Genomic DNA, 72,089 nt, shown 5'->3' with positions numbered 1-72,089 from the left:
AGGAATGAAATCTAGTGTACAAACAAACATCACAGACAGATAAAACCTGCATTGGTTATTGTTAAGCATTTGTGTTTTCAAATCGGGTCATTCTATATATTTTCGCTACTGGGCTTTCGCAATAGCATTGTCATGACCATGATTCATATTTAGTTGTCAGTTGTGTCCTTGTTGTTTCCTTTGGATTATTGAAGGTGTTTGTCAACACAAATCATATCCTGCACTATATAATAGGAATCTTACGTCTAATGTTAATAAAAGTATTGGTGGTATTATTATGACTTTGTTACGGTGCCAGATAATCAATCTTTCTTGTTAGACATTATAACTTTGTTACGGTGAATGATATTCCATCTTTTTTGTTTGTTTATCGTTACTTTGTTACAGTGTCAGACACTCAATGTTTCTTGTTAGCTCATTTTGACTTTGAGACGGTGCAAGACACTCAATCTTTCTTGTGAGGTAACCATGACTTTGTTACAGTGAACGACGCTTGATCATTCTTGCTTTTTAATCAGAACTTTGTTACGGTGAATGACCATCGATTTTTCTTGTTAGGTAATGATGACATTGTTACGGTTACTGACATTCCATCTTTCTTGTAAAGCACTCATTAATTTGTTACGGTGCAAGACATTCGATTGTTCTTATCGGTTTAATTTTAAATTTCTTACGGCGCAACACATTCGATCGCCTTTGTCATTGAATCAGGACTTGGTTACGGTAAAACACACTCGAGCTTTCTTGATAGTTTATCATGACTATTTTACGGTGCAGTACACACGATCATTCTTGTTATTTAGTCATGACCTAGTTATGGTGCAAGACATTTGATCATTATTATTGAATATATACGCGAACTTTTTTGTCTGTGAATCATGACCTTCTTAAATAATCATGACCTAGTTAGAGTGCAAGGTGCATGATCTTGTTATTTAAGTTCGACTTTAATAACGGTACAGGACACTTGATTTTGAATACTGTTTAATCCAGACTTATTATCGGTTCAAGAGACTCGATCTTCTTGTTATTGAATTATTGCATATTTAACAGTGCCATTTAATGAAAGTTTTAAGACTCTTTCAATTTTGATACTAAAATTAAAATTTTAAATGTAATGATATATAATAAAGAAATTACAAAACGACCGTTGTATACATCGCCAGTTTAAGATTTTGATTTTCATCGTTAACACTTCTCAAATATATAAGGGAAACTGGTACTTGCAAAAGTTATCTATACAGGCGCAAAACTCCACTTCGTTGACAAATGTATATAGATTCTGTATTTATATAAACGTGTTTTTCAAAAACTCACAAAAGATCGCATTTGTCATATTCACAGTGTAACGCATAATTGATGAAGTCCTATTATTCTACGTTGTTCCCCGTTAAGAGCAGACAAAATCGAATCGAATAATAATCATACCGGATATTGCTTAACTGATTTCAATATCGCATTCCTTAGCACTCCAGTGGGGTGGGTATTATAGTCAAGCATTTGTTAACATTATGCAACAGCAATGTAATGAAGTGAATATATAAACGCACCTGAACAAACGGAAAAAGACTAAACTCTTATGAACTCGCCTCTCGGTGTATGCATGCCCGTTTTAGTATTCACAATATATATTTTCACTTCGATATCAGGTTTTAATTTACGGAAATATCTTTTTCATTCGAATGCAACAAAAGAATGAAACTTTAAATTGATCGTTTAGAATTCGAATCTCATCGAATACATATGATAGGATTTTACATAATATATAAATTTATTATATGCCTATTAAATTCCATTTTCATATCCAACAGTGAAAATACAGCACGCCGTATTGAAAAATCCGTATCATGATACTGTCGTTTTCTGATTCCGTATTATGCGAGTACCGTGAGTAATCTTGGAACTGCTTTCGCGTTTGCTAAAAATAACGTGACAAAAAAACTGGTAAAACCTGTCAACCTTTAAATATAAGAAATTATCTAACTTTACTCACGCTCCTGAAGCATGTAAATATTCAGGAACATGGTTCTCATGTTCTTCAAAGAACCATGAGGATAAGCACGAAGCAGAGAACCCTTCTATCTAGACAGCTACTTTAGTGAACTAGTGCAATTTCGAAGGTCATAAATTGTTGCATTATCCATGTTTATTAGCATAAATATGGGCAGCTCGCCGATACAAAAAAGAAGGCAAACTCGCATCATCGATAGAAATAGCGTTTGGCTCACGAACTTCCCTCAGTTCTGCATATTACGATCGCCAAAAAATCCCACAAGTATGTACTTTGATAATAATGGCCGCTTAACGTCTACAGGAAATGACGATTAGTGTATACTTGAAAAATGGTACCGTTTATTTTTTTTTTTTTTTGTGCTGTGACATTTAATAATTGTTTTCGTATAAGGAATTTATTAATTAAGCTAGAACTAAAAATATTTTGATCAAATTTTGCTCTAAAAAGTGAATTCTGTAACTTCTGACTTCGTTTCGCTGAAGAAGCCTCCCTTGACTTCATTACACAAAACTACGTAACGCATTCAAATTCTTCCGCGATGACAGATGGTAAAATTAAATCAAATTGAAACTGAAAAATAAAAAAAAGAATAATTAAATAGGCAGGTATATAATAAATGGAATATTATGATAAAACGCTTTCCTGGTGACCTGCATCACGTCTCGTTCGGTGTGTAATCATGTATCCGTCTCGACCTGCGGGCACGCTGGATACGTATTTACACACTGAACTCGACGTGATACAGGTCACTAGAAAAGCGTCCTATCATAATATCCCCTATATAATGCTGAAGAGTTCTGGCTTTTTTAGACGGACATGAATACTTTTCTCTCAGCATTATTTCCCAAATATGAACAATGCTACACTATCAAGCAACGCAGATGACCGAAAAGCCCTATTAAGATATATCCAGTAGCTCAAACGAGGAGAGTCGGATAAGCTTATGTTTTGACATTTGTTCCATACTTGTAACAACTTAAACATTTTAGTACGTATCAAACATCTATGCAACACCTACCATTACTTTTGTCTCATTGCACAGCTTCTGAGCTACAACAAATAGTTTTTACTGTAGGTAGTGATATTTTTACAATTTTGATATGGCAATTAAGTGCCTGCAAATTTCAACGTTGTCCACAAATCGATATTAATTATGGATTTTGGCAAGGGTTTATACCACAATAACTAACAAAACGTGTGCATCTTTCATCGTCACGGTGCAACACATGATTGATGTCGTCATATTATTTTACGTTGTTCCCGTAATAGAGCAGACGAAATCAAATAGAATAATAATCATACAGGGTATTGCTTATCTGTTTCCAATATCGCCATCTTTAGAATTCCTGAGGGTAGTAGAGCCAAGCATTTGTAAACATTATGCAACAGCAATGTAATGAAGTGAATATATCATCGAACTTGAACCAACAGATAAAGACTAAACTCTTCTAAACTCGTCACTCGTTGTATGCATGCCCGTTTCAGTATTCACAATACCTATGTTCACATCGATTACAGCTTTACAATAACGGAAATAACTTTTTTTATTTAAATGCAACAAAAGAAAGAAACTTTAAATTGATCGATAAGATTTCAAAGAATTGTAAAATGATACGAAGCTCATCGTGTACATATCATAGGATTTTACATAATATATAAATATAATGCTGATGAGTTTTCTTGTTTAGACGGAAATGAATGCTATTCTCTCTGCATAATTTCCCAAATATGAACAATACTACACTACCAAACAGCGCAGAATATCCGTAAAGCCCTATTAGGATATATCAAGTAGCTCAAACGAGCGTTGGATAAGCTTATGTTCTGAAATTTGTTCTATACTTGTAGCAATTTATACATTTTAGCACGGAGGGTCCCATGTATAGCAAATACCATAATTTTTGTCGCATTGCAGAGATTCTGAGCTACAACGAAAAGTTTTTTATTGTAGCTAGTAAGAAGTTTACAATTTTATTATGGTAATAGAAGTTTTATGTTGTATTCCTATGTTAAGATCGACATTTTAAGTGACTTCGGCGTTTTGTTGTAAGCATTTCTCTTCTTTATTAGATGGTTATTGGTGAGATGGAAACTGTCGCAATTAAGTGCCTGACAATTTCCACGTTGTCCACAAATCCATATAAATTATGGATCTTAACATGGTTGTATATCACTATAACTAACAAAACGCGTGCTTCTCTCATAGTCACAATGCAACACATGATTGATGTCGTCATATTATTTTACGTTGTTCCCCTAATATAGCAGACGAAATTAAATAGAATCATAATAATACAGGATATTACTTTACGGATTTCAATATCGCCTTCCATAGACCTCCAGAGGGCATAATAGCCAAGCATTTGTAAACGTTATGCAACTGCAATCTTAATAAGTAAATATATAAACAATTTTGGATCAACAAAGGGAGACTAAAATCTCTTCTGAACTCGCTTCAAGGGGAAAGCCCTCGGTGTATCATGCGCGTTGAAATGTTTACAATATATATTTTCACATCAATATCAGTTTTTCAACTCCTGCTATATCCTTAACATTTGAAGGCAAAATATAGGAAAAACCTTGCTATTAATGGTTAAAATTTCAAAGAATTAAAAAATACAAAGACAATCATACAGTTTCTACAGAATTTCTTCCAGGAAACTCTCATGCTGAACATGCAATGCACAGCTTTTTTGGAAAAGGAAGTTGGTGAAAAACAATCTTTTTAGGATGAAAATTGCTCAAAACATGCATTAAACTTCAGTCTGCTTATATCCTAATGTGTTAACAAAGCGGTATGTTCGTCGCGGGAGTGTTAACATGTTCAGTCATTACTTTAACCTCGATAAGAAAAGAGCATCCTCAGAGCTTGCGTCTCATGATGTTTAAAGTAAGCTTTTAAGTACAACTTATAAATAAGAACACAAATGTATTTTAGAGATTGAATCTAGGCCGAACTCGTTTGTATTAATCTCTTTATTGGAAAAAGGAAATAAATGAATAAATACTAAAGATATGTAGTTATTATTAGGGAATACATTTGAATTTAAGCAATACTTTGTTCGAATCATAAGTGGCATTTGCTGACTACATTATCGTTTATTTGAATGCTTGAGGTTACGTCGGGTGAAACAAGCTCTGTCTCTGATACCATTTCTAGTGATGTTTTAAGACCCCTTGATTGACATGTGTTATCTTACTTAAACCGCATGGTAACAAATATTAATTAGTTTTCGATTAACCCTGTTCTCTATATTGAATATCCGTCTTCATTGAGAAGTTTCTGATTATATAACAAAAAAACAGACAACTCTCTTATGTCATGCAAAATGCCTTTATTAGATAATAAAAATACCAGACAACTCTCTTATAACATACAAAATGCCCTTATTACATAATAAAAATACCAGACAACTCTCTTATGACATACGAAATGCCTTACATCTATTCCCTCGTACAAGGACGTTCTGTCATTGATAATGAATTTCTCTATATTCAAGCAGAGATAAACACTATATTAGAAAACGTCACATAGGTTTTCTTTTAGGAGTAGCAATTTGTTATAAAACTCAGCGGACGTAAATATGTTCTCGAAGAATTAATTGTCCATGATTGTCTCTGAACTGTGACAAAAACACGAAGTACTTTTACAGCTCGTTATTTTTGTGAAACATTCACAAACAAGTTCTGTATAGAGAGTAAAATTCCAAATGGGCATTGATTCAAAGGTCTCTGATATTTTTTGCGTTTTGAGTCGCTTTTATTTTCCCGTACATGTACATATGTTACCGTGGGTCGGGGATATGGTTTGTCTGACATTCGGACATAAAGTTAACACAAGGAAAACAAGTTCATACATATAACTATTATATTCCATTTTAATAATACTTTTTGTTCCATTAAATTGAAGCGATAACAAATATTGATTTGAATATTTGTGATTAGTATGATTATCTTGCTAACGAGGGTATAGTGTTTCAGTCCGAAATAGTAAGTGCGATTAACAACAAAAGAGAATGCAAATTGAATGAATGGGACATTTGCCTCTTTGCAAACTTAATTCTAACCCTCGATATAACTGTTTGTCCAGATATCACGAATACTTCACATCTAGATTTTCAGAATTGATGTTCCTTTCAATACGACAGTTGTTGCTATAATTATATCGAATAAAAAAAATAATATGTATATTCACAGTTTAAACAAAGCAAAATCAATAAAAGAATTAAAGTTTTAAAGTCGATGCCCCGTTCGGAATTGGAATCCATGGCAAGGCAATAACAATAAGAACAAATGCACCTCATCCAAAAAGAAAGCACAGAGATACAGAAAAATATTAAGTGGAGACAAATGCAAAACATGTATCTTACCGATTCATGCCATTAGTCTCTGTATTTATCCTATTTTATTTATACATCAGCTATACTTTAAAAAGACACATACGTACACATGTATACCAAACATAAATTTTGAGCGATAAACCATTAGCTATTTATTAAGTTATGCATTTATGGAAAATATTAATGACTGATAAAAAGATTGAAACCATGTATTTAATAGCTGAAAACGCAAAAATATTAAATTATTGGTGAGTGCTATACCATTTACCTTGATCTATTATCGTTTTATAAGGGAGAAATACCGTGTTTTCTGCACCTTTCTTTCAAATTAAACACGATACCCTTCATGAGAACCATTGTTTTATACATTTATTTATTCGTATTGATATATATTGATTGTATTTATTGTAGTAAATCTGATAAGGGAGTAAGAGTGCATCTTTTATGGTTTCCTTTATAGTATGTTAATGTTTACACTATGTTTTCTCATTGGACGAACTGTTTTAGTCTCATTAACAATGATGCTACTTTTCAATGAAACTTAAAGGAGCAGGCTACACGATTTGGTTTCTTCAAAACAGCTTTCATAGTGTTTTTAATAACTGTATTTGACTTGAACATCAAGACTAGTAAATAAGTCTGGGAAATAAAAACACACTTTATTGACGTTTTGTGTTAGTTCGAGTTATTCTAAATGAAATTTCAGACGGTAATTGAAAGACAACTATCTGACGTAATTCAAAATGAGTTTCATCATCACCTTGTACAAAGATTTCCAGTCAATGATGATGGATGCCTCAATTTCTAAAACACTATCTTGGTGACATAACCCTAACGCTATTTGTGATAAAGGACACCGACGTAAATATGTCCTTAAAGAGATAAAAAGTTGATTGTCCCTGAACTTCGAAATTAAATACGGAACTATTTAACATCACTTCAACGGCTCGTTATTTCTTGAAGTGTGATTACATTCTTTAACACATCATGAAGGTTATATGATTCCAAAAGGCCATTGATACAAAGGCCTTTTATTTTCTAGTTCATGTACATATGTAACCGGGTCGGGGGCATGTTTTGCCACACAGTCGGACAACAAGTCATCGCAAAGAAAACTAGCACATACACAAAACTACTACACTTTCTAAAACCAACGGAATAAAAAAGTTAATGACTATATGGAACTTCTTCTTTTATTTGGATGAGTTCAAAATACACAAAATACAAAGACATGCAAGTAAACACTTAATTGTCATTTTTTATAATGCATTGCATATTATATTTTATGTGAACGGATAGCTGACACCGGAAGTAAATTTAACAGAGAAGCTTAAATTGCACCAAATACGCACACCACTAATCGACAAAAAGTAAAACAAGTTAATGATAAAATAAATACATTTTATTGCAATTTGCAGAGAATAAATCATATTGGATTTCTAAGACAGCTGGTATTAAAGCAATTTCCTAGTTTAATGGATCTGTCAGTAATTTTAAACAGACCTGACAACACAGTACCACATTTAAAGAATAACGAAAACAGTTTTAACAAGAATTTTAAATTGTACACAGTAGGTACATAACGTTATTTTAACGTTCACTCTAAGTCTCAGTGTTGTTCAAGCTGTTCTCAAATAAGAGCTCGAACTGTTTAATGTAAATCATGCTGGTATCACGTGATTTTAGACGAATTTAAAACTGAATTATTTGCTGTATTTATATTATCATCCATGAGATGACTTTTTACATGTGGTTGCATTTATTTCATTCTACTTCGCATCGATTAAAACAGGTGACAAAATAGCTGTTGTTTTGGACATTTTTTCTACTTTCGTCTGTTTGCCATTATGTTCATTAGATGTGAGGAAAAATCATACCCAAATTCTCCAGAATATTGTTTCTAGAACAATAAAAAAAGGCATGGACTTTGTTTCACCTACCGTAAATCTACACCTTAGCGAGTACATTATTTTGGATAACTTATGCTTACCAATCAGTGAGGATACCGCACTTGTTCCCGGGTTTGAAACTGACCTGGCACGTATATGTTGCATTTTCACGTAAGTTAATCTTAATGCATTTTCTTATTTAATTATAAAGTCTGAACTGCAAAAGTATTGCATTCAAATACCATGTGTAATGGATTCATTTTTGAAGTATTAGTTTAAACGAGGTCAAACTCAAGCATATTGATCGGGGTACCTCCGTACTCATTCTCAAATACGGGCATGTCTTACCTACCGCTGTAATACGAGCAATTCTAATAAAATGGTTTGGTACACGAACCCGTTGAACAGTTCTGGTAATTCTGATAAAGCTATATTTTGTCAAATAAGGGAAGGGATTTATAAAAATGAGCAAACGGTAACGCTATGATGAACATTGATTATTCACCTTCGGTAAAACCGGTGGATCATCTGCATTTAGTACTCAACAATGGTGCATTTTAAAGTAAACATTTTATTGTGTTTTTTTAATTGACACGGTAAAGTTCATCTCGAATCTTTGCATCTTAAGTTCACTTACATCATTTTAGATTTTAAAAAGTATTTTGCCATTAAACAGCTTATAAAGTGAACTTTACTAAGACCTTTATTCGGACTGTGTATTTACGCTACTTGTAAAAGACAAGACGAAAATGTCAATGCTGCCTGCAGAAAAAAGCAGTCATATTTTATACGGATCGTGATATCCGGCGTCTTCGTATTCCGAGACAACGGCAACTGGAGCATTTCCGTTCCAATATTTACAAAACATGACCAAACAGTTTATAAGTGTATTGTTTCGAATGAATTTAATCAACAGTCAGATTTTGTTTTTTTCTCTGAAGTTAATATGTTTACCTTCTAACTTGAGTATTTCGTATCCAATCTTTAACAAACATGGCTATAACTTTTATTGGCATAATGTCTCAAGTAAATTGTATCGATGGCTAGTTAGTTACATAATGCTGCCCTTTGAATAATAAAAATGACCAAATTGACTTTTACCGCTGTCTGTCTAGAGCATTTGTTCGCCAACTTGTAGTTCTATTAGTTAAAATAGTATCAGTCATAACTTAAACAGATTTGATCGACAGCTATGACGCACTTATCATTTTGGACTTATGGCCCAAAAATTGCAACAATAAGACTAAATTCACAGACAAAACAACTCTATTTCATATGTTTTACCTTTCAATAATTCAGGCTTTTCTTGTCATGATATCACTGACTTCAAGAGATATTTAACTTTTTAGCCATTGTTATAACAAGTTATCAAACTTATTTGAAAACAACTGCAATCAATATGACGCGTACAAGATAACTACAACACATATGTTTGTATATGAATGCGGTTGTCATATGTTCAAATCAAACACGCAAATGTTGAAAGTTGCACTGGTACACCTAAAATATTCGGCACATTCGTAATATGACAAAAGTATAACCAATATTATATAGTTGAGGAGTCATTACATTAATATAATTGACTGTTTTATTCACTCAATTATGATAAAAAAAGATCGTTTGATCTTCTCCAATTGATTATTTAAATCAATAGTCTAAAACATAGTATGTTTTGTCCGTAAAAACCGTTGCATGAGAACTGCACTATCATTGTTTGTACATGTATGTAGGGGATCAATAAGACGTATCAAATAACTGAATTTTGATTTTTTTTTATAATTGTTCGGTATGATATATCAGAATCTTAAACGCGTTAAGAGTTATTATCCCGAGTATTAATCTAAAACGAGCTTCAGTTGAATAACATGCAATTTTACCAAATTGAAAAAAAATGATTGTCTTTAAACGCGGAGATTATTTCAGATATGTGCTGAAGTTATCAGAGAAAGAATATGTTTGACGACTTCCTCGAATGTTTCACAGCATTCATTTAGAGCGTGAAAACTAAGGTTCAAACAAACATCACAGACAGATCAAACCTGATTTGGTCATTGTAAAACATTAGCATTGCGTTTTTCAAACTGGGTCATTCTATATTTTGCTTCTAGGCTTTCGCAGTAATTTCGTCAAGATCATAACTAATATTTCCCTATAGTTGCCATTTGATTAGTGTAGGTGTTTTCTCAGCACTAATCATTCACGCACCATATAATAGGAAACCGTACGTCTAATTTTATTATGTCTTTATTCAATATGCCACTGAAGTCAATTTTTATGGTCAAACATTATTGATTCCCTTCACTATAAAGGTCGGTTATACACATAGACCAATCAGATAAGCTACATTGTTTCGTGATCCAGTTAAGACCAGTACTGATTACCAGCACATTTTCAGATTCCTTTTCAACCATTTTTGTCTATTTTTATTCAAAGATGTATTGTTTGGTAACCAAATTTGTTTAGGTTAGAGTAAATCTTCGCCAATAATAGTAATTTCATTACAAACAGTGATATCACGAACAGAAATTTCGAAATTCAGCAACACTTTAAATATTAATTGGTATGAGATAAATTTCAACTCTTTCTGCTATATTTCGATTCACTAGTGCTGTTTTGGGGCTCAGTTCTTAATGTACACGATTTCATTTCTTTAACACTTCTAGGTTCTTCGAGTTGGTGATTCTTGTTCAAGACAAATGAAAAGGGTTTTTTGTTGTTTGGTTTCAATTCTGTCGAAATAATTTAGCATTATCAACCTATTTATTTTTATTCTTACAGGAACACTAAAGGGTTGCTATGCAGTCCATGTAAGTTTGCGTACTCTTTGTGATTACCCTTAATCATGAATCGGAATGCATTCATCATGTCACCTTTTCTGAGCGGTTTGTATAGGCATACCCAAACACATTGTCAGATTATAACATCCTTAAAAAGGACGTTTGGTTCTATCCGCATGTTTTCTTTGAAATCAAAGTCACTTCGGAAAGTCACTTAAGCAAAAAAAATGTATATTTTCAACAACATGATACGAAAATAATAAGATATATACAACAGAGATAACATATAAACACATGTATAATAGTCAGTAGGACTTCTGGACCTTAAATCCATGTTATCCAGTCAAACGATTGGTAGTCCAAATATATGCAAGTGGATTTTTTTTTTCAACATATCAACAATTTGGTTTGTACCTAATGTTCACAATTTATAATATGAAATTTATTTTAAAATTTGAAATCAAGAGGGTCGGGTGGGGAAAACCATTATGTCTCTCATGTTTGTTTGGTAATTGACGTGTTGTCCGACAAAAGATCTAGGACGCAGACTACCGGACCCCACGAACCTGGGGGTTGGGGCATGGTTACAATAGACTGGTGCGTAATGAAGGTTTATGAAAATACATATTTGGAGGAGCGTCAATGCTTGCACCATGTGAAAAGTCTATCAGGCTCCAAGAATTCGCCTCCGTTCTTTTATGATGTTTCCATAATGTTTATAAGTTCATGTATATATGTGTATTACTGTAAGTACTTTTTGTCTTGTTGTTTTTTCTAATGTTTTATTGAGAGGTGACCTACATTGATTACAGGAAACTATGGTTGTCCCTATGATATTTTCAGCATGTTTAAAATGTTTTAGAATGAACAAGATTTTAAATGAAACTGAGAGAAGGCTCTTGACGATTATTGTAGTATTTTATAAAACATTCGTTTATGTTTTTTTTGCTCATCATCGGTGAAGGTAAGATTTCAACCTTTTGTAAGAATTATTCCGAAAGTGTTGTCGGATATAAAAAGTGCTCATATTGTGTGCTCAATATTTTATGTAGGTTTAATAATTTAAACATTAAAAATAACAAAATCAGTGAAGATATTTTATGAACTGTTGGTCTTTGAACATTTTTCTTCCTTTAAGGAATTCAAATTTAAGCATCACATGTTTGAAATTAATTTTATAGCACTTATTGTAAACGCAATTTCTTGTTGTTTTTTTAAAATTTTGGTGGAAATTTGTCTCTCTGTAATGTGCTTTTCGGTCGCAACATAATATATGCGTCATAAAAGCACGAAAATGATTTGAACTAATAAATTCATACTTCACATATTTAAAATAAGGATAAATATTTGAACCCTAAAAATAACAAAACAATGTTTGTAAAAAGCCGCACAGCCGATATGTATTTAGATTGTTTGAAGAAGTATTTATGTTCCTTTTTTTAGACTGCTTTGTTGCCTTGTCAGACTATGTGTTTATATTTATGAAACCGATTGGTAGAGAACTACATCGACAATCAAGCTACTAACAATACCCGTGAGTCGATATTGGTATTATCATGATCATGAACATCCAGTTTTCAAATCTTACCAACTTTCAACGGGTAAGGTACCTGATGCACACTAACATGAAATTATGATCCCTCATGTTGATATCAGTTAGAAGGTGTAATTATTAATATGAAGAATATGGAAATATAATACAGTAAAGAAAATGCATACACGCTGTTTGATGGTCATACAAACTGCCTAATCCTTTTGTCTAATTTATCCTCCATCTTTATTTGATATAATAGTAGTATCCAGTAAGAAACACCCTTTCAAATGATGTCAAAATCACTTTGGATAATTTTAATATTATTACCAAAGCAATTCAAAGCTTATTTGTAAATAAGATACGGTAACCTTTAATGGCATAAGACTGAATTTGATACAGTTAATGATTATTTGTGTTTGCATTATCTTTGTTGTTGGTTGTTTTGTTGTGATTTGTTTCCTGGGAACTGTTTACCCAGTTGTGTTATAAATATAAATTTATGTTACCACTTTTTATACTGTGTGAAAATGACATTATACTTGATGTAACGTGTCGTTTCCATTTCATTTCTCGAAATATTTAAGTATCAGTCTTATGATGTACAAAACTGTACACATGGGCTTAGTATTTACGGGCTTGGTTGTTGACCCTATAAAGTAAAGTAAAATAAAGTGTTTGTTTATTATAGCGTCGCCCCTCTTAATTAAGGGCCAGCTAGTTTAACTTATGAGACACCTACATTCGTGAACATCTATACCCCATATGTTATTGGTACCATTTGCAATGGTTAAAACCAGTATCAAGTTTGTTCGTAGCCCCAACGTAAACATTAGCTGGCTTACTAAATAGCAGACGATTTAAGTTAATTGGTGGCCATTCAAAACAGACACGTCAGGCCATATCTTGATTTCCATAATATTACTTACCAAAGCAAACACTTAAACTGATTGATCTGGCATGCATACGGTTATTATTTGATTGCTTCGTCTATATAATTTGGGCTTTGCTGAATAAATTAACTGCATTCAAATCTTTTAGGATTATAAATCAATCATTGTTTTAGAAATGAATACCTTTTGGAACGCCAACCACGTGTTTCCGCGAACAATTCCAGTTAATGCAGTTTCATATAGTTTAACTTAAGTGTTCATTAATTCCCTTGGAACGGTGGGCCTCATATGTTATTGAGGTTGCTTGGTCGAGGTCATATACTTTGCGCTTGCTTTATTTGATACATAGTCTACGACTGTATTGGTTTGTGTCAGGTTGCATAAGGTTCTCAAAGATTTATAATTTGTGGTTCAAAATAATACTTAATTACAGAACGAAACTCACCATGATGTACACACAATTAGACCTTTAAAAGTGACTGCATTAGTAGTGTTACATGAATTAAAACGGTTCCACAGTATCATGCATTAAACGAACTTACGCATACTTGTGATAAATTGCCAAAGGTAAATTGCAAAACAATCTTTTATCAATGTGGCTTGCTGTACGTTTCAGGGGCAAACTCAAACTGTTTTGATAAAGACAAATACATTGACGTAAAACCTGAATGGTCTATTCAAGTAGAGGATTTTGTTTCTATTATTCATGTTAACAGTTGTCCTCCACCAACCTTTTCTACTTAATTGAGCGTTGGTGTCCACCTTACTTCATAATGTGAATGCCGTTATCCTTAAAACCGAAATATTTAAAAGTTTGTAAGCGTTTGTACTCAGTTATTTAAACCTTATCATGAACAGCTCGTAATTTAGTAACTAAGTGTTATCTCATTATTTTTCCTAGGTATTTGTTCAATGATATAGACACGTTTTGACTATATAAATGCATAGTCGTTTTAATTTCTTAATTATTATTTTATCTTAAGCGAGCACTGTTTACCCGGCCCGGTTCATTTATATACAGAAACATGTCTACATCAAGATGTTGGAGACTAAGTAGTTAACTAACACATGTTATTTGTGATGAGGCTGTACCTGATAATGTTTCTTTAGTTTATTTTTGTTAGAATTGATACCCGAAGTGAACTCATGTTGCTTTTTTACTGGAACGAACAAGTGTTGAGACCTCAGCGAAAGACTAGCTGTTAAGGAGATCATAATAATCAATTATGTTGTTTAGTTAAAACTAAATTATGGCATACATCTGATTTTGTTCAGACAAACACACTATAGATTTTACTAGACTTATCTTATATGATACCGTTCAAATTAAAGTTAAAGTTTAACTCTCTGAAACTGACTAGTATATTCGGCTAAGGCATAATCCTGTTGAACATATTATACTCATAAAGTAATAAAACACGACGATATTAGCACTCGTAGAGGTGCCAATTACACCCATACCCATACTGGATTCTGGAATTGTTATGTGTTTTGGAATAAACAACATGAGCATGTGCATTATGATACTTTTTAGGCTGTTCAAGGGCAATGACTCATGTGAAACTAAGTGTTATGTCACTTAAACTGCATGTACATTTCCAATGCTGTCAATATTCATATGAAGTTAAATGTGTGTAGGTGCATAATAATTGTTAGACGAAGTAAAAAGGAAAAAAAAATCCAGGTGCACAATTTACCATTCTGGCCATCATTCATGTCAAGGTTCATTTGTGTAGGTGCAATGCTTTTGGATATACACAAATAAATTCAGACCATTAACTAACAAACAGGGCCATACATCTTAAAAGACAATGTCAAATATCAAAGAATCGCAGATTTACCTTTGCCCATGATGACCATGAAGAACAATAGTTTGTGACGGACGGGACATAAGCAACTCCAATTAGCTATATGACATATATATCTTGGAATATGATAAATCAACCCTGTCTTTGATATTCGAATCTGCAGTTTTGAAACGTACAAAATAATCGGTAACCATGGTTAATTCTAGTGTGTTTAGGTCTGCGTTATCACAGCAAACAAACGGTACTAATCACTCGACCATCCTATCGAGTTATTGAGAGATAACATGTTGAGAGAAATCTCATTTCAAAGACACCATTTTGTAATGGACATACATTGTTTCATGACTGTTGTCGTCTTTTGTAAGATCATTTGTATTCATGGAAACCATGTAGCGATAAATCGTAGATGCCTGATTAATCATGTTCTATCAGTGCAGTCGCCTTTGACAGCCGCTGTTTTTGAGAATGTTGTGTAACTTGTTAGATTTACTGGGAAAGTAATTTTCTTCCCAATCAATTAATAACTTATGGTGGTTGGATTATCATAATGTTGTTTAATCTGCATGTGATTTGTACGTTAACCTTTGTTATGGAGAAAGTAATTTTACCCTCTTGGTGCAATATGCATTGCGTTTCATATCATGAATATTAATAGTCTGATATATTTTGCTTTTTTCTACCAAAGTTTCCAATGGTGTCAAACATGACTTACCACATCATTTTCATCGTACCTCATCCTTTTCAAGACATATTCCTTTATGCGTTCGTTAAATATACTTAAATGCGATCAAACACTTTATCTAACTGGAATTATTCCCAGACCTTAAGGGCCGTAGTCACATTTGTATCATTAATGTTCTTTCGCAATATATACAAAAATCATTTTATCATCATTTTAACAATACATGTTTATTTAAAAGGCACACTTGTATCATACAGCTTCTTATAAGAAAATCATATATTTGGGAGGTTTGAGGAGTATTATGAACAAAACAATTTTATAACGGTCTGAACGGTTTGCGAAGACGTACATATATATATAAACGGCTATACTGCGCTTCACTTTGAAAAAGGCACAGGGCGTTCTTTTCTCAGTTTTTAACAAAAACAATGTTAAAGCATGAAACAAACAACGTAGTAAAATATTTATTTGACAAACAATAATATCGTGATTGATTCTTAAAGCAAAACTAATGACAGGGTTTGTCTGGAAATGCTCAGATTCTCAACACCTGTACAACCTCAGCCAAATACTTCAAGACGATGTTTTTTATCAATAATGAAGATTTATGAAAATAAATATGCTTGAGAAACAACGATTAGAGTATGCGATATATATCTGGTGCTTAGATTCTTGCTGGCATTGTTTCCCGTTTGTACGTGTTTACACTTTACAATATAAAAACATGCATGAATATGTTGATATTGCTTTTTCCTTTGTCTAATATTATAGTCCCATTATGTTTTAGAAATGAAAACTTATTTATTTTTATGCATATCCAAATCACTTCTCTTTACCTTATTACCTCTTTAACCCCTAGAATGATTAAAAAAATCATTTATCGCAATAGTACAGTATTATCTAAATTTAGCGAGCACAACGTCATTAAGAAGTTTGCATATCACGTGACTTCCTTTATATCCAAATGCTACGTTTTTTATATACTTATGATTTGCATTTTCTAATTAAGAAGCTTTCGGTTTAAATATATTTCCCCAAATGCATCTGAAAAAAAGAAACAGGAGCTTAATTTTCTTTATGTGGATTTCTTTTGGAAATGTTCAGTATTTCTAGTTATTTCCCCATACTAATCCGGCAACTGCTAAGGTATTTTTCCCAAAGCGCTATGTTCCGCCCATTTATCTGCCTCATCAGCATATAGTGCGTCAGTGATCCAGTTCGTGAATTCGTTGGTATTTCCAATTCATTTCTTAATAAAGCATTGTATGGACCTCGGGATTTTATTAGACATCGTATGATACTCGATCATTGATATATACTCACTTTAATTTTTTTTTTTGAATTTTATTATTTAATTTTAAGCGGGACTGAGGCTTTTAACGAATTGCCGAGGGACAAATGACTTCTTTTGTAAAAAATCCAAAAAATCTTATAATTCTAAACTAAAAATTATAATACCGAAAATGTGAAAAAATATTGATTTTTTTTTAATTTTAATAAATATGCATTTTGTACTGTATATTATACTACATGGTATTAAACGTTTCGCTACCCGGGTCACGTAATCATCTTTTTACTCCATTCAAATGAACTTCTGCAGATTGACAGCCATCGCAATTTAAGGACATGATATCCGTCTTCCAAACACTCCACCTAACCCGCGAAGAAATTCGCCGGTCATACGATTGTTTTGATTTTATTCTCATTTTACGGTTTTCCTGGTTTTCTACCACCCTTGAATTCCGGTTTGTTTTTGTTTTTCGCTCAGTTTGTTACATTTGATCTGATTAGTCAGTGAAAAAAGTACTCTGTGGCGGCGTATTTAAAATCGCAAATCGTAAACAAATAGAAATTGTAACATTTTGTGCATTCTACTCCGTTTACAAGCAAAATATGAATGAAAGTCAACCTGAAATATCAGGTTGCAATGAGGCAATGCAATGGTAATACTGATCAAGGCGTTTTTTAAACAGACAATAACGCTCATTACCTCAGTTTTATGCATTCAATCTAAACGTTCATTTCTGATATACAAATACAATCTTAATAATCTGAACTAAGTGAAATTGATCAACATAGTGAAGAAATGATATTTCCTTAGTATTTGATTTTAACAAATATATAGAGGAGCCCGCCCCCACCCCCACCCCCCTCCCCGCAGAAAAAAAGTTTGTTTTGTTTTGCCAAAAAGGTTGAAACTGGTTTGGTGTCTTCCTCTAACTCAAATTATTATTGGTACATTCTCATGTCCTCTTAAACGTACATGATACTGGTTCCTACCCAGGAAACCAGCTCATTGTTATGTTATGGATGTATGTTATTCATGTCAGAAATTGCATGTACATGTAGCTCACTGGTGTAATGATTCTTGCTTTCACATGTACATAACTTTAAATAAAGATTGTATACATGCTATCCAAGAAAAGTTGTTAGCTCAGCTATTGTGTGGCATTTTATTTCAAAGCTTAACAAATTAAGTTTTATACCTTTTTCTACATCCTTCTTCTCATTTTTCTTTTTTATTGTTGTTGATTTTTGAAACATGAAAAGTTATACTTAGATATCAACCAATAGCTGAATCATGTGCGATTGTTTAGGTTTTAATAGCATTTGAATATTATACAATTTGATTGAACTCTTGCTGATATCTGTATCCAGGGAAAAGTGCGACTCTCATTCCTGAACATGTGTAGTTGTTTGTTTGTGGTAGTCAGCTTGTGCATGCTTTCCAACACATATTTGTTTTTCATTTTAGTATTGTTTAAATTTTATGATTAATACTTTTTCTAGCTAACATTTCATTCATTTTTAATGCGCCTTTTCCTTCTTTTGCAATTTATTAGGCGTCTTTTTATTTTCTGTAATGAAGATACTTCTAATTTAACAAGATAATATGTTCAAGTAAATTTCCTTCCAATCACTTGATAATTATTAAACGATCGTTTTCCTTATGTTAATTTTATCAAAGTAAAAATTATTTAATACCAGTCCAAACTGTGTAATAACACTATGCTTACATTATGTTTTGTCTTTGCAATTTCTGTTTTAGAGGGTGAATTAATTATCATTTTCAACCTACCTTATGGATAGAACCATCTGCTCGTTGAATGTTCGTGGTTTGTCAAACAAAATCAAACGAAATCAAATATTTTATTTATTGAAAGATAACAATATTTCTATTTGTCTATTGCAAGAAACACATGTTTCAAAAAAGAATTTTGGGCAATGTAAAGATGATTGGGGTGGAGATTTTTACTTCAGCGGCAATTTTACAAACAGAGAAGGTGTTGCAATATAGATTAATCCTAACTGTCTTGTAGAAATAAAAAAATGTTCATGAAATTAAAATAGGTAGAATATTAGGTTTGGAATTAACCATATAAAACAAAGAGTTACTTATTATAAACCTATACGGACCAAACCAAGACGAACCGCTTTTTTTTGAAACATTAGAAAATTTCATAAATGAATACAGCGATCGAAACATAATCATTGGAGGAGATTTTAACACCTTTTTAGATAGTAATTTAGATAAGAAAAATGGTAATGTTGAACTACATAAACGAGCGAGACAAACTCTATTAAGCATGATCACTTCCTGTAACTTTTTGGATGTTTGGCGTGAACAACACCAACATAAAAAGCAATATACTTGGCATTCAAATACTAAACCCATCACCCATAGCCGATTGGATTATTTTTTAGTTTCAAATTACTTGCAAAACATATGTATAAGTAGCAAAATTATCCACGGATTTAAAACTGATCATTGCTTAGTATATATAAAACTAAATTTTTTAGAAAACAAAAGGGGTCCAGGATATTTTAAAATAAATAATAGTATACTATTAATTAGCGAATACCAACAGCTTATAAAAGACACAATTACAAACACTGCTGAGGTCAATAAGGAAACAAACCCCATAACAGTTTGGGAGATATTAAAAGTAAACATAAGAAACTCAACAATAAATTTTTCATCAAATTTAAAGCCAAAAACAAACGAGAAAGTGAAATACATAATAAACGATATATCTAATTTAGAACAAAAACTAAACAATACAAAGAGTGAAAGTAACCAAATAATAGAAGCGATTTCAAAACTTAAAGGTGAACTGGACGAGATACTCACTAAAAGAATAAATGGAATTATTTTGAGAGCAAAAGCTCGACATGTGGAAAATAATAAGAAAAACTCTAAATACTTTGCAAACCTTGAAAAAAGGCATGCAGAAATGAAAACAATACACACTTTAAAAATTGACAATAAAATTATTAGTAAACCTTCAGAAATATTGAATGCTCAACGGACATTCAACAAGAAATTATACACAAAAGATGATATTGATTTAAATAACAATAGTGAGTTTTTCTCAACACCAATTGCCAAACTAAATGATGAAGATAAAGCTAGTTGCGAAGGTTTTTTAACAGAATACGAATGCAGAGAAGCGTTAAAAGAGATGAAAAACCAAAAAAGCCCAGGGTCTGATGGTTTCACTGCCGAGTTTTATAAGATATTTTGGAACGATATAAAAATATTCTTTGTCAATGCTATTAATCAATGTTTTACAGAAGGTAATTTATCTTCTCTTATGAAACAAGGTCTAATTTCTTTAATTCCAAAACAAGGCAGAGATTTAGAAGTGATCTCAAACTGGAGACCAATAAGTTTACTTAATGTAGACTATAAAATAGCAACAAAATCCATTTCAAATAGAATGAAAAGAATTTTAAATAAAATTGTTAGCCCTTTTCAAACAGGTTTTGTTCATGGAAGATACATTGGCGAAAACATACAACTTATCGATGAAAGTATGAACTATTTTAATACTACAAATAAGCCTGGGTTGATATTTTTGCCGATTTTGAAAAAGCTTATGATACTTTAAGCCACGAATTTATACTAAAATGTCTAGAACATTTAAATTTTGGTGAAAGCTTAATAAACTGGGTCAAACTCTTCTATAATAATAGTGTTATAATAAATAATTGTTTTCTCTCTGAAGAATTTCAAATTGGGCGAGGCGTCAGACAAGGCTGCCCCCTATCATCTTCTATATTTATCATTTGTATTGAACTGCTATCTAATACAATACAGAAAAATAAACTAATTAAAGGGATACAACTTTATAACAATGAAATAAAACAATCTCTTTTTGCTGACGATGCTACATATATTAATGATGGATCCAAAACATCTTTCGAAACTTTGATAAAAACAATAGATAACTTTGGAAAAATATCTGGCTTAAAATTAAATTCATCAAAATCTACAATCTTAAGAGTAGGGAGTTTAAAATCATCATATATTGCATACTTAGATGGTTATAAGTTTCAAAACGACAGTCATGAAGCCAAAACACTTGGAATCGTTTTTATCAAGAGCAATAGCAATATGATTCAAAATAATCTTGTTCCAAAGCTACAAAGTTTCAAGAATTGTCTCAAAAGTTGGCAACACAGAAAACTGACACTTTTGGGAAAAGTTACAGTAGTTAAAACATTAGCGCTTCCAAAACTTATATATCCCATGACAGTTCTACCTTCACCACCTAAACACATCCTTGATGACATTAACACGTCAATTTTTAAGTTCATTTGGAATAATAAACCCGACAAGATAAAAAGGAAAGTACTAATGAACGATTTTAAAGATGGTGGCCTTAGAGTTCCAAATATTTATATGTTAAAAAAATCGATCAAAGCGTCATGGGTGAAGAGACTACTGGATGAAACAAATAAGCATCAATACAAAACTTTTTATAATGACGCTTTACATAAATTTGGAGGCAGGTTAGTTTTCGAAAGTAATCTCGACGAAAAAACAATAAACATCATTGCACATAAAAATAAATTTTTAGCTGAAGTACTCTTATCATGGTCTGAAATAAGCAAATATATTGGAAATAATAGTTCAAGTAAAACGATATTATGGAATAACTCCGACATAAAGGTAAATGAACAAAGTTTATACTATAATAAATGGTATGAAAATGGTATTAAATTTGTCGAACATATCTTTGATTACAGATCAAAAGAATTCTATACATTTGACGAGATAAAACATCTTTATACTATAGGCAATTCTGATTTCCTCAAGTATTACCAGCTAACGGCTAGTATACCGAGTAAGATAAAACATAAATTGAAAGAGGAATCAGTTGTAAATCATAACATAGTCTCACTTGTTCAAAAGGTTGAAAATACTAAGCAAATTCTGTATACTATACAAATAAAATTCCTTAAAGCAAACCATGGTAAAGAAGATAAATGGAGTCAAATTCTAGGAGCAAATCTCGAGACAAATATGTGGAATAAAATATTTACTTTGCCATTAATATGCACCATTAATACAACAATACGAACCTTCCAATACAAATACATTTATAGACTTAAACCAACAAACAGATACCTATATCAATGCAAGCTCACAAACTCCAGCTTATGCCAATTCTGTTCAGAATATATAGAGACAATGGAACATCTTTTTTTGGGAATGTAGACTGGTACAAAATTTGTGAAACAATCTTAATAACCTATTATTGTCAATAAATATCCAAATTTGTCTAAATATTAAAATAATAAGTTTTGGATTTTTTCAAAAATCGAATTTTAGTCGTCTCATTAATTTCTTGATTGTGTTGTTGAAATATTTTATATACTTTATGAAGCTTAGAGATATTACTCCAACTTTTACAGCTTTCAAAAACTACATAGGTTTACCATACAAAATCGAACATGAAATTACATTCATGAATGACAAATTAACAGTCCACGAGCAAAAATGGCATGTATTAAAAGAAAAATTACATTTAAGCAACACCCTCTAGTACAGTCTTTATTTCTTCTTCTACATTTTCGTAGTTTATAAATGCTTTATTTACTTAATTTTTTTTTTTAGTTAAAAATTGATTCGCATTTTTGTTTTGTCCTTTCCTTTCTGTTTTGTCAGGTTGTTTCCGAATATAAAAATGTCTACTATTTTCTGTATGGGCACCACTCTTACGTCTTAAATAAGTATTACATGATAAACACCATATGTTTTACATTACGTGTGTATGTGATTAATTGTGTTGTGTAATATGGACTATTTAATAATAAAAAAACAACTTTAAATAAAGATTCTTGTATCTTTTTAATCTTATCTTGACACAATCAAGCAAACATGGAATTGTATTAATAATATAATAATATGCATTTAAGGCAGGTTGTATAGTTGCAACATCTTTGTTGCTGTTGATGGATTCAATAAGCTCATTTTCATTAAAGCTGCCCTCTTACAGATTGAACTTTATTTTTTATGTCTTGGAACGAGCAAATTTTTGCGAAAATGCGTGTAAATCAGTTATATAAGACTGCTTACCGGATATTTTTATATTTAAGTTCAAAAATTGATGTTTTATGCATTTTTTTTAAACTGTTAGTAACGGTTTAAGCCATAAAACATTAATTTTAGAACGGAAATATGAAAATCCACGATCTGATCTTTTGTCAGCAATCTTTTATCATTGGTTTGCAGATATTTATGCAGAAAATAGTTCTTTCCAAGACAAAATATAAAACAAGTTGTAAACACGGTATTTATGTGAGAGTGCAGCTTTAAAGCATTAAACTGGTGTACCTATCCAATCAATAACTAAGGATTTTGAAAAGCTGAAAGAGAGCCACCAAGGAAATAGTTTGTGCCTTATTTTTTGGCTTCCTAAACACTTCTGAACTCTTGGATTTGACTAAATAGCCCTACACTAAGGATGCAAGGACGTGATTTAAAGAGCAAAATTGTCAATTGGTCTTTTTCAACTGGGCATATGAGTTGAGTATATCTTGAGGGGCGGATCAATGATTTGGCATAAGAGGGGGCGTTACTTAGAAGTGTAACCTTTTCACTTGCCCCTCCTTCAGAACAAATTCATTTGATGCAAGGTGTTGACAGGGGGTTAAGGGTACTCCCCTCAGAGCAATTCTAGTCCGAAATTTTTGGCATATTTTATTACTCTTTCACTTATATTGAAATAAAAAGTAAAATTGGCCGATTTAAGTGTATAATTTTTTTTATGTGTATATAATGTGTATATCAGGTTATACATGGTAACAACATACACATGTGACATGCATTGGTTACAAAGCACACAGCTGATGCTTTAATAATGGTCATGCTCCTTGATACTGTAGGGTTTCATACATGTATGCTATGCTCTAATTTAGTGAGTGTTAGAAATGACACCTCAAACTGTATTCATCGGGTTGTGAAGTCTGTCCCAGTTGAATGCTTTTATCCAGTGTTCCCAGACAATGACATCAGTGTCTAAAGTCAATTTCCGCTGAAGTCAAGCCTCGTCAGATAGACGCTTTGTCAGAATGTGTAATGAACTATAAAAGCACAAGAGCTATGACCTGTCCCACAATGACGCTAAATTAAGTATTTAACAGCCTATCAGTTTTTGATTTGTTCATTACTTTTCTTATTTAAAAAAGAAATCATTACGAGTTCAACAAAGAAATAGTTTTAACGTTTATTAGACAAATCTTGCCATATAATCTAAAGAATTATTACAGAACAAATACATGAACCACAAAAATGTTAAATGGTTACAGTGACTTTAAAGGGACTTTGTCACATTTTCTAGAGACATCAAAACAATAATTTCTATTGTGATAACAATCAAAACATGACGTTAAAATCTAAGCTAAAATAAGCTACATTCAGATTCATTTTTCTGTAAGTTTCACTCCATAGTGTTTATTCATTCCCTAGTTAAAACACCATAAACATATATTGTAAGTCCTTTTTAAAACTAAAGTACATGTATATATAAATAAAGTGAAATAAAATAAAAATTACATTCTCAGGCAATACTACTTCAAATTTTCAATATTGTTTCCTCTTGATTGATTATCATGCTTCTAACAAGACTTTTAACCATCTGGTGAAATGAACATCACTCACAAACATTGTCAAGACAATTCTTGAATCCATACATATGTAAACCTTCTAAAGTGTTATGACTTAAAGCTGCACTGTTATAGAGTGAATGTCTGGAAGCAAGTGATATAAGACTGCTTATAAAAATATTTTTTTTTTACATTTATGTTTGAAAATTTATGTTTTATGGCTAAACACGTTATTAATTTTAAGACAATTTATTTTTCGGCAATGCTTCAAACAATTGACATTTGGTCTTTTGAAAGTTACCTTAAATGGCTGGATTGAAGGCATTGATGCCCAAATAATATTATTCTGAAACAAAAATAAAATTTATTGAAAGCGATTAACTTGGAAATACAATAACATTATACATTGCACCTAAACTTTTATGTAATGGTCTGAGAAACTTAATATTTAAAATTTCTTGAGATTCTTTTTCAATTTCTGTTAGTATCGTTTACTGAACAAGTACACTTGATACTATTTTCACAGGCTACAGAGGAAGTATATACAGGTGTCCGGAACAGTTTGTGTCAACTCAAGCGATGTTTACAGTCACTATTTGAATGATCACAGCAATGCCAGTAATATACTCTCGAAGAAAACCATTGGTCAATTCGTGCCAAAGTACTTCTGAAATGTGTACAATATCGAAATTACAGGAAAAAGTTTCAATCCTTGGGTTTAGCAAAATAAGGGAGGAAGAATGCCTAATGTCCTTCATTTGCTTATCTGGCTATATAGTCAACAACCAAAAACAGATAAAAACAGTGACAATATTGAATAACAAGACTATTGCAGTACGTATTGGGTCTATTGAAGTTTCACTGTCAAATATATAGGGATTGACCATCTTGATCTATCATGTACTGAAGATATTAATATAATCTTCAACACAGTAAAACATGCACAAGTTTGTAGTGGTAAGCTTGTTGACAAAAAAATCAAGAGCCAAGAAATAGACTTTTACAACACTGGATGAAAAGTGGTAAAGAAAATATTTCAGAACACATATTGTCTTCCACGAAATGTAAAGGTGTTGTTTCCTCTACAGCATATTCAACAACATGTTCTGTATGCCTTCAACAGACAACAACACCTGTTTCAAAGCCGGAACAAAAATCCAACTCTTGCACTGATACAAATGACAGATTGAAATTATTGAAGTCATTGTTTCCAGGTTGTAGCGATATCATGTTAAAACTGTTAACAGTACACTGTAACTTCTGCTCTAAGCCTGACAAGGACCCCAGATCTAGACGCTAAGATAAGACGATATTGCAGGTGTGTCTCACTCTGTGGAACCGCAACCCTCAAGCCTACGTCTCATTATGCGACAGTGGAATGCTTGTGTTGCCATCTGTCAATCTCCTGCAAAGATATAAAAACTGTTTTGAACAAAAACCTGGTTTAAACAATAATATGCTATTGTGGATGTATAACGAAGCCAAATGATTAAAAGTTGATATGAGAGGAGGACTAATTTTTGATGAAATGGCAATCCAAGATGACCTTAAGATGTCTTTCTATGGTGGTAAAAAATGGTTTATGTTTTGATGGTGCTAGTAATAACAGAGCCTTTCAAATGATGCATTTTGAAAGTAAAGAAGAGGCAAAGGATGAGAACTTTACAGCAAAAAATCCCTTTTGTGAAAATAAAGCACCATGATAATGGACTACTCCCATAATATTAAAAACACTAAGAAATAATATAAATTCAAGCGGTGATAAAGATATCTGTACTCGGAAATTGACTTCAGCGGAAATTGACTTTAGACACTGATGTCATTGTCTGGGAACACTGGATAAAAGCATTCAACTGGGACAGACTTCACAACCCGATGCGGATTCATCAAAAATTCACTAATGAACACATTTTTTAACAAAAACATCTAAAATGAGAAATCATCTAGCAGAAGATGTATTGAACAAAGACATGCTTCATCTGATGAAAATGTATCAAGCATCTTTGCATGATGGGTCCCATTTAAACAAAACAATTGAGGTACTATTGTACACAAGTGAAATAATTGAACAGTTTCGAGATCGCAGGCCAATATCAGACCTAAATGATCCTCGACTTGCCTGTCTGACAAAGTTTGAAGCATGGCTAGACAAATGCATCAGTAGAAAATGACAGCTTCAACAAGGGCCAATATGTTTCTAGGTATAGAAACCTACAGTGATTTAATAAGTATGGTGGGAGGATTTACGGCATTGTGTAAGCTTCGAATTAGAGTCCAGAAAAGAAGCTTGGTTCCTGCTGGATTAAACAGTGATGTGATAGAAAACTATTTCTGCCAACAGAGAACCATATATCATGGTTCGAACAGCAACCATACAGTACATCAGTACAAATATGGCATCAGTGCCACTATTCTTGGACAAAATGCTGTCTCCAAGAAAAGAAATGCCTTTTTTTTTACAAAGAGAAAGTCTATTTCACCATTCATCATTTCACAGCCAGGACCATTAAAGAGCAAGTGTATTAGGTTGTGTAAATGGTATTCGTCAGTTTTCATCTATTATATGTATATAATGAGATGATATTTGTAATTCTTACATGTATACATGGAATGTTCAATAATGGAAAATATGCAAATGAACAGTGAAGAAGTGAAGTCATAGGTATATAAAATTAGTATTTGCCGATATTGTTACCAAAATTTAAGATAAGAATGATCAAATAATTCAAAATATGTGGTTTGTTTTATCTTAAACCTAAATCCTTGAACAAAGCCTGTTATTGGCTGTTAATGATGACTTGTCTATGACTTAAGGTATCCGATTTACAATTAAGCTCAATTAGCTCAATTAATGACGTGCATGTATCAAGCATCTTGTCTTGACCCCATATTTTGCCACATATTTTGCCAGGCCCCATATTTTGAGAATGCTTTTATATGGTATTGCTTACAGATGGTCATCACAACAAAATGCATTTGCAATGCTATGGCAGTTTGTATATTTTCCCAATTTCATCTGAAATCAGACATTAACAAAAATGTTCATTTTGGAATACTTCTTGACAATTTTTTTATCATACAATGTTCCTATAATACAAAATTGTTACGATACAATATAATAGGGGCATCAGTCAACCTAATTAAACACTATTGTACATAGGACCTCTCAAACAAACATACAAACATTCACTCTCGAGTCCTTTGTAAACTTCATATTGTGTAACAGGCGAGATATTATGACGTTTTTGTTCATTTCAATATTTAGCTCCAATTGGATAACCGCGATCATTTAACAAAACTACAAAATCAATTGGCCTTAATTTCTCAAAAGGTCTTAAGTCCCTAATAACAGGATTAAGCTTCACTCATTATTTTGGTTTTATATATTGTGCGTTAAATTTACTGCTTTTAAATGTTAAATATAGGTTATCTCTAGGAAAATCACAAAAAACCCATTTGTTATTTATCAATCCATTTTATTTATTTAGTTTGGCTAATTGAAATGAGCTACTTAAGCCTGTTATGCTTAAGAGGTTTCAAGAAACTGGGGCCGTACAAACGTATCTGTGTTTAATAATAATGATTTTTTTCTTCTTTTAAAATAAGTATAAGTATTGATCGTACTTTGTTCTTGTGTTTATGCTGTATGAAAGCAATACGGCAAGCGAGCAAATGACCAAGAAGCACTAGTGCGCTTTTTGGAATTAGCTTGTTTGCCATACTGCTCTCATACAGCATTAAAGGGGCTTTACAACGTATGATGAAATAGCAAAACAAAAATAAAATTGTCGAAAACTGGCATTAACTTGGTAGTTGGTATCCATTTGCACAATGCATTGAAACTAACTAACTAAAGTACCACATAGTTTAAAATTAATTTAATTTTCGCATTTTTTTCATATTTTTTCCATTAAAAAAGATTACTATGTATGTATACCTAGTAGAAATCATTCTCATCCATGATTGGTTAGTCGATGTAAACACATGATATTACCAAGTTAGGTATATAGCTTAAATATTCCAAAAGTTTAGAGTAAAACTTCGTAGCACAGTGGATACAACACATGCCTGCAATTTTGGCGACACCGATTCGAACCTGGTCTTCGACTCGATTTATATTTTTACATTTTGGTATTTTTTTGTCAATTATGATATCAAAAATAAAACATTTATTAAATAATTGTCCCAAGATTCATTACAGAAAAAAACTTTTCGTGCCAATCTGGTGTAAATTCCTTTAATGGAAGAAAAAATGCAATGATCCCTTAATTATATTTTCCACTGTTGCTATTTTGTCTAAGAAAAGTGTTATACCGTAAAACGTGAAGGATCAGAGCAGCATGTTGTCCCATCTCTGGAATGTTCAAATATGTTCTGTGTCACCTGGTATTCTTCACCATCTACATCAAGCATTCATCATCACCTACATAAAGACAAATTAAGTTCATTGATTTTGAAAATATCTAACAGAAATGTATAATTATTCTTGAAAACATGACATTTTTATTCTCTATAATAACTATTTCATGCATTACTTTTGGGGGTATACTTCTGACTTGTGATACAATTATTAACGTAAAATGCTGACAATTATACCGTTTCATGAAGAGCATTCAGAGCAGGCCAAAGGAACATCCCCAGTCTGTAAGGTGTCCCACATTTCATCTGGAATGTCCTCACATTTTTGTTGAAACCATGCCTGGCATTCATCACACTGGAGCCATTCTTCACCATCTATATACTCTTCAGAAGATCTTTTACAGTTGTATTTAGTCAGAGCTGCCCTTTTCCCTTTCGCTTTGCCTTTTCCTGGAGCCCTAGCACGATTCCTTGTCCGTGAGGCAACAGAGGTACTAGTTGATGGCTCAGATGCCTCTACTGACAAAATATCAGGGTTGAGGACCTTATATACAGAAACAATCTTTTCCCTCAGAACATCCGCAATATCTTTTTTCTTCATACTACGGGCAAATGGAACTTCATATGCAGCACAAATTTGTCCTTATTTATGTTTAGTAAATTCCTTGTTCATCATATTATTGGAGTTTGAAATGCAGTTAATCTTGAGTTTAAAATGTGATTCATCCTTATTTTCCGAAGTATTAGTTAAAATGTCTTTAATTGAAAGGTTTACTTCAGATTTGGTTTAACGTTTAATTTCATGTCTGTGAGCTTTTTTTTCGATTACATTATATTTGTCTTTAGTGTCTTTTAAAAGCTGTTTGTGGCACACCATTAGGTACTTATGTACAATTTCTTTGTATAATGCATGGAAGATCTCAGGTAAATCCATCAGAAATAATTTAGGAAAGAGCATTTGCATGTCCTCATCACACTGAATGTATGATCTTTGTTTTGTGCTTTGAACACTTGCGTGTTCAAGAGTTCATTACTTTTTTATCTAAAGTCATAAAAAAATAAAACATGTATCACTAATATAGGTTAAGGCTTTTCTCACATTTTGCTTTCTTTCAATTTCTTGAAGAGTTTTATCTGCTGTATAGTCAATATCGCCATCTGCAACCAGCCTTTTCAGTAAAAATCACTTTTACTTCTGACTCTTTGACTGATTTTTCAATATTTTTGTCTGGATTGTTCTGATTTGAAATAATGTTATTTACTGATTTTTCCCTTTCCGGCATCTGACATTGTCACAGATGTTGAAGGATGTTCCTGGCTACCGGTAAATGTGACCTCACTTGCAATATTATGAACAGATAATTTAAAAATTTCCATAACAATACTTGAGGCAAACTGTAAATGTTCTTGTGACAGTTTTTTGATAAGGATTTAATTTTTTAAATCTCCCCTGTAATTTTCACTAGTGACTTGTTTATGATTTAAAGCCAATAATGCCGTCCATTCCTTTGGTGATGTTGTTGTTTTCTTTCTGAAACATTAGTCAATAACTTTTCAATTCTTTTGCACTCAATTTTACAGAAGTTTGTTAAGAGCACATCGAGAGGTAAAAGCGAAAAGGTTCTATCTGCTTCTTTATTTAATGTCACTTAGAACCTTTTCGCACTCACCCCTCGACATGGTCATAATTTTCACAAACAGCATTGATCTTCTTCTGTATGTCTGTAACAGGGTTTTCAATGTAGTTTAATGTCTTTAACTTCTCAACATCAACATATTCTGGTAATACAGTCACTAAAAGTTCAGGATCTGGCATTAAATTCTGTTCAATGAAGTCAATTTCCTCCAAATCAAAGTCTGAGTCTGAGTCATTCCCTTCAGCTTCAGGTTCAGTAGTTTTTTTAATATACATGTACTGATTGTTTGAGCAACAACTAAAATCAGGCAAGCATGGAAGACTTTCTGTGTTTTAAAATTCTGAAACCACAGCTTTTGGTAGATAGCACAGAACTTTTCTATAGTTTAAAAGGTATACTCATTTGGATAAAACAGACCTTCCAATAGCAACTGACAATTGTCCAGACTGCTATACTCCTTTGCAGTGAACTGTCACCTATTCATGTGTCATGCCTTGGGCTTTGTGAATTGTCATACCATAGCCTAAGACAAGAGAAAACTGCTCACGCTCGGCTACAACACATTTTCTTGTCATACCGTATTTTGAGAACAAATGTCTCTTAATGTCATGAGTTTGATTTATATCAGAAAATAAATCAGTCACTGAGTCATCTTGTAAAGATTTCACACATCCTTTCAGGCCATTTACTAGTTTTCCACCAAGATCGATGAGAAGAATAACAGGACAGTTATTTTTTTTAAATGAAGAAAGTTTGAAGCTAAAATCTTATTCAGATATTTTTGAGAACCATTATTTTGAACGGCTTGTTATTCATTCCATCACCATTTAATTTATTAAGACTTTCATTACTGAAAATGGTAGCATCAATATTTCTTGAAAATAGGTGGACTGTCTCAATATCAGCTGGCATTGTCCTCTCCAATCTTTTCAAAAACTTGTCAACTTCATCTGAAATATTCCCAAGTGCAGTTTCCCTCACAGATTGAACTAGAAGATCTTCTTCCTGGCGCATTACTTTTTTCCAATTGATTTTATGCGTTACACAGTTTTTAAAAACTTCACTTTCAAAACAAAAACTGCCGCTGTCGTTGTGTAGATCATCAGGTACTGGCGGCAGCAGATAAAAATCTCCACAAAGTATGACCTGGAGCCCACAAAAGTATTTTCTCTTATCATGTTTTGTTCTACAAACAGCTTCAAGTTGGTAAAACTTTTTTTGAGACAGAATAAAAATTTCGTCAATGATAACAACTTTTGTTTGTTTAACATTTTCTCTTACATTTTCATATTTATCATCATTTTTAAGAAGGTTTATCAAGGTCAGGATATCATAGCGTCCATCATACAGGCCAACCCGAATGAAAAGAAACAGTTAGATTCATGTGTGCATACGTCAATATAGTAAATGTCAAATGACCTCAGTGCATTTTTCATAAGAACAAAAATATCGCATGTATAAAATCAGTCGTACTTTGACCAAAACTGTTCTGGAAAGTACAAATGTATGTCATAAAAAACAGTGGTGTAGTTAAATGCAGGATTTGTAAACTTAAAAAGTACAAATTTGGTATGGCTCAAAATGAACTTTCGTCTCTTTTTTCCATTTTTTCTAATAATTTTGATATCAATCATTGGAATATTCATTTTATACCTGAATGTTTTTACATATTCATTTCTAAATTCAGATGAATATAAATTGTTGGTATCAAAACTTGGTATCAAAGTCCTTTAAGTCTTTAAGAGCAATATCGCACTTGCAAAGGAAATAGAGATGACGATCAACATGTACATGTACGAACAATTCCATCAAGCATAATGCACCAGTCAGTTGAAACCACGACCCCCCCACCTGACTCTGAAACCGGAAGTCAAGGTTGATAGAAAAAAACAGGAAAACAGAAAAATGGGAATAAAGTCAAAAAATCGTATGACCGGCGAATTTCTTCGTCCTTAAATTGCGATGGCTGTCAGTCTGCAGAAATTCATTGAATGGAGTAAAAAGATGATTACGTGGGCCGGGTAGCGAAACATTCAATACCATGTAAGTATAATATACAGTACAAAGTGCATATTTAAAAAAAAAAAATATTTTTCAATATTTTTTTCACATTTTCGGTATTATAATTTTTAGTTTAGAATTATAAGTTTTTTTGGATTTTTTAAAAAAATGTTTGAGTTTGAAAATCCGTAGCCAGTGGCTTGTCCCTGTATGTTTTATTTTAGTATACACATTTGCGGGAGCCCTGTGCAGTAAGAAATACACGAACAGCTCCAACAGTGCAATGACACATCAGACATTAATCATGTAATTCATTATCACTATCAGCTGCTGTCAAATTGCTATTTATGTTTCATATGTTTACAACTCATAAACCGTCTCCGTGGCCTAGTGGTTAAGCGTCCGCCTATGGAGCGGGAGGTCGTGGGTTCGATCCCTGGCCGCGTCATACTAAAAGACATTAAAAATTGGTACAAGTTGCTCCCTTGCCTGGCGCTTGGCATTTAAAGGGTAGTGCTTGAAAAAGTGGTGTACTCAGTACCGGTTTAACCCAGGAGAGTTGTACCCCGTGTATCGGTGCTTTACATCGAGCACGTAAAAGAACCAAGGGGTCTCTTCGAAAAAGAGCTAGGGTATCGCACCCGGACTTCCTTGTATCCCACCACTGTCTCTTCAGCGTGCTGTCCCTTCAGCAAAAACAATGGACCCCGTTGGATATAAGTGCTTGCACTTTCACGGGTTATCCTTGACCGCATTTTCGCTTTGATTATTAACAAATTAAATTTACATTATCTTCAACTTATTCGTCATGACTCTTATAAATTTTTGAAAAGTTACAACAAAAGACTCACGTTCACCCTCATGTTCGCTCTTTGCGCCACAACGGAAGATGCGTTAGAGCATTTGCATCTCCAACGTTTACAATAAGGATCGCGTATAACGAAGCATTACTTGTTTATACTAAGGCGATCAATGTTATAATTTCTATATATATTAATTATACTATTTTTACAAATATATATTTTTTTTATTAAATGGCAGTAGGCGGAAATCTATTTAAGTTGTGTGTCGGTGTTCTCTTGCCTACATTTGAAATATACAAAAATAAATGTTTAACAGGTTCAAAAAAAAGTAGGACCATAAATCAATATGTAAAATACGTTTCATTTTTAAGCCATGAGGTTTACGACAATCCGTTGTTTTAAGTACTTGTGAAACACGCACTAAATGGTTACAGTTGCCGGTATTTTCATACACGCTTAAACCAAATGCAATATCAACCATATGTTACCTAAAATCTATTTTCTTTAACATCACAGTGGGCTGCACGGAATATCTGGCTTCCGTAAATAAGTAATCAGAATTAATATCATGACCGTAGAAAACAAAATCGTCTGTGTCGCTTGTATATCGACATTACTACTCAATCAGGTCTTTGTTGGAGGGTTGATGAATGTAAATAAGAATTATTTGGTTGTTGACAGCAGGCTTTACAATTCGCGGAAAATGGATCTGTAAGACAAATTGTCGTAGCTCATATATTTTACTGCGTCCGAATCGCACTTATTACAAAAACATAATGATAACATATTTCTCATATATTTTACTCGTCCCTATATATTGTCACTTTCATTTTTAAAATTTGGCAATAATGCAAATGCTGTCCAACTGAATAAAATAAACAATACTTTTCTAGACACCTTGTTATACATTTATACTAATATAAATAATAAAATAATTCTGGACTTCATTGTAATTCATTCATGTGCCGAGAACACAAAATTCAAAGACAAAAGTCCGATATACATGTCGACTTGATATTTACGTAAGTTGTGGTGAATGCCACGTGCTATGTACCCCATGACTGGGTCAAAATCCTAGCCGATCTTTTATTTATATATAAGTACAGAACAAGAATGTGAGTCGCTCAAGAGTTCATTTTCGTTGTAATTACCAGCGGTGCACGATCAGAATTTAATCAACCATTTATTTTTCTGTTGTTTTTCTGTATAATAATCAAGAAATTACAAGAAGTAGATTACATGTGTCGCTGATTTATGTAAGCTTTCTATTTCATTACACTTAGACACATCTTGAATGCGAACGTTATACTTTCATTTCTAAGCACACTTGTATTTTCTGCCTGCTCTCATAAACATGTACTAGACCATTCTGTTTTGTTTTGCAATTTATAACAAACAGTACTTATAGGATAGTGAAGAGGGCTTTCTGTGCTATTGTTTATACATTAATAATGAGATTAAAAAGACAAACAGTATTTAGTTATTTAATTTATTTATATATAAAAACTAGCCACGATAACCCGATATGCGCACGATAAATTAGTACACATTATTCTCGAAACTTCTGCATAAAATAGTTACTATACCCAACCCATGCTGCTGTGTTAACATCATTCACGTTGGTGGAATATACTGTAATGCATATAGAAACGAATAACATGAAGATGTACCCCACAGGGGAAACTTTGTCATAGCCTCTTTTAAAGGGACCCAGTATTTTTTTTACTCAGGAAACAGTATCATGTTAGCGTTTATCTGCCTTCACAAAATGACTCCAGCTAAGTTTGCTAGTATACATAAATGAATTAAACGTACAGCATGTCTATTCTGATTGAACGGTTTTTAAACTACCAAATATGCCATGGTCGACTTATCAATTGACGAAAAAGAAGACTGACAATCCGACCAAATATCACTAAAATATATATGCTTTATATTACATGTGAATACATTCTTTTCGAGGAATGAGTGTTGTAAATCTCAGTAAATTACAGCTGTTTTATGTTACGTAATTTTAATTCGAACTTCATAGAATTTTTAAAAAACGTTAACCTTGTTTATCAATCCACAACAATTCCTGTACGATCCGCATGAAGATCAATGCTACATTTGGGTTTAAATTAAAAAATATAAATATCATCGAAACACGTATTGTCGTATAGTAGACGTTATCTTTGTGCAATGTTCGTGTGTTTTTATTTGAAATGGACATTAGATAAGAGTGAGGTTTGTGCACCTAAATTGGTTTAAACCCCCATTTAATTTACATTTTACTGCCGTTCCAAGGCAGTACCTTACAACGCTTGATAAACATACCTAGTTTTTATATACAGTATGTATGCACTGTGCTGTTTGTGGAGTTTTGTGCTGTTCTTTCATGTTTCTTGTTTGTGATTTTATGTTCTATGTCTTTGGCGTTTACCCAGTGCCATTAAACCGGGTTTATGTTTAAACTTTTTGCTACTGAGCTTGTTTTTTGTAGATTTTCGCATAAATATTTATACAAACACATACCTTTTGACATACCTCTATTTCGACACATGGCATGTAGGTAATTAATTGATGAGAGTTGAGACTGGAGCAATTGTTTTATGAAAAAATACGAAGTTCTGTGGTAAACGATACATATATCACGTCATTCAGTGTACATCCGTCTGCCGACAAAAACATACAAAAGGCGCCAAGTTTTAATAAAGAAAGAGTTTCAACTAACGAAGTCAGAATGCAGATTCTTGCTTTGACCTTCTTGGTTATAGCTCTAACCGGAATTAACGCCACGTTCTTGTTTGGCAAATTTCTGCACCACAGAGTGACGTATGCTCCAAAACCTCAAACTACCACACGGAAAACCTACTGTACGATCAACGGGAAAAACTTTTCATGCGGTTAGCAATTTATTTTAAACATACAATTTCGAATCTAACTTGTGTGGACATGTAATATAAGTTTAGGTCAAACATTGTTATCCTTGTCGGAAATAGGTCGAAAGAGTTTTGACGAGCAAGCAAAATGAAACTTAAAAATCATTTTCATTTATAAGAGTTTTAACAGCATGCGCAACATCCTTCGAATATACTGAATGAAAATGTCAAACAAATGGATTCTTAACATTAAGCAAATGGAAAGCAGTCTTTAAACTCGTTTTAAAAAAAGTAAATAGTATTTGCAATTTTCGAAGAAAGATATATTTTATCTAAACCAGGGTTATCGTTTTGGTTTGGTTCTTTACGACCATTCATTTTAAAAAAATCGAAAAATACAGATGCAACAGAAAAATCTAACAAAAGTATGAAAATAAAAAATACAAATGACAAGCTCGAAATCGGCCAAATTCCTCCTGTACAAGAAAAAGATCAGGATGTGAATTTCCTGATTTAAGGATTTAAATATAAGAAGCATTGGCGCTTGAGTATATTTAAAAACAATTAAGAATAGTTCAAATATTCTATGGGCTACATGCAAACTGTTATACAGTGCTCGCTTTGATCGGTCACTGTATGTACAAATATTTCGTCTTTGTTATTCAGTCACGCTGAAGGTATAGCGGAATATCATACGCTCAATAATTCTACATTATAAGCTTAAAAGTTAAAATATTTATTATCATTTTAGAAGGAAATAATTCAACCACGGAATAATTGTAGATTAGATCCAAAGGGTTTTCGACCGCATTGTTTTTTGTGTGCTTGTTTCATTCCATTTTCATTGTGTTTTCTCATAGTTTGTGCAATAATTCTTTCAATATTAGACTAAACTAAAATATAATTAAAACCTTGAAGGGCTATAATTACTTTATCAGTTTATATGTTTTTTCCCTGTTTTTTTTATTTATTTTTTTAAGTTAATTTGTGCTCTTATGAGGTTTCTTATTTCAGTTTGGTATGAATTGATAAATATTCCTACAGGTATGAGGTTATGGCGCCATGTTACCTAGTTTAAGCCTATAGTAGACTCGGGGTCAACTGACCGTTCACAGGCGGAAATCCCATTATTCACTGGTCATTTTTGTCTCGTCTCTACCTTGAACCTCTTAAAATGATTTTTTTTTAATTTTGTCTTCCTGGCTTATCCAATCATATTTCATTGTACAATTCTGATCAAAAAGTTGAATGACACGTCTTGTTTTTTGAACATACGATTACTACATGTCAGTCATAAATTCAAGGCCGAGGTATTGGTAATGCATTCCCTTATTACTTTTCTGCAATTGATGCACGCGCCTATTACAGTATTTTTTCTGGTGATTAATTATATTTTAATAAATTGGGAAGCCCTAGCGGTTGCGTGATAATTTGCACAAGTGTCTTATAACGGCCTGAGACGTAGTCGAGGAACGTTATGAGCGAGAGCGTTAATTGTCTAGGAAACGCCTGTCTTCGTCATGGTTTAACCTCTTCAACATATGATTATTTTTTATTCTTTTGTAAGTTTACTTTTACGATTTATTACAAAAGTTTACCTCAAGTCCATTTATATTCCCATCATATTTAAGCTTGACAACGATGAGAGTACTATGAAATTTAGAATAGTTTTCAGAGTATGGCAAGTCGGAAAAGCAAGCAATATTGTGCTGCCAATTTGTTTCCATCACTTTCATTATTTGAAAACAATAATACGTTTATTGTAAGATTATTGTGTTCTTTACGAGACAATGACACTCTTTCTTGCGTGTCTTTAGTTTCACAATTCAGTTTAATAAAAAAATATTCGTTGCAAGTAGTTCAACTTCCTGTTCGAAATAAAACTGGCATTGTTTAAATTAAAAAAGAATAGTGAACAAGGTAGGAAAATATAAATTGCCGCCGCGTTTTTTCATTGGCAACGTTGCCATATTAGTCTTCAGTGGTTTTCGAAATCTAGCGTACTTAGCATTTTAGTTTGCCTCCCTTTAAAATGTTTATAATACATTATGTTTAAACAGACCAACATAATGTGATAACGTAGTTAATACTGCACTCCTTGATTTCGAAGGTTACAATTTCGAAAAACTGAATTCATGTGCGAACGTTCCACAGAAAACCCGGTACAAATATGTTACGATATAAAGTAACATACGTAATAAAACGTCATAGTAATGCTCAAAGGGATTCAACGATTTGAAAAAAGTTTTAGTTAAAATATATTGAAAAAGCACGTATTGACAACGTGTGCAGAATGTTATACATTGCCTGATACGGCTGATAGTACTTGAAAATGCCCTTTTTTGCAGAAATTGTTAAAATACATCAACGTTTAAGGAATAATTGTTACCTTCGACCATGACTTATCATTCCTAAGTTTATATTACCAACTAGCCTGACCAAAATACTTTAAACTTTTATTATCTTTTAAGGAACATTTCAGGATCCTAGGGACAAATGCAATACATGTACATGCTTTAGCAGCGGAATTGTCAAGTGTCAAAAGAAAGTCTGCAAACCGTTGCCCTGCGGGCACGACCGGCAAATTTTATCATCAGACGGCTGCTGTAAAACATGTGACCCACAATGTGGTAAATGCAATCTGCTTTGGTGCCCTAAACTGAAACAAGTAACAGAGCCAAGGGAATGCTGTCCTAAATGCGTATGGTGGAAGCCAGCTAGCAAATATGGCGTAAAATGCATGAAAGGAGGAAAATACTTTAGCATCGGTGGGCATACTGATTATTTTTGTTCAAGTCTTCCATGAAGTATTCTGTGACGGCGACCTGTTTTTGTATCATGCTTAAATTTGTACAAGTTATTCACATTTCACATTTATTTTAAGTAAATTTAATCATGAAAATGTATATAGAAGTCAAACATCAACAGTGTATTTGAAGTCATAGTTTCTGTTCTGTTCTGTTCGGTTTGTAATGCAAAGAAAACAAATTTGAATATGTATGTAGGTGAATTCACTGACCCTGAAAACCCTTGCGATACATGTACCTGCTGCACGACCCGAAACTACCAATGTAAAAGGCGGCCATGCCAAGAAGCCAAATGTGGTGTGAATAAACAGCAAAATGATACATGTGGATGCCCTTTCTGCGATGACTCGTGCAATGCCGTCTTGTGCAAAAATCTCATGTGCCCGCAGAACCAGAGGTACTATGCACCTGATTCGTGCTGTGATTCCTGCAAGTGTCTGGTGGATGGTCAACTGTTCCCGAAAGGTAACTTGACATGTCGTAAAACACAAACTAGTTTAATTAAAAAAGGAAAAACCAGTTTTAGGAAATTCGAAATTATTATTTTTTATAAAAGTTTTCATACAAAACGACAGGGACAAAACGAATAGCCAATACTTAAAATGACTGTTTAGATGAACGAAGTTTATTCCTAGCAGAAAAGAGAAACACAACGTTAGAACACTTTATATTGACTACACGTTCATTAATACATGCTTGGGTTATCGCCTCGAAAGATCAGCGAAACAGAAGTTCACTTGGGATTTAAACATGTTTTGAATTTTACATATTGTTGTGCAATTAAATTTAAGAGGTCAAGCTGAGATAACTGAGTGTACCAACTGATGACAAAAGGTTAAACCATGTTTACAAAACAAAACAATATAATTTTTTTCCCCTGATAAACTCTTATCTTATGCTCATTATTGTACACATTGAAATATTTAAGCATCACATAGTTATAACATTGAAGTAGCGATTTGGGAGTGAACACTGTTCATAATGCCGCGTCTTACGTTTAGGACTGTTCATGATGCTGCAATATCACTTGATTTTAATTTTACATTAATATTGCAAAAACATAGAAGAAAACAGACAATTGACCCAAATTGTTAACTTATACTGCTATATAAACAACAGACACAAGCCCAATAGTTAACAAATAAACAAATACGTAGTTTAGAAGCACAAGGCCAAGGCTTTACATTTATTGAACAAGAGAAACATTTACCATATACCAATATTCTTTTTACACCATTGCTGCACGTGTTAATTACTGCAGGTGAATTCAAAGACCCATCAGATCAGTGCAATACGTGTGAATGCTTCGATGACGGTAACTATGAATGTAAAAAGCGTCCATGCGAGGAAGCCCTGTGCGGTGTGAATAGACAAGAAAAAGAATATTGTGGATGCCATGTTTGCGATGAATCGTGCAGAAATGTTAAGTGTCCGCAAATAGAATGCCCAAAAGGGCGGAAAGCGTACTCCCCAGATTCGTGCTGTGAGAGCTGCTTCTGTATGGCTGGAGGACAGATGCAGCCCAAAGGTAGCAATTGTATCTATTTTGCAAAATATGATAACAAAAAATCAATTATTCACTTAAATTACTATTTCCATACTTCATGTTTGTACTGATAATTAGTTGTATCATTATCGTCTTCCCTCCTGACACGTGAATATTTTTAGCGAAAAAGTCTAACAAGTAACGAGGCCCAAATGTATCCATATTCAATTTAACACAGTTAACTTCTTTGAATAAATTACATGAACATTTTCACTACATTCAATCTTTGGGATTGATTTCCACTAGTCCAAAACTAAGGGTATGTACACTTTCTAATAAGTGTTCATATATTCCTGTAATATTGTACACATCTGTTTTTAAATATCGACATTTAGTTTTTGAACCGTATTCAAACGCAGACTTAAGCTATCCTCAGTTTAACTGACCTCGTCAGTTCTATTGATTTCAATTAAAATTGCATCAATAGCAATGAAATCTGGTGATATCTGCAGGCCCTTTTGATGATCCTGCTGATCCGTGCAAAACATGTGAATGCTACGCAGACGGAGATTACGCCTGCAGACAGCGGGCATGCCCGGTACCTCAATGCGGTTTGAACAAGCAGATTAAGGATGCCTGTGGATGTCCGGTATGCGATGACTCGTGTAGACATGTGAAGTGTGCGAAGGTCGATTGCCCGAATGGGCGGGCGGCCTACGACCCGGATTCGTGTTGCGAGAGCTGCTTTTGTGTGGTCGGAGGAAAACTCATAACCGAAGGTAGCCTTTGATTTTTTTCTTTGTAGGGTGTTCCAAAACCGAAATTAAGCAGTTTATTGTATCATACTGAAATTGTTGGGCTTGATTCGGAAGTCTTTGACATGGCTAATACACAATTTTATCATTTTACATGTAAATCCTGACACCTAATGACTACTGCAGGTCCTTTCGTTGACACTGCTTATCCGTGCAAAACGTGTGAATGCTACCCGAAGGGAGATTACAACTGCCAACAGCAGGCATGCCCAATACCTCGCTGTGGAGTGAAAAAACAGATAAAAGATAAATGCGGTTGTCCCGTTTGCGTTGACTCGTGCAAATATGCGCGGTGTCCAACTGTTGTTTGTCCTGAGAATCAGAAGTACTTTGAACCGGATTCGTGCTGTGAGACCTGTCAGTGTCTCGTCGATGGAAAATGGATACCGGAAGGTAGTTGCTTATGTCAACATATGTGTATGTTTTTTGTTAGGAGGTCCACATATGTTCGTATATTAGAAACCACTGAGAGAAATGGAACATCTAATTAAAACTATATACTATATACTTATACAGTATTTGTTTTTATCTTACCGTTATTGTTATATCGTGCACTTAAGTTTGATTAGAGAAACGGACACATGTTGTAGCAATCTTGCATTGCATATATAACTTTTTACACAATGCCAAACTGATTGATGCGTGCTCAGTGGTTGTAAAAGGACAAATTAATAGTTCTTTTTTTGTCATACGGCCATATTCGTTACTATAATCGTAGAGGGAATTTTCACTGTAATTTAAGGATATATGAATTTATCTCTTGGATTTATCATCTATACAAATAGTTGGAGTCCGAATAGGTTATTCATCCAGATACAGGTTTATTAATCTATAGCCACCGCTTATTGTAATGATTCTCGAACATCTTTATCAAAACATATATGCATATTATAATATAACGGCAGCACAAAGTGCCGCAATTTTGATCTTTGTGAATGCGTGTCCAACAGTAAAACATGGGCGCAAATAAGTGTAAACTGTTTTCATTAGGTAAAGTCTTTATATGACACAATATTGAGTTCAATGAGCGAAAACCAGTGTCTTATTTGATGATAAAAATGTACTTTTGTCACGAGATACTGTTTAGAGAAACTTATCTGATACACTTAACGTGTTCCAAATATTGTGTACATTACTAAAGGATACTAGCTAACTATTTTCCTCATTATTCGATGGAAAATAAGATAGAAAGATCATCATTTACATTTAAACTTGCACTTTATAAACACACATTTTATAATTGCCATTAAACTAATAATGTGTTTGAGTTTAGATCGAAGCAGCTAAAATTGACAGATTTATCATTCTTTTGAAGGCCCATTTGGAGATCGGTGTGACGCCTGCGTATGTAAATGGGGCACAGTCAAGTGTTCGCCTCCCGCCTGCCCAATCAAGCCGCTCCAATGTGTTGATCCCATCATTAATGAAAATTGCAACTGGCACTGCCCGAATGGTAAGAGGAACACTTCTCATAACGATGGCATGACCATCACAACATATATCTATATTTTTGTTGAATTAATTTAATTTGCTCAATATTAATTGATAAACTATGTCATCAAATGTTATAGTTTAGTTATTGCATTAATATGATATCTACATTGACAATGATCGACTAATTGCCTCAACAACAATATGTACTGTACCGAAATATAATCACATTTCAATAAATGAATATTGTTTACCATCTTGTGAATATTATAAAGGCTAATCAAAACAACCTTACTAGTGCCATTTATCAGTTGCCATTTAATTTAAATTGCATGCATTCTTTGTTTGTCGATGCGAGTAAAAGGACTTTAGCAATGTTAAGAATTAAATATCACAACCGTTTCTATTTCCTTTACAGGTCCCACATGCTTTATTAACCAAAGTTTAGGTCTAATAGAGGGCAACGTATTGAAACATGGCGAACACCGCGTTGTCTACGGCAACCAAATCTGCATTTCCGTTTCCTATGACTACTGGACCCCGAATTGCTATTGCGTCAAGATGGACTGGAAACAGGCAGTCATGAATTTAGATGGAAATGAGTGTATAAAGAATCAGAATTGGTAATTATAGGCTGGATAGCAATTGCCGAAGAACAAAAACTAAAAGGAATCGATTTAATAGTGTATTTCATTCATCTCAACGACCAATATTTTAAAGCAAGGTAATAAAATTGAAATATCGACGTATAGCCTGCAAATAGAAAATAAAGGTTTTGTAAAACGGCAAATGTTTTAATTGGAAAATGATTGGAAAATAAAATATTACAAATTATTGATAATTTGTTTGTTAAAATATACAATGCATTTTGCCATAGGAATAATGTAAATGCTTGTCCGCCCCATATATATTTTAAGCAGGTTAAGATCATTTTGTCAAACACATGTTTGTATATGTCGAAGTAGACAAATTGGAAAAGAATCTTAACGCATTAGTGATTCCAAGTGTTGTAAGTAAACTACACATGCTTGTGATATTTCATTGCAGTATGAACAATACTTAGCCAGGGTTGCCTCTGTATATAGGCACATGCCCTAATATCTTGGAAAAGTATTAGCATGATCAAATAAAATAATTAAATGACTGAGCATGCATAAACCGATTATTCAATATCACCAATACAAGATGACAATACAGCATAGACGCTCACAATAAGTCAAACTAACTTTCCTTTGAACAACACAATTCCAATGATTTATATGGCCATTTAAAACATTTATACTAAGAGCTATTTGATTAATACTGTATATGACTTTCAACAGCGTGTTTTTGCAGAAGGTTTGAAAATTAAATCAATGTAAATATACAGTTACCTATTTACGCTAGTATACTTGAATCATGTCTCAATTCATTGTAGAGTTTTAAGTCAAGTCAAAGTTATTTTCATGGTGTTCAAAATGGTTCGTTTTAGATCAAACTGTTGCTGAGAATTGCTATAAAGATGAATCTGTTGAAACCATGTAGTAGAAATAGATGCAAACTTAGTTTTACTTTAATACACATATATACTTCAATGTTTACGAAAAAGTCAATCTTTATGTCATAAGTGCTCGAGTCACTGTATTTTATTATCTTTGCATAGCCTTGTAGAAGTCAATATCCTTAGCATTGTATAGTATTGCGTCTATTGACACGATTCTAGTTCCCTGTCTTACCATTTTAGTTGAAAGAACTAAGATTATCTGAGTGCTGAGAGGAAATATTCAATGCCAGTAGACGGAACTCATAATAACGATATTTACAACATCAAAGTTGAAGACTAATTCAATTCATCATAAAGTTTTCTTTATAATGTCAAGCCGGAAATAATCCAAAACACCCAACTGAGACGGTTTGTACTATTTAGAACACAAACCACCGTTGAAAAACACACTAGAAGTATACAAGCGCTTAAATTCCATTTCGATCCATGTGGCCACTCGGCGTATACCTAAAAACCTACCCCCCTCTGTCAATGAGAGAGCTGATTGTTCTTTTCACAATAAAGCATGCCAGATGTTGGGCGGATGAGAGACGATACACATACCAATTCGTTCTAAATGTATCCGGAGGTTCTTGCCAATCTTACTTCAGTATGGCCACTTGTAAATTGCTATTAAAATAGTCGTTACTCTTAGAATTTGTGAGAGACAATGACCATAATGCAATGCGCCAGAACGATCTGGAATCATGATTCCATGTAGTATATTTATGACATCGCTCGTTTTAGCATATTCCGTTCCGTTGAATATGTAAAAAATATGTAAGCGATATAATTACGCGTATGGACCTCAGCAGTAATCGACCACTGCGAAAATAAAATCGCCATTCAATAAACGTAAGTTGGTAATATGAAAACGACCCAGGAATGCTCCACAATATGGTAATATTTGATAGACGACGAGCTGTCTCTCGGGTAGACTGTCGACACTGGCGATGAAGTATTCACTGATTTAAATGCGGATATTAATATCAACACATATACTATTTAACAATTGCAAGTTATTTTCATAAACGTATATTTCTGAAAAATCTCAAACGAGTGAAATTTCAATATATAACGACTATATTCTTTGTATCGAATGACCTCGTTCGCGCGCCATCAGATTTGCAAACCTTGAGATGATTTTTATTTATTTTATTTATTTTTATAATGAGGGAAGTTCCGGAAATAAATTTATCAGTTTATCGTGCCGGAGCATGTACGTAAACCGAAAATGTATATATTTGAATACATTACTTTGTCTGTCATATGATAATACCTAAGGCCTAAAAAGACCTCAAACTTTAAACATGGAAATACTCGTTATGCAGATTGAAAGTTGTGATGGACATCAGTATTGATATTATATTATTCGGTAACGACTGTTCATTAGGAATACAACAGTAGATAACAAGTATTCGTTAACTCTATCTATCTATCCAAGTTAAAAGAAACAACAGCACACAAACAACACGCAACTGGTTCTCGTTACGAGGAAGCAATCTGTGTGCATTCATTCTCTTTGATGGAGAATGTGAACGCACAATCTTAATGTGATGCACAGTTTTCGTCTTCGGTAAAACATTTATCGAAAGCAGTTTCAAACATATGTTATTGGGCTTCACTGTCAATATGGTTTAGCCGACTGATACCTTATCTGGTACTCATTATTATTAGTTTACGCAAGGTTCAGGTGGACAACGAATGTAAATTGGGTACTCAAGTAGCGAGAGAAATTGCACACTCCTTAAAGAGGTAAAGCCTTTGTCTTTAGTCTCACATTCTTAACACTGCTTGCCAAGAAGTGGGGGTGCAACGATATCACGGTTATAATTAGTGAGCTTAATTTACGTCGTTAAAACTAATAAAAGTTTGCCAGGCACATGTTACGTTTTCTAAGTGTTATTTAACCGCATGTTTGACGTGTATGCTATTGGTATTCATTACTGTATTTGTACAACCTAAAACTGCAGTTTCTGTGGCCGTGCTGCACACGTATTCATATCTGAAAATATGCAATATATTTTAGTTGTAAGTTGCCATTTGATCTGAATAGTTGTAAGAGAATGGAACAATACAAGATCAGATGGTCATTATTTCATTTGAGAGTGCGATAAGGTCATTGTGTGTTATAATGAACACCGTATAGCCCAAAATTATCCAGCATAAGTGATCAAAGGAGTCCTAGTAAAACATACTGACTTCATTTAAAAGTATCACTGCAAAACAAATCTTTAATTTTTCATCAACAATATATATATGTATATGAAAATGTACAAAACACAATGAGAACAGGGACGAGCTAAGTAGTGCTTTTAAATATATAACCTGTTTAGAGGCACAAGGTACAGCCTAAATGACACTGAAAACAAGTTTTGACACCAAATAGAAACCTTCACTAATGGAATATGTAGAAGAATCGATAGTTATCGACCTTGTTTATATGGAAATTTTATGTAATGAATTTGAAAGAAACACTTCAATATTATTTTTTTCTTTTACAAGATTTACACAATATCAAAAAACTGCGATGTAAAAAAATAACACAATAAAAAAACAAATGGTTTGTTGTTTTTAAAATGTTACTTTGGAACATTACTAAAATAAACATTTGTCTTAAAATCGAGATTATTTAAATAACTTTTTGTGTTTCATGTACGTTGAAAGGATGAACGCTGTCGCTAGAGTTTTAACATAGTATGAAGTCCTCAGAATTATTTACCTCGACTGAAAATACCACATAAAAACAAATATAGTTTTCAATGTTAACTTCCATTATTCCAATAAATTGTGATTGTCATTTCATTAACGATTTGTCCAAAGATATTGATGTATCTCAAATTCTGTAGTGTAAATTTCAGTTATCGCCCAAGACCAACTATTGTGAGTGCATACAACTGCAGGTAAATCATGCATACTTGTATATGTCTGGTGTATCTATCATTCTGTTATATAATTATAGCCTCAAATTGTCATTTTCAGAGTTTTACACATTTACCATTAGATCGGCTTTCCATCGGAAATGGTGAGAGATAAACATTCAACGTTTGCGTATTAAAATAGCAATTAGACAATAAATACTGTTGATCTCAAAAGCGATCGACAACATGACGTTCGATCAATATGTACATTATAGACTTTGTGACGTGTGCCTCTAAACAATAACTATTTGGAAGTTTGGCTACTGTAGTATGCATTTATTTATCATAATAAATATGAAACATTATGTGATTGTACATATTTTTTTTAAACAATCAAATTTTAAAACAACGCACATGCACGATGTATAAACGACCATTATTAGTGCTAATTGAAAGCAGATAATTCTTATAAACTACAATATTTTGTTTTTACTTGAGACCACGATATATAACCGGAAGAAACAAGCACACAACATGACAAGCATATTTGTTGTTATATGTGTTCTGGCAGTAACAAGTAAACTCTACAATGAGACAGGGCATATATTTCTTTTCAATAATACGAGTAAGTATCTACTTTCGTTGTTTAGTTCCTTCCAGAAAAGTTCCTTTACGGTAAGTATTGCTATTTATTTAAACAATGACTATGTAAAAGGCATTGATGAGGCGGCGATTGAAAATAATTTCAAATTTATAAAACAATGTTCTACTTAGAAGAATAAGTCGTATTATGTGTCACGATTGTTTTTCTGGTTTGACTTAAACAAATTATCATAAATGTGATTAATCGTGTAATCACTTTAAGAAAAATAGTTATTTTTCATTCAAAGCATTTAAAATTTTGGTTAACACATGAAATTGCATGTTCATCGTCTGATGCAGTTTAAAGCGCATGTTACGTTTCAGTTTTTGCCCTTTGCTTAGATTACCGTACAAATTGGCGAATGCGAATCCTTCGAGACCAACGGGTTTCTCGTTTAAATAACATTGTTATAATTTAAACATGGCATTTGCAAAGAGTTGGTTACTTGGTTTAGAGTGTTTAATTGCTTTTTGAAGTTTTCTTTTGCAAGATTAATTGCGATGGTTCATCTAAGACTAGTGCATTTATTTCAAATGCTTTTCTGTGTAAAATATGTGCATTTCAATTCATTTTTAATACACCGACAGTACAGTTGAAAATTCTAGACGAAACATCCATTTAATAATAAAAGTTATTATTATATAACGATTGGATTCTTCCTCCATTGAACTTAGGACAAGAACCAAGATCCCGTTTAAAGGCACATGGATCAAGGATAAACACATTAGAATAAGAGTGTTGAACTATTCACCTTCTGTCGTTTTCACGTTTATTAACCGACGCATTTTAATTAAGCCAGAATATGTTTTGTCCGTGACATATTTTATTGTCTAATCTGACACAAATTTTCCTTTTTGCGAAGCCTGAGACAAAACCAAATGCTGGCTGTTTTAATCTACACTAATAAATTGACAGTTTTTAGCTTTTTTATTTATTTTTTGTTAAAGAATCATCTCATTTTGGCATCAGTGATTTAATTTAGTCATTTAAGATAACTCACACTATAGCAGATGTTAATTGTTTCGGAAACTGCCGAAAAGTTCATTTTTCTTAAGGAGTTAGTAACGCTTTAAGCCATAAAACATAAATTTTCAAACGTAAATATAAAAACTGCTTTTTTGTCTGATATCACTGGTTTCCAAACATTTATGCCAAAAGTGGCTCATTCCAAGACAAAAGATAACGATGTTGTCAAAACAATCAATCTTTGAAGTGCAGATTTAAAATCTGTTATTTTGTAAGGCGTTAGATTCTTTTAATATAATTGTCGTGATTTCGGATATTTATATATTAGGTATCTAGAGAAAAACGATGTGTCCTTGTAATATGTTTCCACATAAATGAAAAAGCATAATGAATAGAAATGAAAAAAAAATGTAAAATGGTTACAGGGATCACTGCTATCAAACTCTCCAATCACCTAACATTGAAACAATTACTCCTTTAAAAAGATTCATCATTTGTGCTATTAATATTATATTTTATATTGAGATCGGTTGAGTGGTAAAGTTGACCAACATTTTAGCAAATCATCGTGTCCTGATATTACACGGATTATATATCGAAAATAAATGTGTAATTATATTGTTTTCAGATCATATAAAGGTAATTGAAAGATATTTTAAGAGGTTTCTTACTTCATAAAATTATTACAATAATAAATAAGAGACGTTTAAACCGATCTTACTGTTCCAAAGTTTTTTACGTATAGTGTTGGAAAACAGGAAATCGATTCGTCATTACATTCAGAGTTTCCGGTTTCCAAACATTGATCATTGTTTGTATCGTATAAATTCCTTTTTGAGTAATGATTTGTGTTGAAAATGGAACATACTTCTTTCGTCCTTATATCACTAAACATAATGATACTTATACCGGGATGTTATTCGGACAAAAAAACTTTTGATAGAAGAAAATAAATGCCGAATTAACTATAAAGATAATACGAACGAATGAGTTTTATATTGTCTTGTCTTATATAAATTAGGAAACATGGTCTTATTTCATGCCATGAATTAAAAAGGAATAATGAAATGTTAGATCTTTTTGTCAATCATTTTCCTTTCGGAAAAAGAAACCTCAGTTCTATGGTGACCTTTCGTTGGCGGAAGAGATTATATGCAGCAATCAATGTCAAGGTTGTCCGGTTAGCGTAGAGGTAAGCGCACTCGCTCCTCACTAAGGCGACCCTGCTTCGGTTCCCGGCCTAGGCGCATGCAAATTTGGTTGATGATCACCAAGCCGGACGAATGGATTTTCTCCGGGTACTCCGATTTCCCCCACAACACAAGACCACACTCTCACACAACATCGTACCAACGAGAGTGACTTAGTATAAGTTAATATAAAACTTTCTTTACAATCGTTAAAATATAAATAAAGTTTTAATTATGTTTATATGAAAGGTTTCACATGCTTCAACGATCCCCCCAAAAAAGCAAACATCAATTGGTATATTTATTGTTATAATGCATTTGTATTTTCATTTAATTCGATTTCCATTGACATGAAAAAATTAAACAAAACTTTTTGAGCTTTTGATTTTATTACACACAGACACCATATTTAATTATAGAATAGAGGGAATATTATTTCCAATGTGAACTTAAAACAAACAATCAGCTTTATGTTTACTGGTACTTAAATACGTATGTTCTGAAAACACTTAACGATAAACTAAAGAAGATGGCAGCTATATTTCACAGTTAACCAGTTGTATATACAGTCATGCATATTTTTATTTTTTGAAGGCGTTTTCAGTGCAAGTGCATGGGCACTTATGAGTTAACTGCGAAAACGAACTGACTTTATATTTGACATTTAGGTATGACTAATATTCCATAATTCGAAGGCGTATCCATTCTACAAAGCATGTTGTAATGGCTTAATACGCATAAACGCAGTGCTTAAGAGGGTAATGTGCAAATAATTGTCGATTATTGACTAGAAACGCCTTTGGTTAACAAGAATGACTGCATTAAAAGACATTAAATTTAATGTAAATTGCTTTCCTTCAAAAAAGGCTGATATTTTGGTGGATATTATTATGTAACATTTTGTGTAATCAAAACTCGTTCTGAAACAATTAACCAAGTACAAAATGGTGCGGACGCCAATGATCTTTTTCTAGGTTAATTGTTTCAGAACGGTGGAAGCTTGAAACTAATTGGACATGTGACACAAATCATGCACTTTTTGAGCCCGGAACAATTGTTTATGAAAAATAGTATTCAAAACTCAGAAGTAATAATTACTGCAATCTGTTTTTATCTGTTTTGATCCTGATGAACACTTGTTATTGCAGGTATAATTATAAACACAGGTAGTATTGCATTTAGCTACACTATGTTAAAACATCTGTTCATAATGTTGCTTTTATTTTTAACGATGACAGCATTCTCATTTTTGGTGGATAATTCTCTACCCCCCCCCCCCCCACCCTTTTAATGTATTTATTGGCGGTGAGTGCGCATCTCTTTCAAAATGCATCAGAGTTACTTCTTTATTTCAACACTTTCTGGCTTTACTTGCAGAAAAGTCGGGCTGCACTAATAACTGACTTTCGTATATTAGCACTGAGCTTGATGTCACCCAAATAAACCCAATTTTGCCATACAATTATCCGTCCTGATTGCGCTGTCATCTTGGTTGTATATGTATGCTTGGCGTATTAATTTACCATTATAGTTTCCTATAAATGGTATTTGTTATGCAAAATGTAAGCAAGAGTAGCTGTTAATAAATCTAATATAATTAATAGATACAAAGGCGATTTGATAGGAAAAGGCGATTTCATAGGAATTGCCGTTGATAAAACTGCTTTGTATTTAACAAAATGTACAGGTTCATTATAAATGCGAGCTTGTAGTTATACGGTGTTTGTCTTCTGAATTACGAATGATTCACTAAATCATAAGGTTGTCTGAACGAGCCACGAACCATCTGACAGGTTGTCAAACCATTGTGAAAGAGACATTTTTAGCTTTTTTGAATACGTTGTGAGATGCTTGTGTCCACTTTGAAATTTGATCTTGCAAGATACCTAGATTGAGTGTGGACGTGGTTTGTTAAATGCTATGTTCCCCATAGATGATAAGGATTTTAGGAGCGATGCATTGTAATGCAAACACTATGACGACGGCTTTTTGGACATCTGTTTCTATGTTCCGAGTTGGCAGTAGGATATATATATATAAACTATACACTCAAGATCGTAAGGACAAAATGTTGAAACTGGTGAGACGTCATCTGCAAATACGATTGAAAAAATATAAGAATTAAATTGTACTATTATTAGTTGCTTGAAATAGCAGCCGACCAAACTTACGTGAGTGCCAACTATTGCTGTCTGATAAGCATGTCGTTTCTATACATTGCTTTGGTCAGAGGGTTTTCTTTCCACTTAACCACCAGGTGAACCCGTCTTCGTACCTGTTAAGGGAATGCATTAAGGAATAAGAAATTCCACTTTAATTAATAGCAAGTAGAATAGAAATGCAGTTGGTCTCTCAAACGTTTCATAAACACAAACGAGGAAATTTGGGATGGGTTAAAGCAGGGGTAATGTGTATATGTGTAGTTTAAATTTATATGTGTAATATGTGTGAAGGATGGAAAACACAATAATAAATACACTTGAGTTTTCTAATGATAGATATGATTTAAACTAACGTGCTAAACTAAGTCTAAAGCATGTATAAATTAATTGAAAGCGTGTAAAAATAAGCAAAGCAATGTATGCAACCAAAATATATGCAAAAGCAAGGCAAGATCACAATAACCCAGCAAAATGAAAATAACGAAGCAAATAAAGCACAGAAATACTAAACTAGGACACAAGTAAAGCAAGCAAGTTTACACAAAACAAAACATTTAAAGCACAGTCAATAGATTCAAAAGCAGCCGTGTGTACAATTAATTTAAACTATGAACTTAGCTGTCAAAATTAACTGTCAAAACAAATACCGGGTCGCGAAAATATGTCAGAAATGAAAATGACTGACAAAGTACAAAATGACAGTTACAATTTCAAGCAAAACGGACAAAATCAACACCAAATGAAATGAAATAAACCAAAAAATATATGTTCTCTTACCGTAAATAATGCAATAAATCCAAAAAGTATTCCAAAAATCTAGGTCACTCTATTTTAACTTTATAAATGTCAACTAACCGGTTTACTCAAAAGGAAAAAAATAGTTACAGCCAAAATATCAAAAACTTACAAAGTTATGTATAAAATAAGGGTACTCACGGTTCAACGAAAAAAATCACACACATAAAAATACAATCCACAATTACAAATAACACATATATCACAGACAAAACACACATAAATCCATACGCGGTGCTCCTCTTCTGTCAAGTGAAACGCGATCAGCTGATAACTGTCAAATTTGACAGATAAAATGTAAATAAAACAGGATTAGAGTCTCTCGCGAAATATACTACACAATCAGGGAGGGTGGGTGGGGAAAGGGACGGGGAGGTATACCAATACGGAGGTGCCGGCGGATCTGCTGGGCTCTTTGACCTCTTCTGGGCGTCAAAACGCAGACAAAATCCCCTCAACGTCTGGTCTGGAGACACGACGGCCTAGCTCTGGACTACGCCAACCTCGATCGGGGAGCCATTTGTAGTGTGGGTTTGCAAAGACGAAACCACTCAACTTCGGAGTTCGAATATATTAATTTACGTTGTCGAATGAAACCAGGCACGTCTAAATAATAATTATATATGAAAGAATATTTCAGCTCAAAGATAAGAGCGAATATTAAATAAGTTAAATATTTTAGCTCAAAGATAAGAGCGAATATAGTAACAACTGTTACAATTGCAATCTTGACTTGCGTCGATGATGATTCAGAAGGAAATGATATATGTGTATATGTGAATAAGGGCGTGTGCAATGAAGCGGGTAAAAGGGGAAAAGGCATTATGGACCAATCAATAACTCTTATAAATTTAGACAAACTCGCATAACCAGTATTCACGCTCTGAGGCACTCGGACATAAACGGACATTGACGAACATTGACGGACGTAACGCAAAGAGGACAATAACTACGTAGTACAACACTAAACACGACGATACACAAACAACACAAAACAATATACGATATAGAACCATACCAAACACACAAACTGATAAAATACTGAAATATGCACCTTGCTACATGTAGTCTGAACTAGTTTTCTATTTTTTGATTTATGTTTTTTTTTTGTCTAGATTATTTTCTACTTGACACCATTGATACAACTTTTCGAATCGTTTTGACACCCCGGTTACAATTGTTCTAGCATTAATTATACTGAAAAAGCAATGGCCAATATAAAACTAGTGCATTGGTGTTTTCTTTTTAGCATTTCCTTTCAATAACATAAAACATTTAAGACTTAGTCCTAAATTCTATATTCGATTTAAACGCTAGACTGTAAGCAATTTCATGCAAAATATTTATGATATGTTTATACAAAAAATATCGGTTGAGTGTTACAGTGGCCAGCTTAGTGGACTTATATTACATGCACAATGTAGTGAATATCGATCCAGGTGTAACATTAAAGTGTTCAGATCATATAGCATTGTTTTCCCGCAGATAATTGAAAATGTTTTGAATAAAAAAACAAATGCAGGTCAAACAACAACCAAATGTAACTTACATGTCAGCTGGTGTCGGAGGAATCTCTTGGCCGTCAGTGTCATGAGCGGTACATCGAAATGGACGTAAGGATGATGCTTGAGTGGGACTCATACGACACTCACGAGACCACGTGTGAGGATTTCCTCAAGAATGTGGGAGCAATCTACAGCGACCGATAGCCTCGAGTCAATCCTTTTAAGGGGCCAAAATGGTATGGCTGAAATGTCTGAGGGACATAGTAGGTAGTAGGCTGATTTGGTAAGAGGCCGATTTGTTTCGCTCAATGATTTGCGTTTAACATTAGACATATTTTTCTTTCATTTTGAATCAATACATTTATATATCAATTAATTTTATGTAATTAACACGAACACGAATCGAGCCGAATTATTCACGAATATAATGAAGCAAGTGCATTCAAATCCGAGAAGACAATTGGATATTTTCAAAGCTATGCTTTAATTAGCTTAACAGAGATGCAGTGCACGGAATGAGCATCATTTGAATGTTTCTTGGCTGTCGTTTCGTTAATTATACTCCTTCAATTTGTCAATGTCGAGACACCTTCGTTGACATTCAGGACCTAAAGACGCCTTTTACAGCAACAAAAAATGTACAAATTGAAGGGTTTAATTCACGCACGTCATGCTTTTTATTTATAAATGATGCGTATTTTTTTTAAATTGATCACACCTGATTTATTTGACCTTCGTGAATACTACGACTCGGTTCTCCATCGTAATTAAGGAAAGCCAAATATTGTTTTAACCGCAATAAATCTCGCACAAATTCTCATTAATATTTCGATAACAATGTTTATGTTGTATTATGGTCTAAACATTTGAACCGGAATTTAGAAGTTCTAGTAAGGCGAGCAATGGTAAGGAACTCCAATTTTTTAGCAATGATGAAAACCTAAGTTTGATGGTTCACGTCGTTGAGTGAAATGTACAGAATTAATTGAACTTGTTAGTGAATACCATGAATATCATGAATATAACATTTATTCTAACATTGTTAGTCAGCAAAATTCTTTATACCAATAGTGTTATGCAGCCAAGTAAAAACAACATCGATAAAAATTTAATGTTTAAACGAATGGATAGCTAAATTGTTACAATTGACTAAATATTGACCAATCAAATGATATTATTGCTATTTTTGGTCAAATAAAAAAATAACCAGTTTAAAACAGTTGTCTTCTCCAAACTAGTTCAAACTATTAGCATTTGAGCATTTGCCTGTATAGCGTAATAGTTTTAGACAGTAATAAATGTGTTTATATACATAATGTATGGTGACTGGTGCACAACGTTTTGTTGCTCCCTAGCCATTCAAGTATTCATTAGCTGGAAATCCGCACTTTTAGCGCTATGTAAAGCATTGGAAGAACATTTAAACACGTGCCTGTGTTTTCCATAAACCATAATCGTTTTATTGGATTAACACAGAACTACGTTGTCTCTTTTAAATTACAGTACCTGAACAAAATGCAGTTGACCTGTGCACTTTTTCATTATTTGTTTCGCTCATTCAATCAAAAATTATATATTTCTTTTTTTGTCTCCATAGCAATTTCTTTTCATTTACGAGTAATCTTACCACTCTGAATGCAAAACTCCTTGTATATAGTATTAAGTGGATTTAAAAGGCGAAACTCCTATATGGTATCCCAAGAATTCATAAGTCCTATAAAGTATCCCCTGGATTCTGAATGCAAACCTCCTATAAAGTAATTCGTGGATTCTGAATGCAATACTTCTATATTTCCCTGAATTTTGTATGCAAACATCCTGTAAAGTATTCCTTGGAATGTGAATAGAAATCCCGATAAATTATCCGTGGATTCTAAATGCAATACTTCTATATAGTATTCCCCGGATTCTTAATACAAAGCTTCTATATAGTATTATCTGGATTCTGATTGCAAACCTCATATAAAATAACTCGTGGATTCTGAATACAAAACTCCTAAATAGTTTCAGCCGGATTCTGATTGCAAACCTTCTATAAAGTAACCCGTGGATTATGAATGCAAAACATCTATATAGTATTCCCTGAATTTTGAATACAAACATTCTGTAAAGTATCCCCTGGATTGTGAATAGAAATCCCTATAAATTATCCGTGGATTCTGAATGCAAAACCTCTATATAGTATCCCCCGGTTTCTGAATGCAAACCTTCTATATAGTATCCCCTGGATTCTGAATAAAGACTTCTATATAGTATTCCCTGGATTCTGATTGCAAACATCCTATAAATTACCCGTGGATTCCGAATACAAAACTCCTTTATAGTATACCCCGGATTCTGAATGCAAAACTTCTATATAGTATCCCTAGGATTCTGAATTCAAAACTCCTTTAAAGTACTCCCTGGATTCTGAATACAAAACCTCTATATAGTATCTCCTGGATTTTGAATACAAAATTCCTATATAGTACCCTTTGGATTCTGAAGGTAAAATTCCTTTATAGTACCCCTTAGATTGTGAATGCAAAACATCCATATAGTATCCACTGGATTCTAAATACAAAACGTCTATTTAGTATCCCCTGGATTCTGTATGCAAAACTCCAATAAAGTAGCTCTCAGTTATTTCTTGTTTCGCTGACCAACGTGATTTACCTTACATTTATTTAAAATTTATAAAATATTTACATGTCTGCGTGTATCTTCAAGTTACTGTGACGGTGTGTGTGTCTCTTGGTTGGCTACTGTTCTTGTCGATAAAGTCTGCTTTGTAATATAAATGTACGCCTTGAAACAGTATTCTTTATCGAATAAATTTAAGTACTTAAAGTCTTGAAATCACTATTATAATATAATACATGCATTTATTTAATTTAATCTTTTAGTCTTTCCGAATAAGTTATGTATTCATAAGTAAATGAAGACAATACATTAATATGAAAATATTTGCAAAATGTCTGTAAAATGGCGACCAATGGATTTTTCCGTATAGAAATAAATTACTGATACATTGAAAAATGGCCTTCAAATTCATTAGGGTTTCCACTTTTCTGGAGTGATACGCATAAGATTGCTGCTTTGTCTCATACAATGAGTAATACGTTGCCTTGGAAAAAAAAAGATATATTAATCAAAGAAAGTCTTAGAAAATGCTACTCCGTAAGTACCTGCAGGTTTCCAATTCATCATGCATTTACTAAATTTCACTGTTGATTTGTTGATTAGAAATAATGCCCCTACTACGTTTATCCATCTGTTGAATGCATTTTAGGCGGTTTTGCAATTATGAGCAAACAGCGAAAATGAAGTGAACTTACGTTTGACAAATAGCTATCATATCTTTCTTATACATTAATTCAAAGGCTTAATCATTCTCCGAAGTATGTTGTGAGGATTTTAAGTATCATATATTTCTTATACATTAATCCGAAGGCCTAATCAGTTTACGAAGTATCTTTCGAGGGTTTTAATAAACTCATGCATTGCTTGTAATTGTGTTATTTAGTTTATTAAAGTGCATTAACGTATTGCTAAAGAGAGTAAAGTGCCATTAGTTGTGAATTATTGAATGGAACGTCTCTTATTAACAGGACTGTCTTCATTTAAGACGTTTAGTAAAAAAATAAAAAGGATGGCTTCACAGCAAATAAATGCTGATTTTTTGTATGAAATTATTTTAAGTCATTGTGTACATCAAGATCTGGAATAGAATCGAGTACAGTTACTGCCTCAATACGAAATAAAATGAACACTTTTAACGTTTCAGGAATTACTCGACAAACCGAAAAGTATTCAAGATATCTGTTGGCTTGAATTGTATATATCTTTGTTAAAATAATTTGTAAACAAAAAAGATTATTTTAAACTATTCATCTTTATAGCAGCATTTTTCAAGGTATTCAAAGAAACCATAGCCAATACCGTTGCAATCGGCAACGTGCAGTTAGATTACAACTACATTCTGAAACGTTCTGTTTAAATTGCATGTTGGCAGCAGTAATTTTTTAATATTTAAAGTGTTTTTTCCTTTATTTTTCTATTCATCTAAGCCGATAACACTGACACTCAATTTGAATGTAATAGAAAAGCCGATGACCGGATGCCGAGTACATCTGTATTAAAATTGGCTGTTTTCTTATTATAAATTGGTAGCGAATTAACACACAATTCATTGGCATTAGTCACAACTGTCTTATTTGGTATTACGATCATAGTGTGCAACATCTTTTGAACTATGTGTACCTCAATATCATGCACTTCGGCGTTAAAAAAAGTGTTCTTGTAAATATGTCGAACGCTAATGGCATTATTCAGAAACCAAGGGATGATTACTAGGCAAAATGCAAGTTAACTATGATTGCATCAATATGCATAAAATTACCTCAACAAGTGGCATATGCTTGCAAATATGTCTCAACGTAAATAGTTTCCTGCAAAGTTAATTCTCCCTAAACGGTGATTTACCGAAACAGTTTTGACCTGTGACTCTAATCACGTACTAATTTAAAACTATTCAACCCCTCCTTACATTTAATGTTGAATTAAAATACCAATACGGAACATTTGGAACATTTTATGCTGATGAAGGGATTGTTTGGTTCGTAATGAGGAACATTGTTGTATTTTTCTTTCAAAGGGCTATATTTATGCTGCATTATATTCACAACTACTGTTATTTTGGTGAACAGTTGCTATCGAAGCAATTCATTTCAATTATGATTGATGTAATTGACCTTTATTGCAACATTTTTCTCTCCACATTATGTCCATGTTTCTAAAACCTGCTTTGCTTACGCTTTTTTCGCATTTTACTCTTGGGGTATAGTTTATATTTGTCTTCTGCGATCGAAATTACACAATTTGTGCTGTCCTAAATTTCGACACAATAAATAACGTCTCAATTGTTTGCCTACCTACTTCTGAATATTTTGACCTCTTTAATTCTGTTTTATTACTGAGTGGAGCTGTATTCACTGGAGTTCAGTGATTTTTTTTTTCAAAAGAAATTAGGATTCACCAGCAAAACATCCCACGGATTTTCCTTGCGGGTTTTTAATTAGAAAACATTATCTTATTTTCATGAATAATTTATGCTGGTAATAATGCATATGGATAGACTAATATATGTAGATTACATGTAGATTTTCAGAAAATGAAATGTACACTTTGTAACAATGGCACTTCCATTTAATAAAAATGGACAAATCGTGATGTCTAATATCGGCCATAATTATAGAAACTACATAATATTATACACTTTATATATTTAAACTAAATAAACATGCATACTTTCTTTTCTATCTTAGTAGTTGAGGTATTTTGACATTTTAGAAGGTAATGTATAAGTAAATCCATTTTTTAACCTCAGTTTCATAATAACTCTTCTGGTTTTAAGACGAACTTAATGGTAGATAAGCTACCAAGAGTCCACCAAAACATTTGTTTTGTTTGTGATTCACATTGACCTTTTTATATCGTATAAGGCTGATATCATTAATGTATTTATCGTTTGTTTTATTGTTTGTTGGACAAAGTATCTGATGACAAATTGTTCTGACATAAGATTACTTTGCCATTATAATGTTGATGACGCAAAAGCCCTAAAAGAACATATTCACATTTATTTTTTTCTAAGTACTATATTTTCTGGGAGGGAGCTTTTCCGGTGAGTAATATTGCTTTGATATTGAAATTATTGTATTTGTTTCTAGTGAACTTTTCCTTTTTCGTCTACAAACCGGCACTGAAATATTAATAATGGAACGGGATTTTAAACCTCCAGCACACCACAGTTGTTATTTAATGATCAAATGTGCATTAAAATTCTTATATGAAATCGCCTTTGATCTTAAATTACTCGAACTACTATGAAAACGCACATTTCATTTCCGCCTAGTATTTGCCAATTTAAGATTTCAATTAAATAATCAACAATATTTGACGCCATTTTCAACACCAATGCCTCGATTAGTACACGATATTATGGAATTTATATTTTAAATTATTATAACATTGTACTAATATATGTCTATCGTAAATAATTTGAAATGAGAAATTTATATTTCACGACCGACAGTGCAGGAAAACATAAAAAATTATTTTACTGAATTTTGTGACCTTATTCCAAATAACGATTCCGTCACCAATATTGACTTCATTTGAGAAATTTGTTATGGTTCTTTGAAAATATTACAACAGGAATTGTTTAAATTAACGCATGATTTAAAAGATTATATCCGGTTTACAAGGATTTAGTTGAAACTTTGTAAGTGCATTATCAATTTGGGGTGAAATCAGAAAATATGTTTATAACCCTATTTCTGAATTATGAAACAACTATTAAAACAACAGGATGTTTCAGTCCGTCAACAACTCTTCTCGTAATTGGCAGTCTAATATTGGCGGTAAAGCATTAGTAGGTATGATCTCTAGTTTCCATATACTTCATCTGTAATCTATCACACTGCCAACTGTTTTATTTCTGTTCAATAGTATGAATGACTGACTTGACTTTTAGTTTGCTGCATTGTAGCAAAATACCGGCTACATTTGAGCTTAATGTTTACGACTAAGCGTAAAATGTCCTCTGACTGTCTGAAGGATAGGTAAACAGAAGCTGACCTGTTTTGCGGAACGTCAGCAAATGGTTTACATAATCTAGTGCCTATAAATAGCATTATTTCCAGACATAGTGATTGTCATTCAATCAACCGATGTGTAACAAGATTCCTAAATGTAATTTCAGTAATTGTTTACGACCAACTACTGGTGAATTCTTACTATTGCAGAAATAAATCATACATAATTTAAGATGTCTGGTGTGTCTGTCGTTTCGTGTTTTTACTACAACCATAAGGATGCCATAGTCAGTTTTCATTAGCTAATTACCGTCGGATTTTCCTTGGAAATGGTGACAGTAGGTATTGATGGAACACACTGCCCTTCATTTGAATAGGTTTGCGTATTTCAATGGAATTAAAGGGAAATTCAGTTCATCTCTGAAATATTTTTACATAAACGAAATGGCATCCTGTCGTTCACAGTGGTTTGTTTTTAACCTAGATCAAAATTGAATGCTACTTAAGTTTTCATGGTACATGCATTGTTTAGTGATTATGCATCAGTCAATATTGTTCAAAACGATTAAATTGAAAACAACGAATATGCACAGTCTATGAACTAACAGAGTCTTGGTAATGATTGAATGCAGATAATTTTAGTTTTCGAATAAATACATTTCTTAAAATCTTCAATAATAGCTCGATTAAATTATAGACTTAAGACCACGACATATTACAGCAATCAACAAACATTTGACATTACAAGCATAATTTATCATCAATTTGTTAATGTAAGGTTAGAGCTCAGGAAGAAACAATTTTATTGCTACAATGAAACGGGTTTTTTACTTTCAACAAACGAATTCTTATTTTCCTTGTATGGTTTGTATTAGGAATTTCAATTTTCAGTGAGTGATATCAAAGAGGTATTTCAAGCGATTGTTTTTTGTTGAATATATACTATGTCAAGTGCGCAGAGAGATGTTGCACCTATTTTTCTCGGCTTGTAAAACACAATTACTCATATTTGTCTAAATTCTGCCTGAACTGCTCTCCATTACATCATTCGTAATTTGCTTAGTATTAACAATAATTGGTTTTGGAAAAGCATACTAATATTTTGTATAAGTCAATTTGTTCAGATGACAAACATTTTCAGTGGATAACATAGGACAGAGCAATTCATTAAACACAATCGGCTTGTTTACTTTCAATTTAAGAATGATTTGAGATAATTGTATTCACCTTCCATTTTCAAGTTAATTGAACATAATATATTCATGTTTAAAACCCCCCACAACGTTTAATCTCCAATGACTGGTCCCAATTTCTCGAAACGTCTTAACAGGCTTTTCAAGCTTATTTCAATTCGCCAAAAACATACTTAAATTTGATTTTGAATTACTAAATGGTTTATTGTGATTATCAAAAAGACAATTCCTTGAAAAACGTGAAAGCCTTTAAGAATGAATATAGAAAAACAACAACAAAATAATGAGCTCAGCTAACTCCAGTTATTAGGAACTGTTCGACAATTTGATTTTTTTTTCTGTTGTACACCTTATTGAAATTAGAATGAATATGCGTGTTTTAACAGTTTATTTGTTTCTTTATACAGATAAAGGACTGTTTGACACCGACATCACGTTAACACAGTAATGCAAGACATTTCCCGATGTTCAAAAAAGTCAGTGAAACCCTTTTTTAACCAAGAACACTGCATTGAACCAGGATAAAACAAAGACTAATTAATGCGGTAACGATAATATTCAAGATATTACGACCGTTCTGTTAAGACTATTCAACCGTTTGTTATTTCACAACGGTTTGATTTATCGAATAGATATTGTTGTAATTGTCAGTTTGAACTTGCAGCTATGTTTGTAATAGGCAGAAATGTAAAAACATTATAGTCAGTTACTTGAATTTCATATACAGAAATGGATTCCAATGCGTGCAGGACCTTCAATCGTTCAGTTAATGTGTCCATTGTATAAATGTATAAGAACGTTACCTCCTTTAAATTACCGTACCTTTGCATTTTTCACTTAGCCACTTTGAGCAATTGTCAACATATATAATTACGAGTAATAAAATTACTCGTTATGCAAAATGAATATAAAGTATTCCCTAAATAACGATTTGAATATTATGGTTACAAGAAGGAATCAATCATTTATTAGACTGTGCGAGGTCAACGTTTTAAGCCTTTACCTAAGCGACATAAGCTAGATTTTATTATGTACGACTTAATTAGATCTTGGATGAATAAGGTCTGCTATTTGTCAGTTACAGGTGATATCGTTCAGTGCTTCAAATTGATAAGGTTTCATTGCTTTTATTGCTGGGTATGTTGAATGTTGCTATCAGTGATGTTCAGAAAAGTGTGAGTTGGAGAACTCTATCTTTGACAACAAATTGTTGTAGCTTTTGGTCGAATTGTGACGTTGTGATAGTAATGGTATACTATTGCAGTTGGCATCGTGCGGTTAAATCACATTGCTTGTTGATTTGAGATTGACCGGAGTGTTCTTGGTTGATTTTTCTACACGACGTATAAAAGCCGATAACAATGCTACTCAATTTGAATATCATGGGGTAGCCGAAAATTGACAGTTCTTTAATAAACAGTTTATTTGCAATAGTCAAAACTGTATAATAAATTTGCAATGGTAGCTTGTGGTACCTCCGTGTGATTTAGAGTAAAGTTTACCAAATTTATTAATTTCGATATAGCATCCGACAGGAAACTGCATTAATAGGCATTAAGTTTTCTTTTCAACTAACATATGCCTGCGATTATGGTTATAACAAAAGAGTCCAGTTTCCCTCCAAGTTAATTTTCCTGAACGGTGATTTACCGAAACAATTTAGGCCTGTGACACTAATCACATTCTAATTGAGAACTATTCAACGCCTCGTTCTATTAAATGTTGAATACGGAATCTGTTCTGGAACATTTCATGTTGATGTCAGGATTGTTTAATTCGTAATGAGGAACATTTTTGTAATATATTTTTTCAATTAATAATTAATAAATCCTGCATTATGTTTACAACTATTTTGTCCTAATGAATAGTTGTTATCGAATCACTTCATATCAATATTTACTGATGTAGTTGCCCTTGATTGCAACATTTTTCCATTCACATTATTTCCATGTCCAACATTCAAGATCCATTTTGAGTTTCGTATTTTATCACTTCGATTTATTTATTTAAACAATATCTGTTTTGTTTCTTAGTAATTCTCACAAAATCTGAGTTTTATGTTTGTGCCATGGATTTTAATTGAAAGGCTTTTAAATCAATAATTTTCCATTCTATAAAAGAAAATCAGAAAACTACACTGTCTTTTTAAAACACTTAAATTGAAAATAACACACATGTATTGTATTAGAACAAAGGAACATGTTATAAAAACATAAATGTGTTCATTGTTGTTCGCATCGAATGCATTCCTATTTAGATACTGATATTTCATCTGTAATCTATTAAAAAGCTAACTGTTTTATTTTCGTGCAATGATACGCATAACTGATTTCATGTGTAGTTTGCTGGCCAGACGTTCATTGGTATTAATACAAAGTCAATTTAAAGATGCACTCTTACTCCCAAATCAGATAGGACACAACTTTCTTTAAATTGGAATGAAACACATTATCTATTTGTTGGTAAAAGACAATTGTTCTCAACAAGAATTTCAGTAGGACACGGACTTAGGAGAAATATATCAACATATTATCTTACTTTGGTTCTGATTTTGGATGTAGGCACCAGGGGAACTATTGAGACGCGGTTTAAGAATATGCAATTATTGTTTTAATCTCACTGAAGCTCCAGCTTTCTCTTGCTTATGGAAAGATTTGACACCGACCTATTGAACTCTTTATCGTTAATGAGCTAGACTCCAACATTGTTATTATCTACTGAGCCGATTAGAATTACATTCATACGTTATGCACAACTAATAATCACGGTTAATATGGTGTTTATTTTTTGTTTTTAAGTTAAACATAGTCGGCACCAATGTATTTTATTAATAATATAAACATTGAACACATTAGCTGACATCATGGGTAAGTGTGTATGGAACAATCATAGAATGTAAATGTGAGATTTGATTCAGCCATCGTCACCTATGATAAAGTCATTCCTGCTTATGGTCCCAATGGAAGACAAGTGTGAATACATCTCTAAATCAAAATAGCTGAAGTTATTTTGGTATACCAGCAAAAGATCGGCTATAGTTGAACTCAATGGTTACGGCCAAGCGTAAGAAGCCCTCGGACTGGCTGCCGGGTATGTTAAAAGAAAATGACCGCTTTCGAAACCTCAGCAAATAGTTTATCTCATCTAATGCCTGTAGATTTCATATTTTTTTTTTAAATAAAGTGATTGTCATTTCATCTTCTGAACGGTAAAAAGAGTCCTACAATGTAATTTCAGTAATTGCATGAGACCAAATTGTGGTGAGTGCTTACTATTGCAGGAATAAATCATGCATAATTTTAGATGTCTGGTATTTCTCTCGTTATGTTATATTACTACAGCCATAAGGATGTCAATATCAGTTTCCATTAGCCCATTACCATCGGACTTTTCTCGGAAATAGTGACAGTAGGTATTGACGAAAAACACGTTTCATTTGAAAAGGTTTGCGTATTTAAATAGGAAGTAGAATAGATAGATATTCAGTTCATCTCTGAAAGTATTTACCAAAACGAAATGGCGTTCCCTGGCACTTAAAACTAGATTACAGCTGAATGCTACTAAGGTTTTCATTGTGCATGTATTGTCTTGGTAATGATTGAATGATTGATAATTTTGGAATAAAACATTTATTAAAACCTTCAATATAATCACGATAAAATGTAGGACTAAATACCACGCCAGAAAACAGCAAGCAACCTCAATTTATCATCATTGTTGCTAAGTTTACAGCTCAGGAAGTAACCGTCTTATGTTCTCATTGAATCGGGATTTTTTCTTTCAACAAACACGGTCTTGCTCTATTTGTATGGTTTCTTCTAGGAATCTCAATTTACTATGAGTGTTGTAAAACGCCTACTTGTAGCGATTGAGGTTTCCGTTGAATATATACATTGTAGAGTTGGGAGAGATATGTTGCCCCTGTTATTCATTGGCTTATAAAACAAAATCACATTTATTCATCTAACTTCTTCAAGACGGCTCTCTTTAATAGTGTGTTATGATATTATATTGGTACAAGAATGTATTAAAAATGCATGCGTCAAGTTACGTTGGTCGTATATGAATAGTTGAAGTAGTGACATTGACCCCGACAGCATGAGTGCATAGACATTAAGAGCTGTACTAATATACTTAGGTCATCATTCTGCAAGGCTAACAAAAATGCTAATTTGCAATCGCAATATTTACAATATAGTGAAATAAATACAACCAATAATTTAAAAGAATTCATTTGGCCCATTTACTTTTCGATCATTCTTTATATATAAGCATTAGGTTCCTTCTTTATCATAGAGTGTGAGTGATGGATTGTCTTTAACATTCAGATCATTCAAAGGATATCTCTGATAGCTTCTCTACGCCAATACCTGCAGGGTTCCACTTCACCATACATTGCTGCAATTAACTGTTAACCTTTTTATAAGAAAATAATTATACTAGTTCGAGTATTCATATGTAAAACGAGTTTTCAGCGGCATTGCAAGTATGAGCATATGCAGCGGAATTGAACAAGTGTTTTAATATTTAAAGTTTAATATCATTAATATGAATTACTTTTAATGTCAAACCATTTTACAGAGTATTCGCTAATGACTTTATGAAGAAGACGCAGCCGTGTAAAATGCTTTGTTGTAAAAAGTATTAAACGTTTACAAAATGTTGGTTGTTAAAATAGCATATATTGATGCAAAAAAAAAAAACAATTATGAAACGTCAAAATGATTAATATACACTGTTAAAATGGGTGTAGATAATTGTCAATTATGGAATAAGAGGTTTTTAATTGACTATATTATCTAAATTGAAAGTCATTTGGGAGCTATGATGGCTCATTATGTGTATTCAAAATCGGGGATCGGGACGTAAAGTAACTGAATAATTACAAATATAAAATAAAATGAACAAATATAATTTTCATATCGATTCAAAATTGTAGGAGCCGTGTTATCTTTTTTCCGACAGGAGAGATAAGGTTATTATATCCGTGACACCTTTCGACGGACAGTACTAATACAAATATATCAAATAATGGGACAATTATGGAGACAACTTGAGCATGTTCAATGTCTAAAATTGCCATTGTTTATGTTTAAAATGGAGCTTCATGTTTTAGCAGATATTATTAAATATAAATATTTGACCGATGATAACTTAGCTTTTAAAGAATTCGCAAAAATATGGAACAATCAAAGTATATCAATATATATCAATTATCAATGTTAACGTCAAAATTATGTATGAAGAAGTACATGAAGTATAACGTCTAGGTGTATTTGTTTTTAAGTCTTTGTCATTTATTTTGGAAGTTCAGATACTATTGAAGTAAAAGTACTCAATATCCTAATCATCGGTTAATAATTTGCGGAGTATGAAAGTTACAGGGGTGGTATGAAACATACTGGAAATTACAGTGTGTGGGGGGGGGGGGGGTATGGACGTCGTGCACGTGACCGCTCTAGGCCAATCGGATAGTGCATTCATGTAGGAGGTGAGATATATGTTATTACATATCTGTAGTAATGATATGTTACCGTGACAAAATTAAAAAGTGTGTGTTTTTGTTTGTGTCTGTGTGTGTGCGTGCGTGTGTGCGTGTGTGCGTGTACGTTAAACGCGCGCGCCTGTGTGGCTTAAGTCAATCCGATTTCATAAATACATAACAAAATGGTATTTGTCACACAGAACACGCAAGTTGTATTAAACGTTTCGTGTACAGTGGGTCATTACTTTTTCCGAAAGATTGCTTAAGTACTTGTGTGTTAAATAAAGGCCGCAGATCTCGAACGAAATAACCAATATAAATTATGTACGGAATTACAACAGCCCTTTTCCAGGCGACTTCACACATTAATATCACCCCATGAAAGACATGCATTACTTCCATAATGTATATCGTGATATAAATGGGCTATTTTTGAAGGCTGTGGAAAGGCATTAGTATTTCTTCTTTTGTTTCCCATTGCGCACGATTAGATGATTGTAATATATCATACTGCCAACTGCTGTCCGATGCTTTGCATGTGCCTTGTTATTGTGGTATAATTTAGGTATTGAATCAAGGAAGTAATGCAATACGTAATTCCTTTTGGAATTGTTTTTGTGAACTTAACATCTATTGTAAATTTTGTTTTATATATTCTGGTTAGACTAAACCACTGGTCAGAAGTAATTGCTTTTTAAAAGTATTTCGGTAGAATATGGTAGAGTAGGGAGATATATTTTCTTTTGTTCTGAGTATTAACATACGGCGAGTTCTTTAACCTTTAAAAAATTTAGTTCATCTGTCAGTATAACCCTTTACTCTTTCATTTTTTGTTGTTGTTTTTTTACTTTAATATTGCATATTACTTACTTATAATTGACTTAAATGTCACCATTTCGACAAAACCCACTTCGTTATGTCAAGAGTACAACGAATTTTAACTAACGCCCGTCACTAGACTTATTTATGTTCCGTTCTGATCCATTTCTCTTGCTTGTGCATACATACAAGTTCTTATATGTCATTTATGTTTACGTGGATAAATACAATATGTTTCAACTAAACTAGCAACTGAAAATGAACGGATATTCGCGTTTCACAACTACAATAAACGAGTCACAAGTTCAGTGTACGATTAAAATTATTACCATGTCATTTTAATTACAAGACTAACAGTTTTTTGTTCTGAAGTACTTAAGGAACGCTTTCAAATAGCCCCCCCCCCCCTCCTGATTTTGTTTTTAAACTCATGCGGCTAACAAGGCAAACGAAAGATATCCGAGTTTTATTTCCGTTACTTAAATACATAACGATCGTCATTTAGTGATTATATTTTGAAAATGGCCAAAGGCAAAATGTGTTGATTGCAAATAAACTTGAAACTTAGAAACTATGTCATTTCATAGGACAATATGTCACAAACGACTATACATAGCTCTTAATGTACTAAGACTTATGTTCCTAGACTTAAAGTGACACATAGAAACACATATAGTATATAATGTTAAGGGTGTTTTTTTCTTTATAATGTCCAACCAAAGTGACTATTATTTCATCTACCGATATGTCACAATAGATTGCAGTACTTATTCAAGTCTCCGGACTTATGGTCCCAGACATAAACCAAATTAAAAGAACAATCATCGTTCACAGTGTTTATTGCTTGGAATTTCCATTATTTCCAAACATAATGATTATCATTTTATTTTCCAATATGTCAAAAAGATAAGTTTATGTAAAATCCTACAACGTAATTTCAGTTACTGCCTAAGACCATTCTTTATTTATTGCCTTCTACTACAGGTATAATTGTGTAAATTGAAATGTCTGGTGTTTGTTGTTTCTTATATCCTACACTTAGTTCGAAAATAGTTATGATTGCAATGACTTTCCCTCCTGAGTGTCTGTTAGGCTATGGTCCTTGTGCATTTGAAGTATATCATAAATGGTTTTACGACTGAAATATTCATTGTATATGTGGCATCAACTGATTGTATGTTATTTAAATTTAAACGTTTAAATTGAAAATAACATACAGGTCTATGGACAGACAGAGTATTTGTGAAGAAAAAGAGCATTCGCGTTTTAAATAAAATCACTAAAATACAAGAATAATATGTAAATTACATTTCAGACTTAGCACAAAGACATACAAACGGAAGCAACTCGCAGACGACATTATTAGCAACCTCATTTCAACTCAATTGACTTTGTCTCGGCTAATACCTCTACAACAGTTACAGGAAAGCAGGAAATATCAAGATAAATTATGTCATATTTTTTTTTTGAAGCATTGAAGTTTTTTCAATGTTCTTCCTCACAAAGTCAACACCAACAGTCCATTTTATGCTAGTGCATTTTTATCTGGGTTTTCTGTTGTTACTGCACTTCACTTTAATACACTATATTGAATTGGTCCCTGTCTTATATATAATCAACTATTGTTTCCTTTTTACTTTACTTTTAATAAGTGCTTAGCTATTTACCCTTTGCTGTTAATAACGTTAACTGGGCGATTGATTAATCGACTTATTTCAATAATGCTTAAAGATGTTTCTTCCACACCTTTCAGTTGACACAAATCATTTTATTATCCGTATTAGAAGCATACAACCAAACCACATAGCGGCCCATAAAGTAAGGCCATACACAACTGGTTCTTTTTGTTAAGCGGTTTAAAATCACCATCATGAATTTAGGGAGTAACATTAGTTTCGGAAAATAAGTGTAAGGAAATAAATCATTCCGAGGTAAATCGTAATATTATGGAATAACGAAGCAGGAATAACTCCAACCAAACACTCTATTGGCCAGATATTTAATAAAAAAAAACATTCGTATGGCAAAGTACCTTGGTCACTCACTAACTTCGCATTTTCAAAATGAAAAATGAATTTAACAAATCCAAATGTTTAAGTTAATGAGCTGAATAGAACTAAGTTTGACTTCATTCCATTCAGTTTTCCTTTTTCATGTTAATCAATTTTACAACTGTTTAATTGCATAAACCTTGTTTAACACTGTTATACACCAGTGAATCTAAAACATTTGCTTCATTGCTAACAATCGATCTTTTCAATACGGTAACCCCATTATTCACCAATGGCAATATTGTTTTGTAATGTTTTATATCATGTTTCCATTGTTTTATCGAAGGTCATGTTTTGTACAGAATATGTACACTACTCGTATATCTAAACAAGTTACAAATCTAATATGCAATGAAGCAATGTCAAAATGTCAGCTTTGTATTCAAAGGATCAAATTTGAAAACTATGCAAAGGAACTATATGATCTGAAATAAGAGGGCAAACTGATTAATTTGAACTCATCATATCTGCGCCTTTATCGGAAAAGTGTTCGAATGCTTGTCAAAAAGGACCAAAAGCAATGCAGTTTTACCTCAACTCTTTCTAGGGGTGTTTTTAAGGATTGTTAGGTACCGCCTTGATACGGTCTGTAAAATGTAAATTTACTGGGGGTTTAAACTAGTTTGAGTGCAAAACCTCACTCTTATGCCAACAATCCCGAAAAAAGTAAAAACCTAAATGGTAATTATCAGAGTATGCATATACTTGAGAAAACTTAAGAATAAAGAAAAGAAGATAAACTAAATGGCGAAACCTCAAGTGACTATAATAAGAAATTCTATGATAAGGGGTCCAAATTTTTTCTGAAGACGAAAGAATACAATGCAGAGTACATAATGCAAAATACTTTCAAAGTTGTTATGCAGTTATTGTTTGAAACTTTAAAAATCCAAGAAAGTCGGCCTTAGCAATCGAAAGGTTTATGACTGGGTAAACATAGTTTCAAAATGCAAAGCATTATTGTACTTACTCTGTGGAAAAAAAAACAAGGGAAACATTATGAAAAAATAAAAATACAATATATTTTTGCTACATTCTTCTTCCAAATGATAACCCTAAGTAAAATTTTGAAATAAAGTGACGTCATGCGCTAAAACATCCGAGTAAACCAAACGAATGAAAGAAAGGTTTTAAAGATAACACAAATCTGCAAAATTATTAATTAAGTCTCATATAGAAAACAAACCGATCAAACTATTACAGAAGTTGACGAATTAGAACATAATTTTGTTTTTCGAAAATGTTGTGTTGTGTCATGCTTATAAGCATTACCATGAAACAGGTCACCGC

General features: G+C 32.9%; 2 protein-coding genes across 2 annotated transcripts; one reads left to right on the top strand and one right to left on the bottom strand.

Moving 5' to 3' along the window:
• Positions 1 to 31,301: 31,301 nt before the first annotated feature.
• On the bottom strand, positions 31,302 to 33,689 carry LOC128238028 (ATP-dependent DNA helicase PIF1-like). The gene is made up of 4 exons (XM_052953594.1): positions 33,678 to 33,689; positions 32,299 to 32,314; positions 31,677 to 32,099; positions 31,302 to 31,591 (listed from the first exon to the last, which is right to left on the bottom strand). The coding sequence occupies exons 1-4, from the start codon at positions 33,687 to 33,689 to the stop codon at positions 31,302 to 31,304; spliced, it is 741 nt and encodes a 246-aa protein (XP_052809554.1).
• Positions 33,690 to 39,674: 5,985 nt separating this feature from the next.
• LOC128238027 (kielin/chordin-like protein) lies at positions 39,675 to 54,877 on the top strand. The gene is made up of 7 exons (XM_052953593.1): positions 39,675 to 39,762; positions 40,559 to 40,825; positions 41,296 to 41,562; positions 41,725 to 41,991; positions 42,914 to 43,051; positions 53,479 to 53,627; positions 54,725 to 54,877. Exons 1-7 carry the CDS (start codon positions 39,675 to 39,677, stop codon positions 54,875 to 54,877), a joined length of 1,329 nt encoding a protein of 442 aa, XP_052809553.1.
• The last annotated feature ends 17,212 nt before the right edge of the window (positions 54,878 to 72,089 follow it).

This window comes from Mya arenaria, chromosome 6 (assembly GCF_026914265.1).
Source record: "Mya arenaria isolate MELC-2E11 chromosome 6, ASM2691426v1".
NCBI classification, from domain to species: Eukaryota; Metazoa; Mollusca; class Bivalvia; order Myida; family Myidae; genus Mya; species Mya arenaria.
This window is presented reverse-complemented; position numbering and strand designations above follow the sequence as displayed.

What these genes read in the sequence shown, in the direction of transcription:
- LOC128238028 (XM_052953594.1), bottom strand. An exon ending in TATTGATGCTACCATTTTCA is followed by an intron (nt 31,592 to 31,676) that starts GTAATGAAAGTC and finishes TATCTGAATAAG; the next exon opens with ATTTTAGCTTCAAACTTTCT.
- LOC128238027 (XM_052953593.1), top strand. Translation starts at nt 39,675, where the DNA reads ATGTGCCCGCAGAACCAGAGGTACTATGCACCTGATTCGTGCTGTGAT. An exon ending in TGGTCAACTGTTCCCGAAAG is followed by an intron (nt 39,763 to 40,558) that starts GTAACTTGACAT and finishes TAATTACTGCAG; the next exon opens with GTGAATTCAAAGACCCATCA. An exon ending in CAACTGGCACTGCCCGAATG is followed by an intron (nt 43,052 to 53,478) that starts GTAAGAGGAACA and finishes TAAATAAAACAG; the next exon opens with GATTAGAGTCTCTCGCGAAA.